The sequence below is a fragment of the Panicum hallii genome, chromosome 2 (genome assembly GCF_002211085.1).
Source record: "Panicum hallii strain FIL2 chromosome 2, PHallii_v3.1, whole genome shotgun sequence".
Lineage (NCBI taxonomy): Eukaryota > Viridiplantae > Streptophyta > Magnoliopsida > Poales > Poaceae > Panicum > Panicum hallii.
Window position 1 is genome coordinate 5,370,266 of NC_038043.1, and position 69,615 is coordinate 5,439,880.

The following is a 69,615-nucleotide window of genomic DNA, read 5'->3' on the forward strand; positions in this document are numbered from 1 at the left end:
TCAATTGATGTCGAAAATGGACGTGCAGTTATAGTTTATATCATTTTTACTCCATTCATCACTTCAGGCGACACGCATTCACGTAGATCTTCCTGCCATAAGGAATGGAGCTAGCGACTTCTGTTTAACCCCAACCCCTCGAAGTAAAGCAGCATTGCTGCAGATCATGTGCTCCCTGATGTCCTGAGATTGAGAGATATGAATTAATTGCTGGAAGTTGACCCTTTTATTTGCTTGGTCTGGAAGTAAAGATACCACCAGGCATGCCAATAAAATGATCTGTACAAGCTCAAGCATCAGTGGTGTCGTTTCAGGATCGTTAGGTTGCATATCAAGGCACTCAATTGTGCGAGAGAACACATACATGGACGAGTTTACCAACTACTCTACTTGGTGGTTGCATGCAAGCCTTGAAGTGATGAGGCCAAATGCAGCAAAAGACTTTCAGGGTTGAGCGACATCAGGAACCCATGATTTCCTACTCTGGCGCCCCTGCCTGGGTTCTGCACTCTGCAGGCCCTGGCCCTGCGGTCTGCACTGCGGCAGTGCAGCTTGCTTGAGACGCACGAGCTGTCCTAAGTATACCGTACCAGCCCATTCGCAGCTGGTGGCTTCAGATTGGCATGGAAGCTACTGTCGGAGGCTCCGTACGTGACCCTGGCCCTGGGTTCTGCACTCTGCAGGCCTCAGCGTTCACGCCATCGTGTGATACGATGGACAGATTTACCAAGGCCCAGGATTTGAGGTCAGGTTTCAGCGTGCTTGCTTACTAAGCGTGGATGATTCCGGCCTCTGGGCGAAATAGCAGATCCGGCTAAACCACACCTTTGGATTCGAGGTGCTACATCACATCGAATATTTCAATACTAATTAGAAAGATTAAACATAAGTTAATTGTAAAACTAATTATAAAACTAACTGCATAAGCATAGGGTTTATTCGCGAGACGAATCTATTAAACCTACTTAATCCATAATTAGCATATGTTTACTGTAGCATCACATGGGTTAATCATGGACTAATTAGGCTTAATAGATTCGTCTTGCAAAAAAGTCTAGGGATTATGGAATTTATTTTATCATTAATCTATATTTAATACTCGTAATTAGCATCCAAACATCCGATGTGATTGGGCTTATAATAAAACCTATACTGACCAAACCTAGCCTTACCAAGGCCCAGGCTTTGAGGTCAGGTTTCAGCGTGCTTGCTTACTGAGCGTGGATGATTCCGGCCTCTGGGCGAAACAGCAGATCCGGCTAAACCACACCTTTGGTTCGCACACGCCCATGAGTAGCTTGGATGCACTACTGGGTCAGAGCGGGTCCTTAATTTTTCAGTTGGGTATTTGAAGTATTGAAATGTTTAATCCTAAATAAAAAACCTGCATAAATAATATTCTAAATAATATATTTGCATGTCTTGGCACAAAGATTTAAAACCAGTTCAGTTCGTCCTCATTAAAGTTTTCAAAGTCCCACACGCTACATAAAAAGGTGCGCATCTTATGGGTCTTATTAACTATTTGAATTTGAGCATATGTTTGAATTTTGTTAGCTATGGCAGTGAAGAACTTTAGAATTGCATAAAGTCCTTGTATTTATCTAGTATTATTTCAGGAATAAATGATATTATTCTTTTAGCGGTATAGCATCGACAACAAGATGCATGTGGTGACTATATCAATCTCAAAGACTCTAGGGTGTGCATGAATAACAAGCGGCAGCATCTGTATTACGTTCCTTGAAGGAAAAGGAATTCATACTTTTCCATCACCCAACGCATTTCATGGTGGAAATTTGAGTGAGCTCGTCGGGATGGTACGGTGAACCATACATGCTTGCTCGGTGAACCATACACGCATTTCATCTGTAGTGCTCGCTGGCCCCTTGCCGCCAATGGTTTGATTGTTCTCTTTAAGGCCATTGGGTGGAATTTAGTTTTTCAGAACACTAGGAGCCAAGGTAATAAAGAAAACAGACTATAATTGTGTAACATCCTACGATCTTGTAATATATTAATAAGTGCAAAAAATCTAATTAGGCTAACTCTAAGTTGGACTTGCTCTATTTATATATATGTCTAAATTAGTGCAATTAAATATAGCTCATGCATATGCATGTATGAGTTCTAGTTAATTTGGATTTCATCAGGATTTATTTGAGTTAGTTTCGTATTTTAATTCAAAACATATGCATACATATATATGTACCTATTTAAAAGTAATTAATTATTTCTAAAATCAAACCCCGACTTGGGTTTAGAAAAGCCTGCCCTGTGACCAACATTGGCCCCTCGCATGGACAGCATTGCGCCGAAACCGAACACGAGACCTAATGGAAGCAGGAGCTTGGTGACCTACATGTCGCATCCTTGTTGGGTGGCACACAAGGAGTGGAAGCAACACCGGTAGCCTGCTTTCTTTTTCAAACTTTGGAGGGTGTGGGTGGTTTTCATGGAAGAAGAGCAATTTTCCATCACTTTTGGTCAGAGGCGTGCGGAGATGTCTAGTTTTGCACCAGGTTACCCAGGAGGACAATGGTTTTGCAGGTGAGAATCAGTCAAACATTTTGTACTGTTCTCAGAACTATTTACATTCTTTGTAGAACATTTTATTTTTTATTTGGAATATTTTCAACTTTTTTATTTGTTAATATCAATTTACTTTCCTGTAACATTTATTTTTTTTTCTTAAAATATTTTGTTTTGTTCTCATAGCTATATCTATTTTTATGGAACATTTATATATGAGTAGTTACTGATATGAGTTGATGAATTGAATAATTTCATTCGGAACCTACAAAACGGTAATCAACCAGCAAATGGAGTTATAAATTGGTATTCAGTAGTCGCTAACTGTATACATGATTTCAAAATACACCATTATTCAATTAGTATATATCTAGCAAAAGGATGCCCAATAGCATTACTCCTGAGCATGTGGAACTTATAAATAAGTTTGAGTTAATTATTAGTATTTCACTCTTTACTTGCCATGATTGAGCCATTACTAATCTGTTTATACAAACTAGGCATACCTATAAAACGACCTGTGCAAGCTCATGCACCAACAGCATAGTTAGTCTGCGAGGAGGTTGCTCGCTCACCAGGAAATGGTCAAGCAAAATGCAGCTAAATACATTCAGGCTTGAGCGGCATCAGGAACCAACAGTGCCACCCAACATGGTGTCCATATACTTCCACATATCCGTGTTCGCAAATAACACACTTTCCAGATTAGCATGTAGATACCTAAAAGCCGGGCTGTGCAGCATATGGATCAACCGATATTGAAGGAACCAGCCAGCTGACGGCAAGGCGGAGAGTCAGAGAAAAGACCGAAAGGCTCAGGTTCTAGCCACAGCGAAAGCTGCCCACACAGGATTTCGGCGAGCAGACCGCTCAGGCTAAGATACACACGTGGATGCGCGCACCCCTTTGATTAGCGGCAGACTCTCGGATCAGCGGGAGAACCTAATCAGCATTGTAGTCATCAACATCACTAATATCACTGGTCTGGACGAAAGTGGTCGTGTTATTTTGTGTGAGAATATGTATAGTGAACGAATATTTTCTCCAAGTTGATGCCGTGTATGAGACAAGTAATTTGATCCGGTAGAAACGAGCTTGTACTTTTCCAGCAGAATCTGAAATAATTAAGACTCAATTATCGCCTGCATCCCTTTTTCAAGGGTCAAAACATCCACACATTTCACACTAGAGAACACATCAGAAAGCCAGCTAGTCTGTGAAATGCATTTAATCCTCAGGTCAGCTATTTGAAAGCAAGTTTGGCTTCTTCATAAGCTCTAGCCACGCCAAACATGCTAAAATTGAGTAGCCAATCATGGAATGCTTTCCAATGCACAAAATAATTACCACCCCTCCCAACATGATAATACTAAAGGAGAAACTCTTCCAACTAACAAGACTCTTGCTTTGAGGCTAAACCATCTTAATTACCACGAAGCTAATCGGATGCAAGTCTTAATAGCATTGTGAGTTTTGGTAACATTATTAAAAACTAGGAAGATCGAGATGGTTTTACTAATAATGATGTGTTCATTTGCTTCAATTACAATAGTTGTGACGTTGCAGGGTTGAGTGCCCTCTTTATTTGTCACTGACGCGTTGAGTATAGCATAGTTTTCCAGACATTTAGGAGCTCTGGTAAAATACACTATACATGGTCCTGAAAGAATGTGCGTTTTAAACACAGGGGGCGCAATGTATGCCATTCCATTATTGATCCCTCCCAGTTTGATCTTGCTCCATTGCTTCATCTGCGCAGGACACTCATTAAATTACTGTGCTACGGCAAGCATATGCGGGCATGATCCAAATAATGGTTCTATGTCCTGCCTTACTTGACAATACATATCAACAGCACAAATAATTCAGTCCCTAATTAATCTGCGTCACCAAATCAATGCCACTAAAATTACCGGCATGACACCATGTTACCACAACCTCACCTAATAACCAAGAATATGCATTTCACATTCACAATTCCTTTTTTCGATGCATATGCACAGGTACTAGTCTTAACAAAAAGGTCGCATTATTCTGTGGGGCAAATGTAATGAACATGTATTTTGTCCAAGTTGATGCCATATATAACAAAAGTAATTTGAACTGAAAGAAGCGGTTTTGCATTTTCTAGAACTACTAGAGTTTAAAACTCATGTGCATGTGTAAACTTTATGAGTTTTTCAAGGGTCCCCTCGAGTAGAAAATTACTAACGTTTTGGATGCATAAAAGCAAACTTTGTTTGGTCATCAATATGTTTTAGCAGAATGGGCTAGCTTGCATCATAATAGAGGCTAGTGACCCAAGTTTTATTTTAGAGACTCGATATACTTAAAATGCCTCTTCTCTAACTAGAGTGGTACAAAACATAATCTAATCAATAATGTATTGGGATTAATTCTTCATTAGAGTTTCACACCCAACAAATACAAAACCTATAAATTCACCACAGTTATTGTACGACTTAATACATATATATGTGATAGGGATCTACAACCACCAAAGCAACACCTTAGAAAATACAAAATAGTAGATTATGGTGTGGAAGTAGCGACCAGTGGTCATGGATGTTAGCAGTGTCTGAGGATTGGGAGGTGTTGGAAAACAAGTTAGCGGTGTCCTTCCCTTCCAACTAACAAGACCCTTGATTTTGAGGCAATTGAATGCAAGTTTTAATAGCATTGTAAATTTTGGTAACATTCTTAACTAGGGAGATCAAGATGGTTTTACTAATAATGATGTACTCATTTGTTTCCATTACAATAGATGTGAGATTGAAGGGTGACTAGAGAGAGGAAGTCAATAGGAGCTAACTTTTTTGAAGGTCTAGATTCCAATTCCACGCAATTCGTCTCGCTTCTAGAGGTGTCCAAAGTTCACCACTACAGAACACTTCATCATCTATAGCTCTGCAACGTTTGCTGTTATTTTTTATTATCCATGATGATTCTGGAACATCCATCCAGTTGGGAGTTGTAGGCTTTAAAACAACTACCTTGGATCATATGGGGCTAATATTTTATATACTACTACAATATCCTTCAATTCCTTAAGGCCATTTCATGTATTTCACACATAGAAACCGAAACACTTTAGAAAGCTAGACTGCGAAACACCTTTAATCCCCAGGTTAGCTACTTGAAAGCACGTTTGGCTTCTTTAGAAGCTTTATAGCTGCGCCAAACAGGGGCCTAAGATTAAGTACTCGATCATGGAATGGTTTATATATATTATACAGAGTAATACTAAAGGTGAAATGGGAACCAGGTGCTAATGAGAGGCCTTGGGAAGGAAATTACTACAATATATTGCGGTGTTCTCTTGGAGATTCCTGTTTTTCTTCCAGTTTGGCAGCCTCGTATCCATTGATGAGTTGATTTCAGCCTACAGACTTGTTTTGTCCCTTTTGCACAGCCAACAAGTGAACTTCAAACTGATTATACACCATGCTGTAATTAAAGTTTTTTCTCATCATCACTATGATTTGGCCATGGCATGCGTAAGATAATGCTAGGTTCGATTTAACTGTGGACGAAAATAAAAATGACTTATCCGATGTGACATGCTATTCAATGGCACATGCTATTCTCACTGACACATTCTGAGGATCATGTTAGCATTCCACTAACATCGAACACTCCTATGAATCCTTCTTCTTTTTCTTTTGCGCGCGCGCGGGGGGGGGGGGGGGTGGGGGGGGGCAGCCACCTCTACAAGCCTACAACAAAAGATCTGTCACAATATAGAAACTACTCCTGTGTCAATCAAATTGAACACAAAATCAGTATATATTTCCCTTTGAAAAGAGCAATGTGGGATTCATATGAAGTATTTGATACACATTCAAACATCCAATTTATTTGAGGCAGACAATTAGAATGTATTTAGAGAACGTGGGTACTTAGAGAAGTCAAACAACATTGTATGTGGGAGGTGGTGACTCTGCAATCTACTAGCAGCGAATTTACAAGTGCCCTGTATATTGGATTCTGCTTTTCTCCAATTGAATATGAAAGTGTCAAAGTGGTGGTGACCGCTCCCAACTCATCGCATAAAAGAATTCACCAGACAAGTATGATTGCCTTTTCCATATATCCGCATGACTTCTTCCAGGGGAGGAGCTCTACAGAAAATCCTGAAGAAACATATTAGAAGAACCATTATTATTTTAAAAATCTAGTGGTATCTGCACTGTGGCCCTTGGAAACCTCAAAAACAGTATGGCACAAAACAGGCTGCTATTAGCATTATTATGGCATTATAGTTCTGAAACCTAATCTAACTCTCCCACATGCACTTGTCTTAACAGTTTCTTATATAAATGATGATAATTGCACATACACATTAAACCCTGTTTTCAAAAACGAAAAAGGAATAATACACATCAAGTTCATTAAAGATGCATGGACAAATGCGCAGTTACCGGCGTCAGCAAGGAAGGTACTAATTGGTTCAGCAGTAAGCAACGAACTTACGTGCATTTAGTTTCTCTTAATGTGAGATATACAGACATGACAATTATATGCCATGCTTGAAGCATCAGCAAGTAATGTAAAAATATAGATGCATACTGGCTAAGAAATTCTGTAAGTGAACGTGGATGGTGGTTTCGTAGCATTATCTCTGCAAGGAGGTGCAAAACTGGCCATACAGTAAAAGCACAAATACTGAACCAACTGAAAATAAGCTGAGCGCAATAAGGAAATTCTGATTCTTTAGTAAAACATGTTTCAGGATACATCTTCTATCATCATCCTCAAGCAAGGATCAGTAAAAGACTTCCATTGTTTCGTGTAAAAATTACATCGTCAAGTTGTCTAATTGTAGGCAATGGGATTTCTTTCGACGATATGGGAAGTTTTTATTAGATTATATCGTTACATCGAGCTGATACAAAGACCTAGGCAACGGGATGGTGCAAATGATAACAGTACGAGTGTAGGAGTTGTCCATGGAAACAATCAGAATGAATGACTATTGTTGCAAAAATCAATCTCAGGTTTTTTTAATTTATTTCGAGCATTCGTTCTGCAATTATGATTGGAAAATACCTATTTTTGATACTCATTTACTGCATCCAGCAGGAAACAACATGTGGTACTAATTTTTGCGTCAAAAGGTCTAATAAAGCACGATCCACACAGTTCAGAAACATCAATGAATTTCTGCAAAAATATGAAATAGCCAGGGAACATAACATGACGTGACACGCTATCACGTAAGGGGGCATCAGTCCAGGCTGAACTAACCTTCTTCCTTGCCGGCTTGCACCACCACCTCCGGCCGGCTTCTCGCCATGGGACTCTCACCAACGAGGCTGGAGATGATGCCAACGGATCGGAGCTCAAGGTGCTGCTAGTACGTACTCAATATTCTGATCATTCCACCGCACCGAAAGGGTGCTCATCTTCCCTGATGAGCTCTGAAAGAGAGTGATGGCCAACGCATTGATCATTGTATTCATCTCAGGTGATTTACATAGGGTCGTTTACATGCAGATGAGTCCGGTGCGTGAGCTAAAGAACCGGACTCCCTGACAGAAAGAGAGAGGGAATCGTGGCGAGCGATGCCCGCGGTGACCGCGCACACAGCGTGCATGGCGCGAGCGCGATGACCACGCACGTCTTGCTAACAAGCTCAAAGGCTGAAGCTTGCACTGCTAGGCTGGAAGACGTGCTCATACAAGATTGAGCTTCATTGCCGTTGCACAAACTTAGCCAATCAGCCCTGTGCTCTTTTCCATTTCTCAAAGTCAGTGACCAAAAACTAACTTGGACTGAACAAAGAATAGAAATTATTGGGGCCTGTTTCCGTTTCATCCAATCAAGATACTAAACCCTAATGCCTAACGGGCAAAACGGACCCCATTACCACATGGACTGAACTGGGCCCTATTCAGTCAGTGATCCAGACGGGCCCAGAAATGAAGCGGTCGGCTGCCTGTATATACAGGCTGTGCCCTAGTCGCCCCGACGACGGCGCCCAGACCTAGACTGTCACTCCCAAGTCTTCTCGCCGTCGCATGCGCTGCTCTCATGGGGAGATCGCGCGACCGGACGCCATCACCACCGCTCCACCGCCACTGCGGCCGTGCCAGGACCTCCCCGCCGGCCACGCCGCCTACTCCTGCCACGCCGGCGACTTCATCAGGATCCTCCTCTCCCGAAAGGGTAAGAACGAACGCTAACCCTCCACGCCCCCGGATCTCGTCCTGTTCCTCGAATCCACCCATGCTGTACGTTCCTCTTTGCCTGTCAGTTCCAGTTCCAGATCGTTTTGGTAGAATCTGTCTCGTCTTTGTCTGTGTAGCCGATCTGTACCATAAATCTGTTTGATTGGGGTTGGTGCGATGAGATCAGTCTCGTGCATCCACTGCTACATGGGATTGTGTGAGATTAGTTCTGTTTCTTGAATTCTTGGTAGACTTGATCTGGTTTTGGTTCTTCCACTTGCTGCTGCTAGGTCGCCACGACAGATCCGGTAGGATCAGAATCCTTTCAACTGTTCGTACTGATGGTAATAGGCAGGTGCCGTATTTTCCTCCAGCACATGAGTACTTGTCGATTATTTGTAGCAGCCAACAATTATGACAGGTATACCTAGACTTGTGTTCATGAGAACGCTCGCCATCTAAATAAATAAGTGGAGTTAATAGTATCTTTCCAAACATATATTATACGATCTATTAAATGCCCACCGCCTTTAGTTCTCTATACAAAGAGCACCCTTTTCTTCCGATTTGATAAGAAAAAATATTGCATACATCCTGCAGTCATGTGATTGAGATGGATGGCCAACAGCCACAAATAGAGTTCCTTTCCTGTCATATCCTAGGCAAGCCAATCAACCTGAACAACCAGAATTTCCTTTGCTTTGTTTCACCAACTAATCAGGGTTTAGGTGTCCATCATACGGATTGTCAACAGCTGATAAAATTTTCCACTTTTCTTGACCTCTCTTGATGAGCACAGGCTGCAATTAGAACATGTTCTTCAATCCCATTCAGTTTTTTTTTTGCACTACTTTGTTTTTGAAGTTTACTTTGTTGTTCTCTAACTCTGTCCATTTCTTCACTTGTAAATAGAACGAACATGTACAAGAAGCAGTGCAGCAGCACATATCTTCACTAAATGATATTCTGTTGAACCTTGTGAATCCTATGGGAAGAAATGCACTGATGCAAGTGGGTGAAGAGATTGCCCATTATTTACGTGTGGAAATACAGAACACTAAGGAGCTTCTGCTAACTACATCGCAGAACGCAGATAAGTTGAGGGACATCATCAAGAGGACTTCTGAAATGAATTATCAGTTGTTTCTTTCCCGGCTGCCACCTGTGCAGGGAAATAATGCGCATGGACATGGTCTAACCAATGAATTGGAGTCTACAGGTTCTGGTAATCAAGCAATGAACATCAGGGGAACAGCTCCAGAGAATACACGCCGTTCTATCATCTGTAGGCTTTGTTATTCTCGTGGTGCTTGTATGCTAATGCTTCCATGCCGACACATATGTGCATGCAAGTCCTGTGAAGTCATCCTTACACACTGCCCCATCTGCGTTTCTCCAAAAGCCAGCGCTGCTGCAGTTAAATTTGTCTAAGAAAAGAAGAAACAACAGTCTGAATGTGGTGTGTCAGAAGTGACTAATAAGAGCTTTGTGTTCTCTTCTTTGAAGTGATGTAAACCTTGTAAGAGTATGTCTCCTATGTTTCTTTGGATGTTCTAGTTGTACTGGTGCTGTTGTTTCCATGAGTATCCGAACATGTAGTAATAATTCGCCACAAGTGCATCTTGGGTTTCTCTGTTTGAGCTGCTCATATTATTTGGCACTACTGAACGGCTGTTTATTCTCATCACTGCACTCAGTTTTTTCAATGCACTCAGTTTTTTCACTGCACTCAATTATTTGGCAGTAGTTACTTATAGCTGATGGTGGCAACTTCTTTTTTGTTGTAGTCTCACCCAGCAACATTTTCTTGGTTGTCATTATATCTGGAGACTCTAGTCTCATCTGAATGTCAAGAACTTTTTTTTCTCAAGCACGCAAGAGAGTTGCATATCATTATATTAAGAAGGAAAAAGGGGTTTAGAAACCCATCATACAACACCACCCACACACACTTACACACTACTCCACCAGCAATCACTTTTACATATATATTTAGGAAAAAAACTGTTAGTGCAGAGAATCTCACATATGCACCTCTTATCTGAAAAAAGCACCTCTCTTTCTTGCTGACCTGTGACCTGCTTGCCACCTAATGAACAAAATGTATTTGATCCCCAGTGTTGATCCAACATCTGCGTTGAACCATGCAGCATTTTGTATTCCGTGTTAAACAACTCACTGTTCCAGGATCAGCACCTAGACAGGCTTATGAGGTACTGTTCTAACAATATATAGTTCTCGACATTCCAATACTGTAGTTTGAGTTTCATGTATGCTATTCTTTGAAGTTTGAAGTTGGTATCTACAGCTCTGGGAATTCCGTCACCGAGTTGTTCAGCTGGTTGAGGCCAACAATAACTTTTTCAACTTTTCAAGGAAGCTATACGCGAGAGGAATGCTGAAAGGTGGTACCTTGGTGGAGCACGTGAAAAAATTGATCCAACCTTGCTGCCAGCAGAACACGCTGCTGGCGAAACATGGGAAATCCCCTGCAAGTTGTTCTAGTTTTCCATCTTATAAAACTTTTGTTTAATATATTTATCAAAGGTGGATTTTTTCAATTGAATTCACTGCTTTGTAACCTTGGTCATAAATAAATCACTTTATAACATACTTTTCGAAGCAACGTTAATTTCAGGCTGGTTTTTCATGATGAAAGTAAGGAAATTCATTTTGTCCATTGCCTGACTTGATGGAATGATGGTAAGTAGTTGCCTATCTCCATATCGGGCTCTTACTCTTCAAGCTTCCTTTATATTCTAACAAACTATTCATCACTCATGAATTCCTGCAAACTGCATTGCAGGACAGAGATGAGTTGATGTACCTCGTGGCTGGGACATACTACATGAATGAATCCAGTGGCGGAGGGCCCGGTATTGCCCGGGCAATACCTCGGCTCGGCCCAGCCCAATAAAAAAAAAACCTAACCCTAGTCTGCTCGACTGCTCCCCACCGTGACTCTGCTCCCTGCCTCCCCACGAGTCCACGACGGCACGACCCCACCGTCCGCCGCCCGCCCGCCGCAGGCCGCCGCCCGCCCGCCGCCGCCCGCTCGCCCGCCGCCGCCCGCAGCCCCGCCCGCCGCCCGCCCGCCGCGGCGCCGCCCGCAGCCCCGGCGCCCCGCACGCCGCCCGCAGCCCCGCCCCCGCCCGCCCGCAGCCCCGCCCTACCGCCCGCCGCCCGCTCGCCCGCCGCCGCCCGCCTGACTGCCTTCTGCGCCTCTGCGGTCTGCGCTCGGAGGCTTCTGGTGCGGTGGTGCCTCTGCCTTCTGCGCCTCTGCGCTCTGAGGCAGTGAGGCTTCTGGAGTTCTGGTGAATGCTTTGTTGATTTGTTCGATTCCCTAAGGCCTAATCCAGTAATCCCTATGTGCTTTGTGAAATGTGAATTGTGAAGACGTATTTTGATTCCCTACATTTCAATTTATGCAGTGATTAGTGGATAGTACTCCAATCCCACGTCTTTGCTAACTGATCTAGCCTTTTGGTCAGTTTTATGAATTCATGCTGTCAGTATCTAACTTCGCATGTTATGTAATATGTATATTGAAATTCATTCACAGGTTATAGTTATTGCTAGATTAGCCATATGTTTGATGCATTAATAATATGCTGCACAATTGATCTAAAGGCGAGATACTTATAGTTCATTCTGTCTATTACTCAAACTTGTGTGTGTAGTAAAACTCATAGCTTCTTCCATCTACTTTTCATGTACTAATATCTGTGTATGTGCAGATTGGCGCCGCTCCGGCCGCTGTCCTTGCCGTCTTGCTGAGTGCCAGCGCCCCGCCGCCATCCTAAGTTCCTAACCATGGTTGGAAATAGCAAGGGGAAGAAAAAAATTAACCAAAACGGTATATTTTTACTCATTGTCCAGTTCCTCTAGCAATGTCTAGTAATTTATAGGTATATCTTGAGGTATACTTTATTCCTCTTTTTAAACATTCTTCACTTAAATATATCATTATTAACTCATTTTTATCTTTTTTTGCAGATTTTTAATTGCTATATTGTAATTGATATTTGGCTATTATTTAACATGATCGCGTCATCAAGATGACCTCTTGATAAGGTATTTCTTCGCTCTCATTTCAGTCTCATTTTACATTTGCTTGTTGTGAAAAACGTTTAAATTACGGCATGCATTTTTTTAGCTGTTGTCTCGGCAACACCTTGATTTTTTTGCGTCCTCCGCCACTGAATGAATCAGTTGCTTATTTCCCTGCTGCCGTCTGTGCAGGGAACAAATGCACATGCACATAGTTTAGCCAATGAATTAGAGTCCACAGGTTCTTGTAATCAAGCAATGGACATGGAGGGAACAGCTGCAGAGATCACACACCCTACTCTAATCTGTAGGCTTTGTTGTTCTCTTGATGCTTGTATGATAATCCTTCAATGCATAAGTTGATGCCAATTTCTGCACTAAACTTTACTTTTTATAGAGAACAGAGCACAAGAGTGCTTAACCGTGGCTCAGAGGATGAGTGCTGCACAAGATGTGGCAGAGGCTCTGAATATCTACAAATAAAAGTAAATGGCAACGGTCTACTTTACTTTGACATGGTAGGTGGTAGCACATGTAGACATGTAGTGAATTCTATCTATTACTATTTTTAGCCTATTGCATTTTTGTTCATTAGTGACGAGCAGGTGGAAGACAAAGCAACGTCTTATGTAATTGGAGGCTCAATGTTGCTCTAGGTAAGTCGTGTATGTGGTGTGCTACTATCTGGTTTCACCGAGACGAACTTATCAGACATGGTTTGTAACCTTCATTTGTCACAGTTTTGCAAATCCGAGAGATTCTCCTTCAGAGATGAAGACTTTTTTTCTGCCATGGATAGTTAACCATGATAAATAATCTCTAGTTGTCAAGGCTTGTGGTTAGAACAGTGAGGGATAAAATTTTCTAAAAAATTAGAAAGCATCATTAACTTAGAAAAAACGAATCCTGGACCAAGAGCCCACCACCCTTGTGTAATCCATCCATACCATCTCACTTATATTTCAGGAGAATCAGCATGACAGACTTTTAAAAAAATCACCAAGTAATCTCAGACTCCTTTAAGCATTTGGTACGGAAATTATCACTGATGAATACCAACTGGTAATCACCTACTGCATACAGGAAACAGCAGGTAGTACTGATCTTTGCATCAATTGAGGTCTAAAGCTCAATTCAAAGTTCAAAACATCAAAGTAATTCTGCAGAACATCTCATGCATCAATCCTCGTCTTAAGCTAATATAGGCACCACTAAAACATATAGCATCGAGCTCCTACAGCCTACATGCACATGATTGAACAGTTCCTACATATACCATCACGCTTTGTATGCATGACATACAAGCCAAAAAGGCTAATAAACTGCACAGTACACATTAATCATTGCTTTAAAGAATGTATGTACTATATAAACAGTTCACACCATTGATGCATATACTGCGCAATAAGAAGTTAGGGGCCTATGGCAGTCAAGAACTCAAGTGGCTTCAGCTGTTAAAACACTAAATCAACCAAATTTAGTTTCAAACTATGAAATTTGACAAGGATGATAATAACAATACTTGTAGCAATCAAAAGGTTATGTGAATACTACAAATACTAATTGTATCCGGTATCTGCAAAGCGAACCTAGATGGTTGCTTCATTGCACTATATATGTGCCATGGGGGGGGGGTGTAAAACAAGGCTACAAATGCTGGTTTTGCCACCAGACTCTGAGAAACAGAGAACGACTAGACAGAAACACACAGCCAACAGAAAACAAGGTAATTAGCAAACAACAATTCCTAGTTTACAGCATGTCATCGTTTCAATAACCGGCTTTTCTCATCTTCTTAATTAAACAAGCATCAAGATTCAAGACACCAGATGACCAGATTTCCAATTGTCCATAGAGCAGATAATGTAGTCAGGCCGTCCAGTTTTTTTTCCCCCTCAAACAGAACAGATGGTTACGAGCGGCGGATGGTTTCATAGAGCAGATATTGTAGCATGCCATACTTTCGAACCTACCTGCAAGCAATCCATGGTTTTTTTTGGAGCATTCTGACTCAAATAATAATCATAGAGAAATGCTCTACCAAGATTTTTGGTACCACTAACAACTAGCAACCATGTACTGCATCTGCATGCAGGAAACATCAAGAACCGAGAAAGAAGCGATCCGAGCATCAATTAAGGTCAACAGTTAGATGAAAACATTGGATTAATTCCGCGAGACAATGAAAAAGATCGTAGGCAACATCGATCCCATCACCGATCACTAGGGCTGCAGAATCTTCGATCATTGTGCTTCTAACATGGTCGTCTCCAGAGCAGAGGCAGGCGTCGGTCACAGAGACACCTAAGCTGCCTCCTTTCCATCGTCTTCGTCTTCTCCTTCCTTGGACTCGGCAACGGCAACGCTGATCGGCGTCTTGAGCACGGACTCCACGCCCATGTGCAAGAACGCATGCAGCGCGTCAAGCTGCAGCCTTTTCGGCGCAGGCATCTCCTCGTCCCGCAGCGTCGCCGCCAGCCCGACGCTCGTCCTCTTCGCTGCGGAGCGGAGGATGATAATGTTCGATTCAGACGAGGACCCTCCTCCATCCTCCGCGACTGCGAAGGGTGCGCCGCCGACCGCCGCCGCGACCACCCGCTCGTCGACGAGCGCGAGCACCTGGGCGGGGTCGTCCGCCGCCAGGCAGTCGTCCCCCCGCCGGAGGGTACCCGCCGGCAGGCCGGTGAGGACGGACAGGGCGTGGGCGAGCGCCCTGGGCCGCGGGTCCGACGGGTCGTCCCGCGCCACCTCCCCTTACAGCCGCATGGCCTCGCCGAAGCGGCCGTCGCGCGCGGCGAGGAGGGCGAGGAGGAGGCGGAGGTCAGCGCCGGCGGCCCCGGCCCCGCCGTCCAGGGCGCTCACGACGCCGCGCTCCGCGGCGCGCAGGCGCTTGCCGCAGAGCGGGGGCGCGCGGAGCACCACGGCGGACAGCAGCGCTCGCGACGCGTCCACGAGGGCCTTTCGCACGTTGGGGAAGAGCGGCCCTTCCTGGGCGCGGAGGCGGCGGCGCCTCTCTGGGCCGGTCACCATGGAGGAGAGGACGGCGTCGCGGCGGCCACGCCGAGGAGCACGAGAGCAGCGCGGCCGAGGAGTCGAGCCATTGGCAAGATGGTGTTCCTTGGAGTGGTGGTGGTGGTTTCGCTTGCTCTTGCAGGCGGCAGCTTTGCAGCTACGCTTTTGCTATGCTTTTCCCGTCCGCGGCCTTTTGCCAGAGAGATTTGTACTGTCGCATGGCATCTCGTCCGTTCGATGGAAGCTGGACGGCATCCAATGTCCCTGCTGGTACCCAGTACGGTTCTGAGTTCTGACAGGCCAATGAGGAGCGTCCACCTCCACCGTGAATGGAGTGCTACACTTGCAATAGATGACAAATGTGTACCATTTTGTACAAATTTATCCAGAAAGATTTTAAGCCTAATATGAAGCCTAATATGTTATTAATTTGCACATCTACTATTTCAATAAATCGTAGTGTTCTGAGAAGATGTGATACATGGATTCATGACTGGTTCCATTAAACATTTAAACTCAAAGTATCAAGTATCAACATCAATGGATATCAGACAATAGGCTTCTTGCAGAAATGCATTCGTGTTGTGATTCAGAAACATATTTTTTTGAAAACGATTCAGAAACATATGGCAATTGTCAACTTAAGGCACAATATGATCGCCAACCAAAATTACTGTTGGGGTTAAGCACCCAGCAGTCCAGTTTCAGATAATTAAGCATTTTTCACAACTGCAGGAAATTCAGCACTAACGAAGCGTTACACACAGATAACTCTTTGAAAGTGGCATTCTGTGTCTTGAACTTCTCAGAACGACAACGTAACTTTAGACTTGGAACTTCGATTCTTGGAAGCTGGAACATGAACTTCAGAGCAACTTGAGCAGGTTAACTGGATCAGCACTTCCAGGAGGCCTACGGCATTTTGTTACCTGCAGAAAGAGATTAGGCAGAGTTTTATTCATCATACAGATAACAAAATTCCATGAGAAAAGATATGCATCATGGCCATGCATATTTTGACCCACCTTAGCAAATGAACACAATGGTGGATATATTTTCTAAGTTTGATTCAAAGTTTCACAGACTTTTACGGCCGCATTTCCCAGTCTGCCCACCCCTGTTTTTAACTACTATACCTGGTACAACAGTATAAGTGAGTAAAAGTACAATTCCTTTCTTCTCTGTTACTATGGGCCTGTTTAGATCAGTTTGCAAAAACGCAAAAAAGGTGTAAACGCAAAGATGCCAAAGGAATCTTGCTAATTTGAAGTACTAAATGAAGTCTATTTACAAAACTTTTTGCATGGATGGGTTGTAAATCGCGAGACGAATCTAATGAGCCTACTTAATCCATGTTTGCAACAGTGATGCTACAGTAACCATCCGCTAATTATTGCTTAATCATGGATTAATTAGCATCATTAGATTCGTCTCGTGATTTACAACCCATCCATGTAAAAAGTTTTGTAAATAAACTTCATTTAGTACTTCAAATTAGTAAGATTCCTTTGCAAAAAATTTTTTTACGTTTTTGCAAACTGATCTAAACAGGCCCTATGCTCATTTTGACACATAATCCTGTTACTATACTCAATATTCTATTTTTGCATATTAGCAGTGTACAACACAAGATGGTTCAAATATCACTCGGTGGCTGCAAGGGCTACATTTTGAGCCGACAAGGATCATATGCTAATGAAATTCAATGAACAGAAACACTATCCCCACATGAGGTGACCTCACAACTCTCTTGGTGGGTTTTCATACTTATTTCTCCTAAAAGGTAAAGGCTTGAGCCACAAAACTTTGTATGCTTGTGTAACTCAATTTAAGCTGATAATGTGGCCAACATGCTACAAGCAGAGCATATATTTTCCAGAAAACTCCTGTTCCGTAATCCAATCATCTAGCCATCCATGGTGGGTAGGCTCATAAGTGCCAAACTGACTTTTATCAACAGTAGAACTGAACCATCCTTTTAGGTTCGCAAGATCATGAAGAGTAGGAGTTAAACTACTGAAACAAAAAGGTTGAACATTACATTACAGCACCTTTGCTGAATCTCAACATGTTAGAACAAGTTGACATTGTGCCAGAGTATTGTAAAATGCTGAAACCACAACAGCATTGTAAAGAAATTATGCAATCACTATTGGGACCAAGATGAATGCAACATGGCCAGGTCTTCCTGCTCACAGTAAGCATACAGAAGCGAAATTTTGTTTGTCAAAACAAAGTAGTGTAAGAGATGCTGGATATCATATTCCTCATGTCACGAGAACAAGATCCCAGTTCCACCCACGTAAAAAGAATTAATCACCAACTCAAATTGGTCTAACAGATTCTTCCATCATTATTTCTGTACAATCTAACTTGATTGATTTACCATGTCGTCATGTTGAAGAATTGTCTAATAGTTGAAAAGACGTAAAATTCACATTCTCAGGTCCACTAAACCCTAGATCATAGCATCACAAATAACACACCTTGAAAGGCCCAATTAAGAACACAACCATGGAATTTAAGTAGCCAGTAGGCCACCTACAAATGCAATGCTAACATCTCGAAAAGCACAGAACTGACAAAAACGAACTCAAATGCTCTTCATTTTGTATAGCATTTGAGAGCTTGGTGTGCTAAGGGAATACTAGGCTATGTACAGAGCATATCAATCATCTTATTAAACCCCGTTTTCAAAGCAAAAAGTTAAATCCCATCCTGAATCCTCATACCCCCTTTTCCTCTTCCCTGATGAGGAATATAAAAAATAGAAACCAGATTATTTGGATCCCTTGAAGATGACTGTGTTGTGTCTTCATCCTTAATTGATCAAAAGGTCATACACAAACCGAAAAAGATGCTTCTTTTTAATCTTTACCATGGTGAACGAGCAGATTTATACAAGAAAAATTGTTTCTTTCAACCTCTATAATTTGGCATGTTGTAGAAAGTAGCCACACTACTAAACTATAATCGAGACCAAACTATACCATCTGAACAGTTAACCCCCATGATATGTATGTGATAGCCAATCAGCCCACATGGTTCGGTGCACTTCGTCAAACGCTTGATGCTACTCAAACCAATGTTAGGACCAAAATTTGGGGACAACCATCTAGCCATGTTGTCGCCATGAGTACATTCTTTAATCCTTATGCGCACATATGAAAGAACTGTAAACACTACATCGATACATTGCGCAATAGGATCCCATAACTGTAAGGAAGTAAGGCCTCACCTCAGTATGGCGTGACCGAGATCAAGATCATTCCTTTGATCGAGCTCCAGCGACCATGGTTTTGTGGTAGTCCTTGTACTTGTCGACGTACACACAGCGCCACAGCAAGGAACTGAGGATCCCCCTCTTAAGGAAGGTCATGTCCCCGTCAATGAACTTGGCCAACAGCGCCAGGTCCATGTCCTCGAAGGCAGCCCACCCCACCACGCACCAGGCCCTCGAAGCCGGCGACGGCGCGCGGCGCGCCGCCCATCCGTAGGTACTTCTTGTACACCCGGCGGACGTCGGCGGGGATTTCGGAGACCCACTGGTTGCCTTCCTCCAGCAGGCCAGCCAGGTAGCAGATTCATGCGGCGGCGAGCCGCAGCCGCGGGTCGAAGGGGCGCTCCGCGGCGAGGCGCGCGAGCGCGTCGAGCGCGTCCTCGAAGAGGCCGTCCTCGGCGTCGTGGAACACCAGCGCGAACCGGGACGGCCACGCCCCTTCGGGCCCGCCCTCGGCCGGGGCCTCCGCGGGGCGGCCTCCGCGGCGGAGCAGGCGGATGCTCTCGGCGGAGACGGGCCGGACGCGGAGGGGGGCGGCGGCGAGCGCGTGCGCGGTGTCGAGGAGGAAGGCTTCCGGGATGAGCAGCGCGCCGAGGTCGGCGCCCAGGGACGGTTGGGCGCGGGCGAGGCCGAGGTGGCCCGGCGCGGCGCGGTAGGCCTGCGGAAGAGGGATCGGAGGCGCCCTGCGTCGCCGCCGCCGACAGCGCGACGGCGGCGGCGGCGGCGAGGCCGGCGCGGCGGAGGTAGCGCGACATGGGGATCGGGGGGTGGATCGCAGGGAGAGGGTTTTGGTTTCTTGGTGGGAATGCGGAGGTTCTTCTTGCTTCCGAGTGGAGAAGCCAAGTGCGGGAGCAGGTGAGGAGACGGCAGCTGTCGGCCAGGGCACTGATACGTGGGGTCCATATGTCTGCGGACACGGCTTCGGTTGGCAGTTGGCACGAACGATTTCCCTAAAATTGAGGTGGGGCAATTTTATATATCCAATAAAAATCTGTTTGAATTTGAAACTTGCGTGCTTTTACATACGCCTTGCAGTAATTCTTTTTATAGATCATATATTTCTATTCAAATTTCAAAAACCTATTTACATGTACTACCATACTAGCCGTTGGTTTTAGTGAGCTAAGATTTGTGGATGACTCGATAGCATGATATGGACACAAAAGAAAAATGCAATAGGTACATGAGTAATTGTTCGTAGAGAAAAGAAATAACATGGGTACCAAGTTAGAATGTTCAAACTATGTGATTAGAATCGTCCTTTTTAATACCCTTTAAAAAAAGAATTATTCTTCCAATAGTTTGGGATTCGTTTTGTTTTCATTTTTTAACATCTTTTACATTTAGTTGGAATCTCTCTCCTGTGTAGAGGCTAGTCTAGCAAACACGCATGCGTGAAAAGAGAGATTAGAAATGTTGGTGTGGGATTGATGGAGAAGGTGTGATTGTTCATGGTAGTGAGTAAGCAGTGATGGATTTCTACGGTGGTATTATTATATTGCGTGAAAATGGATGCCCCTCGCAATTTCATGAGGTCCAACAGATTGATTCTAACTAATAAACATATCTTACTAAGACCGTAAAGCTTATCAAATATTATAGATGGTTTACATAACTCGTATATCAAACCTAACACTTAAAATAGTTTATTTTTCTTTCTCTGAACTTATGTATAGCCAAGAGCTCTTACAAGAGAGTCTGGATTCCTCTATTTTACTTTCTTTTTCCGTCCTCCACCTAGGACCATTGTTCATATGAATGGGCTACCAACGAGTACATATGCACAACATTGTTCTCCTTTTCTATTATCCTAAATCAAGTTGTTTCAGTTCATTTATGCCAAATTTTCAGCCTGATTTTGTTTATGCAAAATGGGCTACACCAAACCGATTTGCTTGCATGATCTAGGTTAGAGAAGAACATCTGACTAGATTGATTATTATCCATAAATCTTTTTAGTACATCTTTTCCAGCATAATATCGTCTACACTTTTTTTTTAACAGAATATCGCCTACTACACGTTAGAAAAAAAGGTTTTCGGAGTAGGCCCGTGGGTCCCAGTCTCCCAGGCTGCGGAGCCCGCATGTCAGACCAGATGCCTACGGGCTACTGTCTACGGGGCACGCGCCGCCGCCGGCGACGGAGGCGCCGCACCCGTCGTCTCCCCGGGCCGCTCGGGACCCGGAATGGCGCGCGCCCCGTCCGCCGCTCGTTCGTCGGCCTGCCACCCGGGGCGCACGAGCGCCCGGTCCCACGCGACTCCACCGTCGCCCCCCTGCGCCGCTCGTTGCCCCGCGAACTCCGCGCCGCACGGGGATGGATGGCTACTCGGGGCGTTAATCGGGTCGCCTCCATCCTTTCCTCTTCCCTTCTCCTTCTCTTCTCGCGCGCGCAATCTCTCTCCCTCTCTCGCCTCCGGCCTCCGATCGGGTACTGTTTCTTCTTTCTCTTCTAGCTTTAATTAATCACTGTGTTTGCATGTTCAGGTATGTTAGTATCAACTAGTACTGCTAGATGCATTACCAGCAGCAATAATTCTGCATTGCATCCTAAAGCCTTTTTTGTTTGCCTTTGCTCTTACATAATCCCTGCTCCATTTAGTCCAAGATGCTAGGTACATTGATTTGGTCGCTTTGATTCGTATGAACGTGGAATTTGATTCTTGCCACGAATGGGTTAGCGATGCAAAGAGATTGGACTATTGAAAACTTGATTACACAATTGGCTTGCGAATCAAGTTTGAGTCTAGATTAAATGGGAGTTGGGATGGAATTATGAATTTGATAGGCTTACACAAACAGAACGCAGTGCAGGAGGGACTGAGGGAGGACCAATCAATATAATCAGGTGAAATTTAGCTCTGTCTTCTTTTGACTTTGATCCAATGCACATGTCCCCACCCAGTCAATAGGAATTAGGATCCTATGTTATTTAGACCTTCCTAAACTCCTGGGACTTGTGTACAAAACAAATAACTGAAACCGAATACCACTGCATAACCAACGGATTCAGGAATCAGGCCTCAGGGTCCCTGTGTTAAACATTGCAGAATGTCTCCTATCTTCATTTTCCGTCATGTTTATGAATGCATCTTCTGAAAATCGAGTGCACTCTGCAGGTTCCTTCTGTATTTGGATAACCTATAAAGATCTCAGCACCCTTCAATGTGATTTGGTTTGCAAAGGATGTGTTCTCCAGGATAATGACAGTTTAGCTCCTGGGTCACCATATTGTCCGGTGGATTTTTCTCATACCGTGATACAATGGGGAAACACTCTGCTGAATCTGGGGTTAGTATGCTCCTGCATGGAGACTTGGACATACAGATAATTGAAGCAAAATGTCTCCCCAATATGGATCTCATGACAGAAAGGATGCGAAAATGTTTTACTGCGTATGGAGCTTGCAGCACTGACTGTGGGAAGTCTGATGCACACCCAGACATGAGGAAGATCATTACTAGTGATCCGTATGTTTCAGTTTGCCTCTCAGGAGCAACGGTGGCACAAACTCGAGTCATTGCCAACTCGGAGAACCCTAAATGGGAGGAACATTTCTATGTTCAAGTTGCACATTCAGTTAGTAGAGTTGAGTTTCTTGTAAAGGACAATGATGTTTTCGGGGCAGAGCTTATCGGTGTTGCTTCAATACCAGTTGAGCAGATCGCACCAGGTGATATGGTCACTGGCTGGTTTCCAATTGCTGGTCAGTACAGTAATCCTATGAAGCCGTCTCCTGAACTTCATTTGTCTATCCAGTATAAGACAATCGACACGAACCCATTATACAAGGATGGAGTTGGTGCTGATGGTAGTCAGAGTGTTGGTGTCCCAAATGCTTATTTCCCTCTTAGGAAGGGTGGTATGGTCACACTATATCAAGATGCTCATGTTCCTGACGATTTCCGACCTCAAATTGAGATCGATGGTGGGAGGACATATGAACAAAACAAATGCTGGGAAGATATTTGTCATGCAATCATTGAGGCTCATCATCTCATCTACATAGTCGGCTGGTCCTTGTATCACCCTGTGAAGCTTGTAAGGGAATCATCAAAACCTGTTCCTAATGGAAACCCACTAACCATTGGGGAAATTTTGAAGCGCAAAGTTCAAGAAGGAGTCCGTGTTATAGTGTTACTTTGGGATGACAAAACATCACATGATAAATTCCTCTTAAAAACGGTAGGATTCTTTCCTCTGCTACAACCTCTTCATTTCAGAATATAAGAATCACTTCGCTGTAAACATGTAAATGGTTGTCAAGAGGTAGACAGATACCAAACCGGGACTTGATAATACTATTGTCTAATAGTACATGATAATGATGGAAGGATTAATATAATAACTGACAAGGTATAGATATTTTGGCGATATGTAATTCTCTTCCCTTATGATCAATGCCTCTGGTTCTCTCAAGAACCAAGCTGGTAAGTTTAATTATTAAACTATCTGAACCCACATAACATTGTGCATCTTTTTTCCTTCTTTTCTCTTTTGTTTTATTTTCTGGTGTGTTTTGTACTTGTTTATCCATTTTTCCTATCTCAATATAATGATATTCAGTCATCCTTCGTATTTGAGAAAACAAATTGCGAACAAGATAAATGCCTGCAGAATCCAAACTGCAAGTTTCAGTTGCTGCTCTGCTCTAGTTGTTTTGACTACAATAGCGTGTTGCTGCTTTCTCTGGAGAAGAATAGTCTGATAGAAATGATGTAGGTGGAATGCAGGATGGGCTCATGCATACACATGATGAGGAAGCTCGCAAATTTTTCAGGCATTCAGGTGTCCATTGTGTGTTATCTCCTCGCTATGCTAGCAACAAACTTAGCATTTTCAAGCAGCAGGTTTGGATATTGTTTCTCCCTTGTGGCCACATACATGTACATTGAATCTATATTGCTGGTTTCAGCATATCAAGCACTAGTTCTTATTTTCTCTTTAGTCCTTTGTTCTCTCATATACATTATAACACTAAACATCTTATACATTATCCTCCCAAACACAAACTTACGTTTTTCCACACATAAAGATGTGACTGAATTTGAACTTGTACAGGAGAATAGGAGATGCCCACTTGCATTTTATTTGATCCATATATATTTCTGCATTTGTTTCAGATAAAAAATAGCAAGTTAGAGATAAACTCTGGAATTTAACATATATGCTTTCGGAAAAATAAAACTGAAATTCATGCTGTGTATGTCATAGCATTCTCTTGGAGAAAACCTTGGTTTGGAAAAAAAAATGATGATATGTTGACTACGTATACGAGCAGGCTGCATGCATAGTGCTGTTGGGCAATCTTCTTAACTGAATTTGACTACTGAGGTATTCGTAATGAAGTTGTTGGTTTAGGAAGTTACAAGTCGTATGTAGTTCATCAGTCCTACTTATTTCGTGATAACACATGCACTCTTACTTTTGAGTTCTGTAAAACCACACTCAAGGGTATTTTAAAAGACAAGTTTTTTTCTCCAGGTTGTAGGAACTTTGTTTACACACCATCAGAAATGTGTAATTGTAGACACCCAAGCCACAGGAAACAATCGAAAAATAACTGCTTTTATTGGTGGTCTAGACTTGTGTGATGGCAGATATGATACACCTGAACACAGGCTTTTCAAGGATTTAGATACTATTTTCAAGGACGATTTCCACAACCCCACATTCCCTGTAAGTTCTCTACCATCTAGTTTTCCCTCTCCAACTATGTTGCTGACTCTTACAGAATTTTGTACAGTAATATTGACAAAGTCAGCATCATTTTAACCTGCTAAAAATTTGAACATCTTTTTCCAACAATCACAGGTTAATAAGATTGGACCCAGACAGCCATGGCACGATTTACATTGCAAAATTGAGGGTCCTGCTGCATATGATATACTTACAAACTTTGAACAGAGATGGAGAAAATCTGCAAAATGGAAAGTCAGTGTCAGAAGAGCTGTAAGTTGGCATCATGATACATTGGTAAAAATAGATCGGATGTCGTGGATTGTTTCACCCTCCGCGGATGAATTAAATGCACATGTTTGTGAAGAAAAGGATCCTGAAAACTGGCATGTGCAGGTATGATGAGTCATTCATATTGACATCAAAGATGTGCCACCTCTATGTGATTACTACTCTAGGTTTCAGATAGCTTGTTTACCTTCTCTTATTTGGCTAGGTTTTCCGGTCAATTGATTCAGGATCTGTAAAAGGATTCCCAAAACTTGTTCAAGAGGCTGAATCCCAGGTACAATCCCTTTCGGTGTGTTAGCAATGGAGTGTGATTTTTCTGAAATGGAGACTGGTTATAATTAACTTTAACATCAAAATGCAAGCTTTCTATCTGAAGCTTGGTTCTTTCAGTGAGATACTATTATACCCTTTTGTTGTGCAGAATCTTGTCTGTGCAAAGAATCTGCAGATAGACAAGAGCATACACAATGCATATATTAAAGCCATCAGATCTGCACAGCACTTTGTCTATATTGAAAACCAGTACTTTATTGGATCTTCATACTACTGGTCTGCACACAGAAGTGCAGGTAACAAGTTGACTATTAGCTGCATTAATACTTTTGTTCTGTTCTGGCTTTGTTCTTAACCCTCCCATTTGTATCCATCTACATCAGGATATGCTTTTGGACCGTATGTTATCCATTGCTTCACAGTTTCCACTGCTAGAAACACGGTTTAGTTCTAGATCTATTATAATAACCGATTGACGACCTTACTTTAGCATTTTTGAGTGTTGAATGAGGATCAGTTGAACTTTTTGCCACTTGTCTGAGGTAAAGAAAAAGCATAGATATTACTGGTTTGATTGGGAAATATGTTGGAAGAAACTATTAATATTTAGTGCATAGCGATTGGTGCATTTTTTTCTAAATCAAGATCTGTAAGACCAATCCAGCTTAAGATTTCAATACTCTTGTGGAAACAGGTGCTGAGAACCTAATACCAATTGAATTGGCCATAAAGATTGCAAGAAAGATTAAGGCAAAGGAGAGGTTTGCAGCATATATTGTTATACCAATGTGGCCTGAAGGCAATCCGACTACTGCTGCTATGCAGGAGATCCTCTATTGGCAGGTTTTTTCCTCGTCATGGTCGGATTTTCATTGAAAATGTATGATGCACTGTCTTTTTATCCTGATGCCTTTTTTGCTGCTTCCATTTGATCTCTTCAAGGGGCATACTATGTCCATGATGTACAAGATTGTTGCAGACGCTCTTCGAAAGGAGGGTTTACATGAAAGCCATCCACAGGAGTACCTGAACTTCTATTGCCTTGGCAAGCGCGAAGTCTCGAGTGATGTTGCGCAAATGAACGCTTCCAATGAGAACTCTGCAATAGTAACTACATTTCGTCCTGGAATATATATAAGTTGCTGAAATGTATGAATTAGATCTGTTTTGTATTGATAGACTGTCTTCCTTTTCTTCTAGCGTTTGGCCCAGAAGTTCAGGAGGTTCATGATCTACGTGCACTCAAAAGGGATGATTGTTGACGATGAATACGTGCTCATTGGATCGGCCAACATAAACCAGAGATCCATGGACGGCTCACGGGACACGGAGATCGCCATGGGCGCGTACCAGCCTCGCTACAGCTGGGCTGGAAGCGGCAGCCCTCCGCGAGGACAGGCACGGCCCTCCTCTCTGTAGAACTCTTTGCACGATTTCTAGAGCTGCAGCTTAAGTCATGACACAATCGCCGGCTGCTGCATCGCTGTTGATCTGCAGGTGTACGGGTACAGGATGTCTCTTTGGGCAGAGCACCTTGGCACGGTGGAGGAGTGCTTCCGCCAGCCGGAGTCCGAGGAGTGCGTGCAGCGGGTGAACCAGGTGGCGGATGACAACTGGGCGACCTACGTCTCGCCGCAGATGGAGGATATGAAGGGCCATCTCATGAGGTACCCCGTGAAGGTTGAGCAAGACGGGAGGGTGGGGCCGTTGCCCGGGCAGGAGAGCTTCCCGGATGTCGGCGGCAAGGTGCTGGGCACCCACTCATCGCTCCCCAACGCACTGACGACGTGAGGTGGACGGAGGTTGAAGAAGCTCGAAGGTGGCCCGGGGAGAGCTGAAGCTGCTCGTCAGCATTGTCTCAAGTGGTTGATGCTTAAGAAAAGTTCGACCATCGGATGTTTAGCATTAATTAAGGCTGTTTGTATGTATGTATGTGTGTGTGTTGTGTGTGTGTGTGTACGGTGAAAAAGAGATGGCGCATGATACAGTTTTGCATAATACAATGTCCTTTGGGAATTGCAATTAGGTTGGGGCTCAATGCCGTATGTTGTTCGATATGTTGGTTTTTCATGGTTGTAAGAATCTCATCATGTTAAACTAGGCAGCCGGACTGCTTGAAGGAGATAGATAAACAAGGTTTGTTCCTGTTGCAACTGGAAAGGAGGTAAAGAAAACAATGTACTGCCTCCGTTTTTTTTAATATTAGATGTATCTTTTAAAGAAAACATCGTATATTTGAAAACGGAGGGATATCTAAGATGGGAGTACTAAGTAAATGTTTGCTTAAATTAGCACTTGACTACAGCGTTTGAGGCTAGAATGAATTGTGCTTTTTCTGACAAAAACAGAGGTTCGGATTCTCGGATCTGATGATGTTGGTACGCATGATGCCCACGCGGCACTTGAATCCCTGGTGCTCTGTTTAAATATCTTCCTGCGAATATACCAGCACAACACGCAAGGTTTCGTGGTGTAGTTGGTTATCACGTCAGTCTAACACACTGAAGGTCTCCGGGCGAAGCCAATCTTTTTGCCTTTATAATTTTTCATAAACTTTTTCCTTAAAACTTCCAAACGAAGTACGCTCCGAGTGAAATACCAATCCACCATGAACTTGCGTCCATTCAGTAAGAGATTTTGCCCCTGCTATGCCGACAGATAATATGCACTTGTACAAACGATGGGTAATGTCAGTTTTGGGATTATTTTACCACATAAAAAAGGATCTCCTACTTCTCAACACGGGCCTTTCTCTGCGCTAGCGCTACACTTTCGCTCTGACAGCTCTGTGTTACGATGCAAAGTGCGCAAATTTCTCCCAACACAATTCCATTCCCGTGGTAATCGATACTGACTTGAAAAATCAGCTCCTGTGCACCTGCGCTGCATCAAATGCCAACAAAACTGTAATTGCATAATATACACGACTATAATCCCATAATGTAAACAATGAGCTGGACCCACTTCAATCAAATGTTCCGCATACTTCTCAACGCACACCAACATTAGGAGCTTTTCATGGGTGCCATTTGATGCTGCATCCAACACTGTAGATAATGAAAGCAAAAAAAATGTTAGGAACGAATCAGCGAAACACAAGGTGTGAAGCAAGCAAATCGAATTCTATAAAGTAGCCATATACAGGTACCTAGGTTTTTGTACAAAAGGCAATTCTTGGCCACTTAGCGCGCAGTCAATTGCACGGCTTAGATCCCTGCAAAACTGGGAAAGAACATGAACACAAGGGGAGACCGGAAATTTGCATGGATCCTAATATGACCTCGCAGAATTTACCTTCCTGTTACTGGCACATTGTTACTGGGTCTTGAATCATCGAACTGTCCATGGTAGAAAAGTTCAAAAGGCCTTCGTCCATCCTGCTGTCCAACAAATGGGATCCATTATTCTTTAGTTATTGCACAAATAAGACAGACAGCAGAGCTAGCAATTTTCAATTGGTGAACACTGGGATCAGTGGGGTCACCTTTTTGAACAAGAAAAACTCTGGTGTGCAGACTGCTCCAAAAGCTTTAGCTACTTCTTGAGACTGTATGGTGCAGGCGTAACAAACAAAAGGTGATTAGCTCAGTCTAAAGGAAGAACTTCAATGGTGAAGGTATTGCATCAAACAGAAGATCTTCATTGTTACTGATAATCCTTGAATCGAAGCACGGTGCAGTCAGACCTCATCATAAAGATATGGAAAAGGATATTTGAACAATTTTGCATCTTCAGCCATGTGTTCTGGACCATCCTGCAGAATCAAAAGGCTAATCTTTGGTTCAACCAGAAAATCTGAAAACTGCATGGAACATATGTTCTGATACAGGAGTGTCAGAACACAGAAGCAGAACTGAAGAGAGAAAATGAGGCACCTCCGTCCCTCCCAAACTTAATGCCTTAATGGATAACTACGTCAGCTCCTATAAACGAAATTTTTGGCATGAAAAAAGTACATTTTTAAAAAAAAATCAGAAAGGGAACTCAACATAGTAATTTATTGTGTAAAGCACTCCCTCTGTCACTAAATAGAAGTCATGGTACGGTGTAATATGTAAGAGCACATGGAAAGAGTGCCATCAGACATTACTTGAAGTAGAATAATTTGCAGTATGTAGTTTTGTTTTACCAGAGAACAATCATAGTCAAAATCTTGCATTAAAGGTCTCAAAAATTATAAAGCAAGCTACAATAAAATTTTTTGGGTTCATATGCTTTGTCAGAGAGAAACTACCGGCTACAGAAATAGCAGAAACTAAGACATTCATCGGTTGTAGCTCCTAACCTGGGGATGTGTCCTAATTGAGTTTGACGATATGGCCACTGCTCCAAGTCCTTTCTGCATTGTATCTAGAGGTCATCACAATTCCCAAATATAAGCAAAAGAGAACATTCTGCCAGCTCTTCCAGGTTCTTACCTCCATGTAGAAAGAGGTAAGCTTTGCGATATCCTTTTTCAGATGTTTTACAAATGGACAGTGATTGCATATGAACATAACCTGAAAGTGGGGGAATGTCAAGCAACAATAGGTTCATGATGCAAGCAAATGCCATAAGATGACAATAATTGTTTCAAAAGACAACAATACATGCCGATAACAATGCCAGTGAGCATATGTCTAGATTCTGAAGACTTGAATAGCAAACAAAATGTTCTATTTATTCATAATTTCATATACATGATGAACAAAGGTGTTTCTTCAGTCAAGCCACAAGCTGCAATTAGACACATTTAGCGCAAGCTATACAGAAAGAGTGACTGACCAGCAGTCCAGGGTTGCCCTCGAAATCATCCAACGTCCAGAGCTTCCCGGTCAGTGGCTCCGGGAGCTGCACGCCCACCACAAAGACAGAGCAGCCAAGCACACCAGCATCAGCCTCAAATCTCGGCCAAGACCTTATCAAGAACCCGCGCCGACCGACGTACCTCGAACTGCGGCGAGCGGAAGCCGACGGCGACGCCGGTGGACTCCGTCCTGGCCATGCGCACCCGGAGCCGCCCCCTGCCCGCGGCCGGCGGCGAGGCGAGGGAGCCGCGCGGGCGGCGGTCGCGGGGCGGGAGCGCGAGGAGCCGCGCGCGGGGGGATGTGGAGGCCGCGAGGGAGGAGGGGAGGAGGAGGGAGGCCCGCGCGGCGGCGACGGCCATGGACACTGCGCGCTCTCCTCTGCTCTGCTACGGCCCTGTAGGCTGTGTGGCTGCGGGCTCGCTGGAAATGCTCGTGGCGAAGCGGCAGCCTCGGTGGCGGTTGTTGCTGGCTCTGCACGGCTCTGTTCTTCCGGGGGCAAAGTGGGCCTTTTTTGTCAAAGGAAAAACTTTGGAAAATTTTGCTAAAATATAAGGATAGTGGAGAAAACCGCGACGCCCCAACTCTATCCATTCCCCTCGCTCCCGTCGGTGGGTTCTCGGTCGCACCGCCCGCGCCGCCGTCCGCCGTCCTTCCTCACCGCCCTCGCCCCAGAGCGGAGCCCCCACCACCGACGCTCCTCCGGCCGGCTGAGAGGCGCGCCCGCGCGCTCCGGTCACCAGGTAAGCTCAGCCTTCTTCGTTCGTCGCACCAGCCTCACTTCTCCGACATGACGGTTTCGATTCTGGATGCCCGCAGATTCGTAGGCTTCGGCGATGGCGTCGCCGGGGCCGTCCTCCCCTCCGCCCGGCCGGTCCGGGCGCCGCCGCCCGCCCGCCGCCTCCAACACCGCCGGCGTCCTGCCCACGGACGTGCTGTTCGACGTCCTGCTGCGGCTCCCCGCCAAGGAGCTCTGCCGCCTCCGCGCCGTCTGCCGCTCCTGGCGCTCCCTCACCTCCGACACGCTCTTCATCGGCGCGCACGCGGCGCGCCACTCGGACCCGCTCTTCCTGGCCAATTTCCGGGACGACGAGGCGCACATCCATGTCGTCGATCTGTCCGGCAACGTGGTGAAGGTGATACCCAACCCGGACGGCCACCAGCTACTCACCACACGCCTCGATCTGACCTGCGCGGTGACGGTGAGCAACAGCTGCCGCGTGCTTGATCCGGCTACAGGAAGGGTTCGCGTCCTGCCGGAGAGCCCGGCGCCGGAGCATGCAGATCGAGAGAATGTACGCAAGCCGTACACCTCTTTCGCATTAGGGTGGATTGGCGCTACCGGAGAGTACAAGGTGCTAAGGATGTTCAGCCGGCCCATCCTTACCGGCTTTCACCAGTGCCATCTATTTGAGGTGTTTACAATCAGCTGTACTTCTGGTTCCTGTTCCAGCCATGCGCAGTGGAGAGTTAGGCCGAGCCATGAGGAATTTTTCGAGCCGGGCAGTGCCATCGTCGTTGGTGAGGTGGTCTACTTCAAGGTGGATACTGTATGCGACGCTATGATTTGTGGCGGTGTCAACCCTGGCATTCCTCTTGACCTCATCTATTCGTTTGACCTTGAGAGGGAGGAATGGAGGGGAATTCTGCAAGGGCCAATATATGACATCTTTCAAACCGACGAGTATGATGATGATTTGGATGACTACCGTTCCCTTTGGTCTGAGATTACTTTAGCTGATCTGAGTGGCTCATTAGCTCTTGTGCACTACCGTAAGTACCAGCATGTCATGGACCTATGGCTTCTGAAAGACTTTGACAATGGTATCTGGGTGAAAGAGTATATGATTCAGATTGAACCTATTTTCCCAACTACTGAGTGGTGTGTAAAGGCATTGTTTATGTTAGATGATGGAAGGATAGTCATCCATTTCCCAAAGAGTGGACTGCTGTTCATCTATGATCCAAGAACCGACACTTCTGCACAAGTGGAGATGAGACATCTTGATGCGCTTGCGATGTACACAGGAAATCTGTTGAGTTTACAAGTTGGTGACATGGTGTAGTGTTGTAACATGCTGCTACTTGCTACTCTGTTTTGCATGCGGTTAATCGAATCCACATGTACATGGAACATTGTAAATGTAAGACATTTCATCCGCAGTACGTTCAATCATTTTACCATGAGCAGTTGAGCACTCACTTTTCTAGTTTGAAGAGCATTCTTAGAGTTAGATCCAAATGCACTGGACACCTCTGTTTGAACTATGTGTTACCTTCTTTGACTGATGTACATTGTTTATGTTTAGCAATTCCCAATCTGGATTCACACAAATTTTATTGCCTTTGGATGGTGGCCTGCAGGCCCCTATGCTTGCTATTCTTAGTTTAGTGTAATTACTTTCTTTAAACATGTCTGGAAATGTCTAGACGTATTGTAAATTTGGTAACAACATACTCTTGCTTTACATGAAAAATCAAGTTCTCTTGTACGAACTGTCTAGTTAACTCCAGACATCAAGAGTGCTGTTTGTCATCTTTGATCCATCTTATTTTTATATTTTTAAGATACATGCCTAGAAGCTATATAATGATTTACTGACTAAACTGCTTTGTTGATAGTTGATACTCTGTTGATGTATCTAGATCAGTTACCTTAAATCGATGCATGGAGCATGCATTCAGATAACAGGCAAATGGTAATTTTCTGTGAGCTTATCGTGGCTTATGTGTTGTACATCCAGCAGGCATGACTTGCTTAACTCCCGAGAGGCATGTGGACTATTTCTGTCTGAAATTTACATTTCATATTCTGAACTTTATTATTCAAAGATGGTGAAATTCTTCAATCTGAAGCTAAATATTGTAGGGTTACCATCAAAGCCGATTGCAGGGTAGCATAAAGTGCCATCATGGTGGCAGAGAAAGGCAAAATAATACTACGAGTGGAACTTTGACTGCTGATGGAGATAATCAATCGTAAGATTGTCCAAAAATCCATACTGTCCTTTCTGTGTTGCTCTGCAAACTTAGTTCTGTGGACAAACTGCTGTTCATTTATGGTCCAAGAACCGACACTTCTGCACAAGTGGAGATGAGACATGTTGATGCGCTTGCGATGTACACTGTAAATCTGTTGAGTTTACAAGTTGGTGACGTGTAGTGTTGTAACTTGCTGCTAGTTGCTACTCTGTTTTCCATGTGCTAAATGAATCCAAATATACATGGAACCTTGTAAATGTAAGACATTTCATCCGTAGTTCAATCATGTTACCGTTAGCAGTTGAGCACTCACTTGTCTAGTTTGAAGTGCATTATTAAAGTTAGATCGATCCAAATGCACTGGACACCTCTGTTTGATCTATGTTACCTTCTTTGACTGATGTCTGATGGTGCATTGTTTATGTTTAGTAATTCCTAATCAGGATTCACATATATTTTATTTATTGCCTTTGGCTGGTGGCCTGCAGGCCGCTATGCTCGCTATGTTTATTTTAGTGTAATTACTTTCTTTAAACATGTCTGAAAATGTCTAGACGTATTATAAATTGGGTAACAGCATACTCTTACTTTACAAAAATCAAGTTCTCGTGTCTAGTTAACTCCAGACATCAAGGTGTTGTTTGTCATCTCTGATCCATCTTATTTTTTATATTTTTAAGATATATGGCTAGAAGCTATATAATGATTTGCTGACTAAACTGCTTTTTTATATTCCTTCCGTCCGTTCCAAATTATAGATCGTTTCGGCAAGCTATGCACCTATCACCGTATCTAGATACATAGTAAATATTATGCACCTAGAAATGCTAAAACGACTTATACTTTGAAACGGATGGAGCAGTTGATACTGTTGATGTATCTTGATCGGTTACCTTAAATCGATGCAATCCATGCATTCGGATAATAGGCAAATGGTAATTTTTTGTGAGCTAATCATGGCTTATGTGTTGTACATCTGGAAGGCATGACTTGCATAAACTCCTGAGAGGCATGTGGACTATATCTGTCTGAAATTTACATTTTATATTCTGAGCTTTATTCTTCAAAGATGGTGAAATTCTTCGATCTGAAGCTAAATGTTGTAGGGTCACCATCAAAGCCGATTGCAGGATAGAATAAAGTGCCATCATGGTGGCAGAGAAAGACAAAATAATACTACGAGGGGAACTTTGACTGCTGATGGAGATAATCAATCGCAAAATTGTCCAACAATCCATACTGTCGTTTCTGTGTTACTCTACAAACTTAGTTCTGTGATCCATTCAGCAGTGACTGGACTGCTGCTCATCTATGATCCAAGTACCAACACTTCTGTACAAGTGGACATACATCTTGATGTGGTTGCGATGCAAACATGAAACCTGTTTAGCTTACAAGTTGCCATGTTGGTGGCATGGGGTAGTGCTAACTCAACTAGTACATTTCGCGCGCCTCTGCGCGCGTCCTGTTCTCTAAGATTTTATTTGGGAATATTAATATTTTCCTCAGTAAATATAATGCACACTTGTATAGTGCCTTACCTACCCATACTGGAGTTGAAATATTGGGTTTTACAATAATTCACTTTGCAAATCAGAATAACTGGATGAGTCCATAAGTTATAGAAAATAAGCAATATGGTTCAATAATGATGTAACTTATTATTCCGTTTTCAGACTTTCTTGGTTAATCAACCAAACAGGTTGCGAGCCTTCACATTACATGTGAGAGATGCATAGACCTAAGCAACTTTTTTGCCTGCTCATTGCGTCTCCACACATCACCACTTTGCACACTACTGATCTAGCTTCAGTAACTCATTCGACCTTGCACTGCTGAAATAGAGTATGCAAATACAGAAAACTGCGGGTACGGGATTAAGTTAACACAAGAAAAGCAGTTAAATCAAGAAAATATGTACTCAACCCTTTGTCCGGGCAATACAACAAGCAAGTGGTCAGTGGTGTCATCTGAACTGAAGCAGAAAGAAGTGGATGGACACCTGAGCTACATGTTAGGTTCGTTCTACCGGTGAACTCTGCAAAAATCAGACAACATGTGAACTTATTCATTCTAACTGGACCTCTCTAGAATTAGTACCACAAATAGTATCTCCCTGCATTAAAAATAAGGGCTAAAAAATAAATGCAGGTAAGAAAGTTAAAATCAGAGCTGATAGTTAAAATACAATTTGTGATTAGCTTAATAAAGCTTGACATAAATAACGATTTTGAACGAAAGGCATCATCACTCCACCACAAACTGAAGGAGCTTATCAGCAACCACCCTTTTCCTTTAGCCGCTGCCATAATTATGCATTTGCAACAAAAGAACAATGTGAAATACTTCTGTTCAAGAATGCATCCCTTTTTGTGGTGAGTTTTACATGGTTCTATTGAACCAATTGTCTTAAAGATACCTGAAGGTGCAAATACCAATCTGCATATGTCCATATTCCATATCCCAATCAGTCATAAGATTTGTTCTGAACATCAGAAAAATATTAACTGCGATTTAGCATTCTAACAAAATCTTCATTAACAAAATATTTCTAAGTTTCCAATGGCTAAAATAAAGAACTGTCGCCATCTGATGCTCTGGTGTTGAATCATATACAATAGGTGCACTATTTAACTAAAATGGTCTATGTGGATAGAAGAATAGCAATAGCTACGTTACGGATACAGCAGCACTCAAGAAAACTAATTGTAAAATGTCATGATTAAGGATAGTATCATCACCTCATTACCTTTACAACCACAAACCTTCCTTAGCTGCAGGTGTTGTTACAAATCTTGACCAGAAAATGTCTATTTATACGAAATTAAGTATGGTTACATCAGATAAAGACCATGTCACAAAAGCATATGGTGAGTTTAATCGCAAAGGATAAAGAATGATTGTTATGCAAATATGTGATTTTCTCTTAAGTTTTTTTTATGTCAGACAGGCAAAGTAGCATAATATCCAAGGTACTTTTTAACTTGTTTAAATTATTGCTTAAAAAATAAAATTCATATTCGAGCTAGAAACATTACCTTAGACAAGGTAAGTAGCCTGAATGTGTCTTCTTTTCATCAAATAGGTCTCTTTGTTAGATAAATTTCGCATGGTTAGTTGGTCAAGGTTGCAGAGGCAAACCATCAAACACATAGCGCGCATCCTCCATGGCCGAAGCACAGGTTGCACAAACAAGCCATCAAACACATGGTGTAAATCCTCCATGGATGAAGCACGTGTAAGCAGCAGGGGATGGAATTGCAGCGGTGCAGCTGCTGGCCTTGCTGTGTCGCATCATAGGCGCCCATAGACGCCCAGAAGCAAAGACATGGCGGCGAGCAGAGAAATCAGGAAGTGGATGTGCGCGGCCGTACCTGCTTGGCCGCATTGGCCAGCGAAGTGACGCACAAATGACACGCCCTGGACATGTTCCCCGAGCGGGAGGACTCATTGTTGTCAGATGAGTTCATCTTGGCGAGCGTCCTGGAGTCTGGAGAAAGAACGTGGAGCTAGAAAATTAATCTGGATGACGCCGCAGGCCGCACTATCCACTGCGTTGCTCATCTGCTCTGCCTCTGCTGGCTCCGATCCCTCGAGCGCGCAGCCGCGGTGATGCCGAGCTCACGGCGGACCACCGACCGCGGTGGTGCAGGAGGCGGTGCGAGGGCGGGCGACCGCGGGAGCGGTGCTCGGCGCGCCGCACGGGGTTCACTCTTCCGCCTTCTTCTCGGGGAGCACAAATCCTCCTCTGCTGCGTCGCAGCCCCCGCCGCTCGGCCCTCGGCGTCGGATTGGCAGCGGGACCTTGACCTGGGCATGGAGGATGACCTTGATCCCGTGCTACCGCAGCTGTACCTCGAGCGCGGGCCCGGGCCAGCGAACACGGCGGCGGGCACGGTGGGCCGCCCGTAACGCCGCATCAACATCCGCGTCGAGATCGAGATCCTGCCGGGCTTCGGCCGCGAGAAGGCGGACCTGCCAGACCAGAGGAGACGCACGAGAAGGTTCCAGCAAACGTCGGGCGGGTAGGAGAGCGGTGGCGGGGACGCGGCTGAGGGGTCTGGGACACGACAAGCAAGATGGTGGCAGCGAGCAGCACGACGCAGCGGCTGGTCTCGACCTTGGAGTGGCCGGGGCTAGCAAAGGTAGGAGCGGCGGCGGCGGCGATGAGTCGAGCTGGACGATGGGCTACCTGGCCTTCCGCCTCGGCCGGGGGGATTCATACATACTAATCATTTCATCCATTTTTCAACACTAGACCTATGCTTGGTGTGCATATATATATTATTGTATTTTCTTTCATATACATGTCTGGAAAAATGTCCAGAAGTTTTATAAATTGGGGGAAGGACGTTCTGAAATTTTCTGAAGTCGAAACATTGAGATGAGATGATGTCTCATCTCTGATCCTTCTTATTTTCTTTATTTTTAAGATACTAGAAGCTATACAATTGCCTGACCGAACTGTTTTTTCTGTTGTTATTAAGTTTTACCACTTTGTTGATGTATGAGATCACACATTTGATCACTTATTACTGTTACATGTGAATCCATCCTATTTTTGCATTCGAATAACAAGCAAATCATGAGCTAGAGCTTGTGATGCCATATGGGTAAGACGATTGGTATCCACACCGGCATTAGGATAAATATATTGGAGCCGTCTAATAGGCAGTCTCATGTATTGACATGTTAGACGACTTAACTGACGACATGTACAATGGATTGTCTTTTTTATTGTCTCGAAGTAGCACCATATCTCTTAATTTTTGGAATGAGAAAATAAAATATTATAAAGCATATGATAACAACAACTCGTATAATGGTTAGGAAGTGGTCTCATAGTCCTTAATTTTAGCTTATGAGCCGGTTGTTTTACAAAGCAACCGTCTCGTTCTCTCTCCTTCCCCTCTCTCCTCCACATCATCAAAAATCTTAGGTGGAACTGCATGAGACAGACTATGACACCGCTGAAGTGTAGCAGTGTACTTGCCCTTAGTTGAGCAATAGCACACAGAGACTTTCCTTGCCGGATAGTTGAGGTCGGGCTCGAATATTAAGGTCGCAGCTCATTCTTTGTTGTGTCGGCAGTCGGCAATGATAGTTCTTCGGTACCGGTGCTTGATGGGCCGGTAAGGATGGGCTTATATGGATGAAGCTTTCTTCACTAGTGTAAACTTAACCTCACGCATAACTCCTCCTGACTAGTGTCCAGTGCTACCTATCATCGCCATGGCCATAGTGCGCGACCACGTCCCTAACCTCTGATGTTAGCAAGGACCACCCTCCTCCTTCCTCCCCACACCCTTCCTTCCCCTCCCCCTCCTCTCTCTCCTCCCCACGCCCTACCATGCTTCCCTACCTCCTCCGCCATCCCTTCCAGTTCCAGCGGCGACGGCGCCACCGATCCACCGCCACCACCACCACTCCTGCCCCCGCCAGCGGCCATGCCCAACCAGACTCTTCCACCACCGGTCCAGCAGTGCCACCACCACCGGCCTCGCTGCTCTCAACCTGCCACCACCGCCAGGTTTGCCGCCGCCGGCCATCCCCTAAATCCATCGGCCATGGAATCCCCTAAACCTAGAAACCCCTAACCCGAATCCCTCCTCTGCCCCCATCGTCGGTCTCCACCACCGCCCACAGCCGGCGATGACCCCGTCGCCAGGCGCTCCGCCTACATTCCTCCAGAGCTAGAAGAGGTCGCCGGAATCCAAGGAAGTTAACTCGGTGATGTACTTCCTTCAACTTTTTGTTATTTCTCTATTTTTTTCCTCTTCTATCTTCCGACCAAACGTCTTCTTCCTCGTCCTTTCCAAATCGGGAGGGCTCTCAAGCTAAGCCTAAATCGCTCTTGATTTAGATTTTGTGTTTAACAATACATGATTCGACCAGTTATGTCATAATACTTAATTAGAGACAGTGGTCAAGATATTACAATATCTACACTCTTGCACTCTAGATTTAATGGACAAACATCGTGAAAGGTCTTCTCCTGAAGCTATGGACAAATATAATTGAACAGAGGGTGATTTTAGGGAGGTCATATGTTAAACAATTCTGTTTTTTTTCTTTTTCGATGGAAAACTCATTAGACTTTCACACTTATTATGCACGCTTAAAAGTATTTAGGGCCTATTTGGAGGAGCTAAAGTTGAATGCTAAACTTTAGCACATATTAGCACTCATATACATGCTAAAGTTTTTAAGTCTTGGCTAAAGTTTAGCCCACCCTATTAGCACTCCCGTTTGGATAAGCTAGTACTAAATTCTAGCACTTTCACTATTAACACTTGGATCCAAACGGGACCTTAGATTGGAGACATCTACACATTTGTCAAAGAAAATTTCTTACGTATTTTTTTTATTAAATTGAATGTCAAATATGTACATATAGGATTGTTACTATATGCCATGAACGATATTTGCAAACTGATTAACCTACTAACATAATAACATAGAGCATTACGTACTATAACTAGAAATATAAAAATAAAGACTTGGCCACCAAATAATGTCGGTCATTGTGGTTTATACTGATTCCATATTAGATAAGCATTAATTGTAAACAAGCTGCATTACAATACACTGGTTTTAATTTGCTTGTTCAGAATTCATTTTTCCATTATATAGCATATATAGTAGTACTATATTTTTTGATGAAATTAATGCTGCTTGTTCAATGTTCTTTCCACACTTTGTTCAGTGAAGGAACAACTGAGGGGAGCGCCGCTGCCTGATTTGCTAACATATTCCGTCGTGAATTATCATTTTTGGTGGCCGTGCGCTAGCTTTCAGTGTTTCTGCAAACAAACAACAGCAAAACTTGAGGCCGGAAACTGGGAAAAAAATATCTCCCAATCCTTTCTGGGAGTCTGTAATTTGCTGTATCTTGTATTTTGTAAAAAGTTACAACACTTGTATGTCCGAGTAACATTGAACTTTGGTTCACAGGTATACAGCATTTGGATTGCAACTTGCTAAAATTAGAACATGTTCAACCTGCAATACTGCAATACTGAACATGTTAGGGCCTGTTTGGAACCACTAAGGATAACAGTTATCCAGCTAAAATTATCCCTTAGGTTCCAAACAGCCTAGCTAAAAGCCCAGCTAACTGTTAGCTACACCCCTGGATAACAATAATCCTATTAGCCAGCTCCACCTAGCTAAAAGCAGCTAAAACTTGATAAAAGACGCTCCTACCCCTTATCCTTTACACACGCTGTTACTATCATAGGGGTAGTATGGTAAAAGAGTACTAGTACTTAGACTATTAGCTGGAGGTTCCAAACACCCCCCAGCTAACTGTTAGCCAGCTAATAGTTAGCTGGCTAATTCTAGCTAACAAAACTTTAGCTGGATAACCTCGTTATCCCAAGTGGTTCCAAACAGGGCCTTACAACACTTGTGAAATGATGGAGAGGATAAAACGGCCAGCAATTGCTTCAGCTGAGGATGAATGCAAACAGCCGCTGCATCAGGCTAAGCACTACAAATGGAGACTGAGGGAGAAAAGAGAATAAATATATCCATATTAGTGTATATTTGTTTTGAGAGCGATCCATACTACTACTGCATAATGTAATGTGGACTGTAATAATACAGTTCATATTAGTGTATGTTGCAGATCATCGTTGGTGCTTTTTAGAACAGTGTCACATATGATGGGAGGGGTGAATATGTGCATATTTGAGAGATAACTCACAATTTGACCTAGCATTTTCAGAGGAGGCGATCAAAGTATCACTCAATTGGTGCTTTTGTTGCTGGAACCAGTTAATTTAATAGCACCAAACCTGGAAGCAGTCAGAGTTTGTTCATGGTGATGTACTGTCCAAGTGATTCTTGGTGATTATGACCAATGTAAAGGTCGACGTCCAGAGCACCACTGTTGACAAGGCTCGACGACAATCCAGATTGTGAAAGGTTGCCTGAATCAACAAAACCATCATACACCAGTACTACAGTTACAGGTACTGTTGCTATATATGGTCAAGCTCCCAGTGCTGTTGCAGCAAGCAGCTAGGTCCACCTGCACCTTTCTTCTCCGACCTGACTTCATCTGGTGCATTCAATCGGCCGGTTCACAGGAGTTCTTGGCACATGGGGACTTCAAGGCCTTTAGACCATCTGTTCACAGTTCACCCTTCACCGTGTAGGCTGTGTAGCTAGTGAATAATCTGGAACCTGCTTACATAAATTGTTCTACGCATTGCAGTTCACATTAACCATCATCTGAGCACAATTTTTTTCTGACAATCTCCATGCGTATGAAGCAGTAACACTCTCGATGTCACTTCTCACTTACCGACCACAATGTTTGCATTTCTTCCTTGCGCCTTCAGCATTCCTGTGCCTGCAAGGATCTCTAGTCCTCAACTGCTCATACAGCCATCTGAGTTTAAAATAAACATATTTTGTACCGAGCAAACCAAAATAATGTCACTTTTGTCGAAGAAATAAAGATACCTAAAGCAAGATGATTTCAGCTTTGCACCTATATATGTCACGTCTCACTTACCAACAGCGTTTCCATTTCTTCTGTCCTTGTGGTTTCATCATTTTATGTGCCTACAAGGACCTCTAGTCCTCAACTCCTCATACAAGCATCTTAGTCTCAACAAGCATGTTTTACTGAGCAAACCAAGATAATGCCAAGTCACTCAAAGAGACATGCCGAAAGAGAGATTTATTGCAGCTTGGCACACACAGATCTAATTTCAATCACAAGAACATTCATGGAAATCATGCCAGGTCATGGTTTGACTAATCATGTTACCAGGGAAATCAAACAAACAAAATAAATTTCTGAAAATGGCATCAAGATGCATCCTGTCTACAACTTAATAAGTGCAGATAATTACAAGATGAAGAGATTATTAAACTTGCGTTGATAGGTACCCTTGCTAACATTTGCAGCAACAACCATACAGCATGCATCAGCTCCAAATGCTAGGAGTGATACCTAGAGTAGAATAAAATATTCAACACTACAACATGCATGCATGTCAACCTATTGTAAACTCAACAGGCTTCCTGTGTAGATACCAACAGAATCAAGAACCCTCGTCTCCAGTACATGCGCGAAAAGGTTGCTCCGTGGATCCCATATGACCAGAATCCCTGCCGGCGCTGCATAGATGACTAACCTCCCATCATCTAAAACCAATACCGGTTTCACATGGCTCAGCAAATTATCTGCAACCGAGACAATCAACTGATGAGCCTGAATGGTATACTCTTTCGCCCAGAGCCCATTCTCAAAGTCCTTCAGAAACCACAGCTCCATGTACAATGTCAGCTGCTGGCGTCGCTTGTATACTAGAACCAAAGAGCCTTTCAGCTCAGCTAGATCAAGGCGATAATTGTCGGAAAGCAAACCCTCCCCTGAAGCAATGTGGCCACCCACAGGCCCTGTCAGACCTCTCCTCCATTCCTCTCTCTCAAGGTCGAATGACGGACGACGAGCGCGAGCATCAGTATGGGGGGCATGAATGTACGATTTGCTAATCAGGAAGTAGACCACCGCATCGACTACGACACCGGTGAACGCCTGGATGTAGAAGCTAGGCTTAGGCTTCGCTCTCCAGCATGACTGACCAGTGCTGCTGCTGACGGTGAGCACCTCGAAGACCTGGTCGAGGCGGTTGAACATCCGGAAGACCTTGTACTCTCCTGTGGAGGCGACCAGACCGAGAGCGAAGAAGGTGTAAGGCTCACTCAGGTTCGCACGATTCCTGTGCTGCGGTGCCGGGCTCCGCAGCAGGATCTGGACGGTCCGGTGGCCGGATTGAGCACCCGGCATCTGTTCCAGTCGGTGGCGAGACAGGCCAGGTTCAGGCGTGCGCACAGCACGTGGACGCTAGCGTCCGCGACGCCGGAGATCCGCTTGAGGACGTTGCCGGCGAGGTCGAGGACGTAGACGTCCGTCTGGTTGTCGCGGAACTTGGCCACGAAGAGCGGGCCCGGGTGCGCGGCGGCGTGGGCGCGGACGAAGACCGGATCGGAGGTGAGGGAGCGCCACGAGCGGCTGACGGCGCGGAGGCGGCAGATCTCCCTCGCCGGGAGACGCAGCAGGGTGTCGAACAGCGCGTCCGGGGGGAGCCTGTCGGCGCTGGCGGCGGCGCGCGCTCGCATCGCCCGGGTTGTCGGCGCCATCGCCGGAGCCCGCTACACAGCTACTGGCCTACTGCATCTGACGGCACAAGCAAGCAAACGGTTCCATGGGATCCGAATCAGCGGGCTGACGGAGATGGATGCTGAACCGAAGCTACAGCGCGCTGGAGGTGGAGCAAGGCGAGCTTACCAGGTCCGGTCGGTGGTCGCGGAGCTCCGATCAGTCGATTGTGAAGCAGGCGGCGGAGAGGTCGATCCAAGGCGCCGGCGGCGCAGTGGTCGAGGGCGGAGTGGAACGGCCGATGTAGATTTAAGAGAGTGGCCGCCGGTGGGAGATGGGGAATTGCCGTTGGGCTTTCCCAAGTCTGTCACTAGGGTTTGTAGGAAAAAGACAGGCCCAGCAATGATTAGCATCTACCCCTTTACTTTCTCACAATTTGCACCGTTCTTTGGTCGTCTAAAAAATCTCCCAATGCTAGCTGATTACCAACGAGCGTTCTTTAGAAGAGAGGGTCCAAGAGGTGTCATCGACTAAAATACATAAGTGAGGTAACTACCTGGAGAGGGGTCTCCCGTAAGCACTAACCAGAGAGCCTGTTGCGTTACTTTTTCTCACAGTACACTTACTTTCTCATGTAGACTTAAGAAAGTAACAAAAATGGTTGTGCTGCTTTTCCCCGCAGTATTTCCTGCATTATAGTTACTTTCTCCTGTAGGCTTAAGAAAGTCATAAAATGATTGTACGTGTTACTTTTTTTCACACTACAGTTACTTTCTCCTGTAGGTTGCTGTGTTATTTTTTCTCACAGCACGGTTACTTTCTCTTGTAGGTTTAAGAAAGTAACAAAAATGATTGTGTTAATTTTTCTCACAGTATAGTTACTTTCTTTTGTAGGCTTAAGAAAGTAACAAAAGGGCTCTTAAGATATATACTCTTAAAAGGAGAGGCCTCTCCGTATAGCTTTTGGGAATACATAATGTTTCTGAAATGACTAGGGGTTGGCATGACCCTTTATTTTGCTTGCATTTCTTACATGAAATTTAGTTGAACATGAATACAATCAATTCGATTGTATTGTTGGACATGGGTGCAGGTAGGAGGGGCGGGGGATTTTGGTAGCACGGAGAAATTCTAAAACTGCCACGAGTTAGAAGTTGAAGGGAAAACGATCCAAGGGCTATGAAACATCAACCAAAATAAAAGATGTTTTCAAACAACTGACATTTACCATCATGCCCCTTTTTCTCCTTACATTTCTTACATGAATTTGAACATAAATACGGTTGATTCAATTCGTATTATGCACTGATATTATATTAAATATGCTAAGGGCAAAACTAACAATTTTCCATTTGCCACCATTTCTTATTTGGCAGAGCTTGATATAGAACCGTATTCATCAATGCCACCTTAATTACTGCTCACTAGAATTAGTAGTACATCCAAAGGTTATTAGTTCCAAGTTCTAGAGGATTATTGTGAAATTCACCATACTATTATTTATTTACATATGTAACTTACAGGGTTGCACCTGCCAACATTAGTTACTTAAATTTTATCATAAATATTAGTTCATCATGCTACCATTCGTATCTTTCCCTTTCCTCTTTTTTTCTTTTATAGATAGGAAAGCAGCAACGTTATTCACTGTTCACGAGCAATATAATACCAGGGAGAAGTAAAAAATGGGTTAATAAGGTGCAGTCTAGCGGCACCTGTGGCAGCATTGCTAGATATAGGTGCAGGCGGGTGGGGCGGGAGATTTTGGCAGGATAAAGAAATTCGAAAGCCGGTGTGAGGTCGAAAGATGGGTGGAGAAAATTAAAATGGTGACCGCGGACCATCTGATCATGATCTAAGGGCTACCAAGCATCAACTAAAACACATGATGTTTCTAAAACGATGGCGTTGGCATGGCCCCTTATTTTGGTTACATTTCTTACATGAATTTAGTTTGAACATGAACACGATCAATTCAATTTTATGATCGGATGCGGAGATTTTATATTATGTACTAAGCTTCTATCTGCAACCATTTCCTATTTTGATAGAGCTGTAAAACCGCATTCTTCTAGTGCCACCTGTATTCACTGCTGTAAAACAATATTATTTTCACCATACTAGTATTTGCTCATGTAACTCTAACTTACTCTATCACAAAACTATTTACATATTGCTTAATTATAGTGAAATAATAGCATGTTGAAAACAGTATCTGTACTAGTATGGTGAAACATGCAGTCGCAAAATTCACTATCTGCAGCTTAGTGGTTCATATAATACACACACACTAAAATATTAGTCTCCAACCAGAAATATAAGTTAACTAGTATTTCGTATGTATCTTTCCCTTTCCTTGCTTTTATAGATAGGACAGCAGCAACGTTATTCACTGTTCATGACCAATACCAGTACTGATGAATATAATTGAAGTTCTCTGCTGCAGCCATTTGAGTATGAGAATGTCATCCTGAAGCGCTAGCTTATGTCTTTGGCGATTGTATGCTTATCATGAATACTATTACAACAGCTTCCTGCATATATGGTTTGACCGGGGCGAGATCAGTTTTTCACAACGCTGATCTTGTAAAAGACATGACCCTTTGGTAACCATGCATGCTTTTGATCCGAATGAAGTGTGTGCAGCATGTTTGTTAGAGTCATTTTACTATAAAATGTTTAATAACTGTGTTACTAACATTTTTCAAGGAAAACATAAATGTTGGCTAGAAACTAAGCAGAAACACGAACAAACCAGCCCTTAATTAGATGGATGAAGGGTATATATATATACCTTCGTACAAGCAACCGCATACAGAAAGTATCACAACTTGCAGAAATTCTTTTACTTTGATGTGCACGTGGGACTTGCAATGCAAAAGGCACATATACTATGTACACAACATACTCCAACCGAACGCTAATCATAACTTTTTTAAAGAAAGAAAAACTGCATGCAGACATGTTTAATTTTGCAAGTATACATGTTACAATAATTTGGTAAAACTCAATGCTTCAGATGCGAGAGATCTATGTATGTCACTTTAATGAGTGGGCTGTGTAGCCAACAAAAAAATGTACGTAGGTTGTGTAATGAAGAAAACCTATTGAAGTAATAAATATTTCCAAATTGTTATACAATTACTGAACATTTCTAAATTTTAAAAAGCAAGGAACGATAAGTTTTTCATAGAATGGTAGACTATCTTCGGGCACTTTCTCTCTATATATACGAGACTTAACAGACCTGACGAACTCGGCGCGCGCGCCCGCTGACGTTAGCAGAAACAACATGTTTCGTCCGATTTTAATCAGGTGGTTACTGTCGATTCCCTATCCTTTCCCTTGGCGGCTGGGTGACGTGGATCCTCGTCGAGCGCGTGACGCGTTGCCGGCTGCGCTGTTGACGCGTGCCTTGGTTTGCGCTGCGGTGGCATCTGCGTGCCGCGGGTCGGTTGCTTCCCGTGTGCAAGTGACCTCTGGATAAAAAATTTCTACCGCTGTATTCGTCGGTCTTTTTTTTCCCTCTTTGCTTCTTGGGGTATGTTCTCACTAGCTTCGCTGTTTTTGCTTTCCTGTCGCTTCCTGGGCTGAGTTTGGCGATCCTTACTTCGCTTGATCTCCTTTTCCGTCCGCCGTCACTTACCTCCGGATACCTGCCTTGCTTTGGCTTTCTCCTTCATCTTGTCGCCTGTGATTGGTTCAGTTTTCCTTGGTGCGCTTCTTTTGTTATGTAGCCTGGGTGCTGCGGCGATTGGTCTTTGTTTGCGTCTTTCGAAAAGAGTTTCCTTCATCCTCTTGTTGTCTGTACTATTCATTACAAGGCTTTCGGTCTTGTTGTTACCGTACGTACCGGAGAGGGCGATCATGTCAGCATGCAAGAGCCTGTTGGCGGCGAAGATTTTGTTGAGCTTCCCGTCGACGTTATGGCAGAACCATCTAAATTAAACCGGTTTAAGGGTACTGACCATTATTTTTATAATTAATTCGGTCCATATGCTCTTAAAACAGTATTAATCTTGACAATGTATCGGGTAATTCCCAATTCAACCACTGTAATCATGGATCGAAACATACACTGGAAGTCTCACACGAAGACGAGCACAGATGATACAAGCATACATAGATTCTCAAATCAAATTACAACAGTCTTATAATTAAATTGAAACATACTTAAACAGAGTTTGATATGCAGCGGAAAATAAAACAGGAGTTTGAAACATCGATAGCTAATCAACCGACGATACAAGGCGAGCTTCACATCTTGCCAATCTGCCCAAACTTTAAGGAGAAGGTGGGACCCACTCATCGGTCCAACCAGGAGGAAAGGATGACCAGTCCAAGATGCACAGATCTCCTCAACGTCAGCAGGAACACAACCTGAAATTTTGGTTCACAACAACAACAACCCTGAGTATACTAATACTGGCAAAACTTACCCGAATATGGACTATACTTAGTCAACTCCTAAACTTGCAAGGTTTTTAGCTGCTAGGTTTCTTTTGCCAAAAAGTGACTAAAATAGATCCTTACTTTCAATATTTTAGCCATGATTAGAGTTACAACAATTATTCTCTAGATGTAACTATACAATGTGGAAAAATAATTGATTAAGCAACAATTATCAGATATATTCATCCTTCATTCTCATTATTACTCTAAGATGCAACAAAGTAATCAAGTGGTATTCATACCAGAGAAGTGTGGCGATCCTGACCGAATTTACAACCTTGCAAGGGATACTTAATCACGCGACATGTGTATGCCACACCGGATCACACATTGCAACTTTTCCCATCGTCACCCCAACATCTGAACCAGGCTTGCCAAAACCCGGGTGAGGAGCCTCACATGGCGAACCCAGGAGATCCCGATGAACCCGAGGGCGACTACAACACCCGCCATCATTCCACTCCTAGAGTAGAAGGTCACGATTCAAAGTATCGTTGCAAGTCAGGTAATTTAGTTTAGTGGTTCCCGTTTTCCCAGCATGTGACTAGTACCGTTCAATACTTGATCAACACTATTAACAACGAATGGACCTTAACCAACACAGACGGGCCCTCTCAAAAGATTACAACAACATGACCAACAATATAATCCCCATCTGGTCTCCAATTTTCATCAAGTGAACATTACCAAACACTTTTGCCATAGATAACAAGGTCCTATATCTCGCGGGTGTCAGGAAATCACTCGACCTCTGCCGAGTTTCTAATTAGCAAAGCATTTCTAACGACCTATGCATACTAGTAAGGACTCATAGGTGCCTAGGGAGAAACATGCATACTATGTTTCCAAACAACACCAAGAAACGTAAATGCACAGTACATAAATAAATAACACCATTGTATAGTTTTCAAGTTAGGATATGCTCCGGAGCTTGCCTTGCAGGTCAGCGGGGTTAGTGACTTCTTCCGGAGCTTGTTCAACTGCTTCCTCCTGCTGCTCTCCTGCTTGCTGCTCCTGGACCGGCTCAGCAACTAACTTGTAGACTACGTCGTTTGCTACGTCTACATGAGCGAAAATGATGCACTGCAAGCGTTAGAACAGCGGTGCAATGATATGATGCATGGGTGCTCATGATGCAATGCAATGCAATTAAAAGGAGGCTATGATTGGGCAATCATTCACGAGCAAATAAAGCAAACAAGCTCATATAAAGCAAGCAAGCAAATAAAGCATGAAGCAAAACCTTTAATTAAACCTTACTAAACTTATTTAGGATAGCTAAGCATATACATAAGCAAGAAGGAGTAACTAGGGATTCATTTTAACTAACAAGCAAATAGAACCAAGTTAAATAAAAAGCAAACCACATTCTGATCCTAATGCAAGAACATGAAAGGTAAACTGAACCAAGTAACTTGCTGAAAATATACATGCAGAAAGGAATTTTATTTAGTAACAACACAAAAAGGAAAACTATAGCTAGGTGAAAAGATCAAGATGCCTAGGGGGGGGGGTGAATTGGCTAAATTTTCTTGCAGAAGTTAAAATCTACAACTAAATCTAGTCACCCCATGTGCCTAAACCTTACAAAGTGTGACTGTTCTAGTCGTTCCAAAGATTTGCAACCTAGTTCCAACCCTATACTAGCATGGCAATTCTAGGAATTAAAATTGCGGAAAGTAAAGAGAGGGTTAGAATGCTAATTTTTTTCTCGAGGTATCGAAGAGTCGGCACTCTCCCCTAGTCCTCGTTGGAGCACCCGTGCAAGGGTATCGCTCCCCCTTGATCGGCGCAAGGATCAAGTGCTCTCAAGTGGATATCCATTCTCCAACTCCAGATCGGCGGATTCAAACCGAGCATAACCTTCTCGGGGCTTCTCACAAGACTCCTTCTCGAGAGCTCACCAAGAACACCACCACCAAACCTTATAGGTGATGCTGATCACCGAGAGTAACAAGCAAGGACTTCACTTGACCTGCACAAGATCAAGAGAAAGGGTGGATGCACACTTGCTACTCCCTAAGCACTATGATGTCCTTAATCTTCAATTAAGAACCTTGCAAATCACTCTAGTGCTTCACTTGCCCTTGATTACCAAAAGTGAGTATGAATGTTTCCTGGTGCCAAGAGAACCTCTTTGGAGCAGTAGAACATGTACATATAGAGCCACACCAAAGAACTAGCCGTCAGCCTTAGTGTTGCAGACACAGCCCTGACTGACTGATTCGGTCAGGTAAACTTTGCCTCACCGAATCAATCGGTGATCACTTTCTAGACAGGCATAACGGCCACTGACAGATGACCGACTGATTCGGTCATGTCATTTCTTCACACTCACCGAACCTTATTGTCTACACAGAGAGGTCTACAATAAGCATTGCCACCATTGACTGATTCGGTCCATGTAATCAATCACCACCAAATGAATCGGTCCTTCATGCATTTTTAGCTTCCCCAGCACAGCACCACCAATTGATTCGGTCACCACTGTTATATTGACCATCGAATCAATTGGTCTACACCGCACAGAACCAAAACAGTTTCGCCAGGGAGCACAGACTGATTCGGTGACCTCATTTTTGCACTACCGAATCAATCGGTCAGTTGAACCTAGCTGTCCCAACTCATCCAATTCAATTTCTTTAAGTTTCTAGCTCGTGTCTAAGCTTGTCATGGTTTCATCTGAGCTACCTAGTACTAGATATTCACAAATGTGCACCACACCTAACTCTAGGCTTATCCACATCAAGTTACTACGCCTTGCCCCCCTTTATTATATGCCAAAGGAAAAACAAAATCCTAAACTATTCTAAGTGTCTCTCACCGCCAAACGACACTTAGAACTAGCTTATCCTTAATCTTTGTACATATCCTTTGCGCTAATACAATGAAACCACAACGATAAGGGTCAAGACATCCATGAAAGCCCATCATTACACTAGCTTAAGATCGCCGCTGCAAAACACACGTTAGTCGCAATGATCATGTTGTCATTAATCGCCAAAATTAAATTAGGGGTCTAGATGCTCTTTCATACTAAACAAATGCAAAAACTTAACTTGCAGCCATAATATAGTAACAAAAATTAATCTAGCATGATAAGCTACTGATAAAGGGTGCAACAAAAATTTACCAACAACTATTGACAACAGGAACTATTTATTTTAGCCCTAGCAAGACAAACTGAACAAATAAAAGATTTACACATCTAGACAAAGCTTCTGGACCTGCAATTTTTATAGTCAACTACAAATGCAAGAACCGTGATTTTTTGTTTAACCCCTAACTCTTCCTTTGGCTTGTGCCATTTTTGTATTTCTTATTCTTATTTTTTGTGGGTTTCATCTCTAGTCTACCCCAACTTGCTTGGGACAGAAGGCTAAGTTATTGTTGTCGTTGTTGTACAAATACAAGAACAAAGGTACTGTATAAGTTTCATAATTTTTAGACTTCCAGAACTGCAGAAATTAAGTAAACAAGCTTAAGCACAAATTAAATTCTAGCAGGGGTAAACAAGTAATTTCACAAGCACATGTATTTTTCCCCAGAAGACCAAGGTATAACAGAGCTAACAAAACTGGTTTGGCATTTTTCCCATGTTTCCTTGATTTATTGGACATTTTACAAGTTTCAGGCAAATTAAACAAAATTCAGAAAACCCTAAACCCTAAACAGAGGCTGCCCACAGGTCGGGGGGGGGGGGGGGTGCGGGGGGCGCGGGGCTCGGCCAGCCCAGGCCACGGCTGGTGGCGCGGCGCGCCGTTCTCGCCAGCAGCGGGGCGGGTTGGGCTCGCGGCCAGCGAGCCCGGGAGGTGCCGGCGCGGCGCAGGGCTGCATCTCCGCGGCCCGCGACGAGCACGCCTCGACGGCTGCCCGGACGGTGCGGTGGCGCCCCGTTCCCGGCGGCGCGGCGAGGGAAACAGGCGGGGAAGTGGCCGGACGGAACGAGGGGCTCACCACGAGTCCATTTTGGGGGTCGAAGGGCGACGAGGGGCGGCCGGAGGTGCTTGTCGGCATTGGGGCGGAACTTCAGGCGGCAAAAATGGTGGCTGGGTGGTGGAGGGGTCGATTCCGGTCGATTCAGCCGGGGAGGAGCTCGGTCGGGGGTTGGGGAAGGTGGAGGAATGGTTGGGAAAGATGCTGGAGGGAGGAATCGAGGCGCGGCGGCCAGAGTGAGCCGGAGCACCGGCGGCAATGGCCGGCTCGGCTTGGCCCGAGCAGGAGGAGGAACAAAGGCGAAAGGGGAAGGAGGCCGCTTGGTCGGGTCAAAACGGGTTGAAGCCGGGGCGAGGCCGACTCGGCGCGTGGAGGCCAGGCGTGGCCATGGCCGGCCGACGGCAGCCGCGTGGCAGCCGAAACCTGCACAGGGGGGGGGGGGGGGGGGAGAGGGGGAAGAGAGGAGAGAGGGGGTCAAACGAAGTTTGTCTGCCACAACTCCAAAATTTATATAGGAATTTAAAAATCATCTAAAATAAAAGTTGTAGAGGGAGAAAAGATCTACAATTTCGATGTTGGATAAAAGTTAATTTGAATTTTATATTTAAAAGAAAATAGGGGTTAAATCTTAGATTTGGAATTTAAACTTTCAGAACAAGCGTTTGACCAGATTTTAACAGTAGTGTTGAACTACTAAACAGGATTTTCACTAAAAAAACATACCACACTGAAATAAAAACATTGGATACAAGTTTAACACTGGCCAAAAGTTATGTATTTAGGCAAAATAAATTATTAACATGCCTCAAACATAGATAAAATTTCAGACTAAACACTTATAAACATTGGTTTCTAAAACATTGGTTAAATATGTAATTAGCAAAAATTGCACACATATAATTTGAATGCATGTCATGACATGAAATTTGAAGTGTAATTATGCATGCATGATTACTGCTAATGATAATGTTTATGACCATGCTTAGTGCCTAATGCAACGAGTTAACACCGGAGGTGGAGGTGTTACATATTGTTCGTCGAGCTCAGCCCGTCCAGCCACGCGCCCCAGGCCCCAGCTCCACCGTGTACGAGCTTGGATTTGCTTGGTTCTGGTTCCGGCAAGGGATGAAACAGTCACCATGGCGATGGGTACCAGGGCTATGGCGTCTCTAGTGGCCATGGCAAGGATGTCGGCGCAGGACACCTTATTTCGACACTGCGGTATGGCGTCTCCAGCCAGCTCCGAGGGCCGTGGGCGTCAGACCTGACGCTGGACCGGGGGTACGCGGTGCATGTGCAGGCCCCGCGCGCCGCCGCCCTTGCACACGCGCCGCCGCCGGCCTTGCCGTGCGCCCCTGCACGGGCGGGCACCGCCGCCACCGGGCCTGCTCTCCATGACTCCTTGCTCTGTATCGTCGCCGGAGAAGGAGATAAGGCAATTTATTTTGAAAAAATATTAAATCTATTCTCTTAAGATGTTGGAATAGTTCGTAGAAAATATTGAATGTAGTATTTTTTTTCAACATGTTGATGTATGTGTTTTTAAAAATATTGAATCTACTATTTTTAAATGTTGATCGATTTTTCATAAAATGTTAAATTTAATTTTTTTAAATTGTTGAATTCAGATCTCTAATTTAGGCCCCCGCGCACTGTTCTATTGTTAGTGGGCTTTACACACTTATCCATCTTCCGGAAGCTATATAGAGACCCCCGCAACTGTTTAGAGTTAGAGGAAACTCGAGTCACCGTGCCTTAGTGGACCAATTCAATTTCCGAGCTAATTTGTAACTTGAGTTTCTTCAGATATATTTAGAGGAAACAAAGGAATATAGAAGAAAATGCAAAATTATTTAAATATGTACTTATTAGGAATTCTAAATGCATACAAATTATAGCTGGCAACAGTATTATGACAATGACATGCAGAATATTTTCCTTTTGCTTTTCTAGTAGAACCGAGGGAGAGAATCCCCACCTAATTTTATTGATGGAGCTTCTTGCAAGCTCAATAAAACATAAGGTTCACCAGTTTTACAACCAAAGCTCTCATAACACACGCAAGAAGAGAGATGATACAGCACACCATATAGCTACCAGGCCAAGGGGTACTCCTCCAAAAGCGGAGTCATGTCACAAATCACCGAACAATGCCACCTCCGAATATCTATACACCTGCGATCTCCATTCCATAGGCGTCCGTAAAGTTCAAAGTCGAACCTGACGGATGACGGCCGTGACTTGCATTGCCTATGGAGCATATCCGGGATCCAATCGACGGGCCACCGATGCCATTTGAGAGGAGGAATCCTCAAAGAGGGAGGACCGACAAGAGGAGAACAAAGAGATCCAAGAGACGAGATCATGGTCTCACAACCCGGCATTTGATGAGACATTGCAATCAACAAACATGGACAATGACAGGGCACAGAGACTCGCAACAGACATTCCCCGGCAATAAGCTCGTGCAACCATCAGGGGAGGATGGTAGCGAAGGACCACCGTAAAGCATTAGCGCTGATGCAGGAGGTTCCTCTACGACGACGTCTACAGGTAAGACGCGACGACATGCCGCCGCCACCGGTCTAGGTTGACCAGAGCTTGAGTTTTTCATCCGGAAGAACCCCACGACTACAGGAGAGAGAGCTATCACGACGCCTCCAAGAAGCTGAGCGACGTCCTCGGACGCCGCCGTCGTCAACACTGACAGAATGTCGGGCACAGTTTTTGCCTGGAGCTTCCAGAGACCCAGCAGCACGGGGCCAAGCTCCATTGATAGGCACGATCCCTGCAACCTTAGCACCAAAGAAGCATCACCTGCAGCGCCTGACGATGCAACACCATCGAGATCCTCCGATCATCACGCTCTCACTGGTTGAGCAGCGACCGGGCAAGCACGTCCCGAACCCACCAGCAGCGCCAGCGGTGGCGGCCTGACAGCCCAACACGTGGGACGCGCCATGGGACCGCCGCGGCCGCCAAAACCACGCGGCGTCGGAGTCTAGCTCGGAGGACCCTCGCCGCTGCGAAACAGCAGCCGTTAGCCATTGCCCCCGAGCAACCTGCCGGCAGCAGGACTGCCGCCGTCGCTGCAGACCTCCCTAGCGGCGACCAGATCTGGGCGCTCGTTGCGGCAGCCACCAGACGGAGCCGGTAGCACCACCGCGCTGCCTTTGGCATGCAAGGACCCACACGCTGGCAGCAGCGCAACGCACGGATCTACTCTCGAGATGCACGGATCTACTCTCGAGACGCGTGGATCTGTGACCACCAGTCGCCATTGGCCACCATGGCACAGATCGAAGCACAAGCTTTCCATGAAGAGGGGTAGGAGAAGGAAACGAGAGGAAGGGGAGCTGCAGAACGGCTGCCGACTTCGGCGTGGTTTCTAGGCGGGCGGAGAGGTCGCCCCTTCCGTCGCCCTGAGAGATGACGCGGAGGGGACACGGCTTCTTTGTGATGTTAAAAAAAAAGAAATTATCAGTACGCATCCAGAACGGAGTTTGATTGAAAGTTGTGAACAAAGCCCAACTGCTCAAGTAGTTGTCGTGCACATCAGCGAGGTTTCACAGCCCAGGCAGATGATGATCTGTATTGCACGGCATGTCCATTTTCTTGCGCTGCTGCTGCTGTGGGAAAAAGACATTGACACTATATTCAATTACCTATTTTTCTTATTTAAACTATACTTACCGAATAAGCACCTTCTAAAAACTCTCATTCCCATGCCTATTCAGTAGTCGCGAAAAAGTCTTTATAGAACTACAGTGTCCACATAGAGATAGAGACACTAATCATATTTTCGTCAAGCAGAACTGCTACTGAATACCAACTCTACTTCTGTGCAGCTGCAGAAAACTACTCTGCTCGCCCTGCATCAAGCAGTAAAGGTCTCTTCAAAAGATATGGTAGCATACATCTACATTGTTCCAAATTCTTCAACCACAACTGTTTACATGCATTTTTTTCATGTGGTAGGCTACAATATAGAGTGAACAAGTATCCATTGAAGAAATGACTGAAACAATCTACAAGAAAGATCAAAAACTCAAAAATGCACTTATAGCCACTCCGCTTAATCCATCAACACCAACTCTCTCAGTACAAGATATATATCTTGCTGTTGAAAGAAAAATGCGGGCCTTCTCTGATACCAACTCAGATCTCCCATTTTCCACCAGATTACATCCTATATTTTCCAAACACATGTTTCCAACTTTCCAACTGAACATCCTGCAGTGGACAAATCAATATCGTGCTCAAATCACATAATGGAATACCCACGTGCAATGGAAATTACAGGCATATCTCCACAAATCTTTCACATTTTGCTTAGTCGCGCGCATGGGCGCGCGCCAATCACAAAATCACAAGTAGTATTAAAATGGAGAAGTGGTTAAGAAGGGATAGTGAAAAGTTAGGTATCCCTCGAAATATATATGACAATACAGGTGATCACCTATCTGTGCTATCTGTGCTAATGTACCACAATGTAATATGTTAAATCATTTATGTACAAAGTTAAATACTGGTACTCGACACAAGAGGACTGATCCAATGCACCCCCAGGATAACCAGTGTGTTGAGTCTGTGCCACTGATTCTTGGTCACCAAAGTACCAATCTTCATGCTGTTCTTGGTCACTGAACTACTGATGCTGGTACTCGATCACAAGGTCTGCCAGTCCAACTCAACCAAATATGGATGATACCCATATCTGATGGGCAAAGACATATCTAGTGCAGAGGTGTTGCACTGTCTCACCATGTTCATAGTAAAGTCATGTACATAATTTTCAATATCAAACATGTATAGCACAGGTAATAATATCATGGAGCCTAATTAAATTGAGCCTCAGTAATACAAGTAATATAGACAAGCATTTCAAGATTTGCTCAAAGTAACGAAGTGCACAGCTACAACACATGCACACAACTCTTGGTGCTGCAGAAACATGTGCCGCTGCACCCAAATAATTTACTCAAATATTTATGCACAAGCATGCTTTAATTCTAAAGTAGTAGAGGGATAAGGAAATGGCAACATCAAACACCGATGTACAATAATCCCATCCACCATTAGCAACATTCATACAACATTCAGTGCCGAAAGCTAGGAGAACAGTAACTATGAATTGAAGTCATGACAATACTACACCCTCTCACTCTCTTCTGAATTCAAGAGATTTCCTGTGTACACACCAACTGAATCAAGACGTCTCATATCCAGTTGGATAAAAATACTGGTTCCTGGATCACATATGAACAACCTGTCCTGTAGGTGCTAGATAAAGAACCAATCTCCCATCATCTAACACCAACAATGGTTTAAGATGGTACTCATCTGCTGACCTCAAGTTTAACGATTCAATCCTAATGTGGTACTGTTTCACCCAGAGCCCACTCCTAAAGTCCGACAGAAACCATAGGTCCATGGTAAACGGCTGGTGATGGTGGTCTGCAAGAACTAGAGAGCCTTTCAGTTCTGCCAAAGCAAGTTGGTGTCTCGTGTAAAGTGACACCTTCGCATATCCAGCATTGCTACTTATCGGGCCTCGGAGATCTCTCATCCACTCCTCTCTTCCAAGGTCAAATGACACGATGTAGTCCGGTCGAATCCCACAACAGGCACCTTCATAAACTCTGCTCGTCAAGAAATAGACGACTCCATTGACGGCAACACCGCTGCACTCGTCAATGAAGAGACCAGGGCCCTGCCGTCCTCTCCACCGCGCATGATCAGTACCGCCATTGATGGTGAACACCTCAAAGATCTGCTGGCCGCCATTATGGAAACCAAGCCGGTTGAACATCCGGAACACCTTGTGCTCTCCTGTGGCGGCGACCCTGCCGAGCGCGAAGAAGGTGTAAGGATTGCTCAAGTTGACACAATTGGCATGCTCCTCTGCCGGCCTCTCCGGCAGGACGTGAACAGCTCCGGTAGCCGGGTCGAGAACGCTGCACCTGTTCCAGTCAGTGGCCAGGCAGCCGAGGTCCAGGCGCGTGCAGAGCAGCCGGTGATAAGGGCCGCCGCCAGCGCCGGCGGCGACCCGCTTCACGACGTCGCCGGACAGATCGACGGCGTAGACGCTCGTCTTGTCGTCCTGGAACATGGCCAGGAAGAGAGGGCCCCCATGGCGCGCCGCGTGCGCCGCGACGAAGAGCGGGTCGGAGGCGAGGGCGCGCCACGAGCGCGAGACGGCGCGGAGGCGGCAGAGGTCTCTCGCCGGGAGGCGCAGGAGGACGTCGAACAGCACGTCCGGGGGGATCCTGTCGGAGCTCGCGGCGGCGCGCGCCCGCATGGCCCGGGTCGTCGGCGGGGAGCGCGGCCGCGGCGGAGCCATCACCGAAGCCTACGGGGACACGGACATGATCTGACCTAACAAGCATATGCGTCCGTGAGTAAGGAATCGGAAATCAACAGGCTGGAGCGGTGGCGAGGAGCTTGCTTACTCTGATCGGCCGATTGGAGCGGCGGGTGGAGAGATCGAAGGCGGCGCAGGGCGGCGGACGGCGCCGCCGACGACGGAGGGGATCGGCCGATGGGTCGAGAGAGTGAGTGAGTGGTGCTGGGCTTTTCTGACTCAGCAAGGTAACCCATGAACTGGATGGGCCAGCAACTTTCGTAATAAGATGGGCCTGCACTGGAGTGCATTTACTTTTTATCAATGTTGGAAATAGCCTGCTGTAATTTTGCTGTAGCCCGCTATTAGTTTTTTTAGAAGATCTACCGCTACGCTATACAAAATTTATCTGCTACGTCCACTAAAGGAATTTTACAAGATTTAGCAGTGCTAAATATCCACTGCGGTGGCTTTTGCGAGATTTAGCAACGCTAAATGTTAAGTTGCTAGTAGATTATAGTGGTGTCATTCACTTAAAAATACAGTTAAAAGAACTAATACAACTAAATAAATGTAGTGTGGACTCTAGACAACGTAGCATGAGCATCGTTAGGTAGTTAAGAGATATGAGTTTATTTTTTGGTGTTAGATCAATAATACTTATAATTTTATATGTGATTCTTGATGATTTTATCATTCCGCTAAATAATTTAGCTTTCGCTATAGCCCGCTATAGCTTTAAGAGAAGCCTGCCGCTAAACTTCGTAGCCCGCTATTTACAACATTACTTTTTATATTAACATTTCCTACATAAATACGAAGGATTCAATTTGCGAGACCGAGGATAATGCCGCTTGTATCAAAGAAGGCATGCCAACATCAAGACAGCCTCAGCTTCAGACCTACAGATTTGAATTGCAAAAGCATTCGGGTACCAACAGCAGTTGATAAATCATGATGCAAGGTCTTCAACTACCAGGGAACTAAACAGAATAAAGGAAACCTTGATCATATCCACTGGTGTCAGTTCAGATGTTGTCCTGTCTGAAAATGGGTATCACAGGCGCAAATGGCATGGAGATGCATTCAGATTAGAAGCCAATGGCATGGAGGCGCAAATGGGTATCCAATTGAAGCCAGCAGTACTAGCTTCATCAGCAGTCAAGGTTTTGCAGAGTTACATGCTTGCTACCGTCCTGTCTCTACAATGCAACTATGTTCTATTGAACAAGTGATGCAACCCTTGGACGACCCAGACACCAGAATGATCAGGCTCAGATCCACTAACCATCAGTTAAATCTACTAGTAACTAGTAAATTTATAAAAGATCGGCATAATTCTATAGGGGTCAGCTGACCCAATATGCGAAGAATGATTAAAAGCAAAGAAGCTATCCTGAAGTCCATGGCAATCATATTATAGCATCCTGTTGTGCATGTTAAAATCAAGAAGAATAAAAATGGCAGAAAAACCTGTGGGTGTCTGGCGCTAACAAGATAGTTCCTCAGCTAGCAGGCAACTGAACAAAGACAAGAGAACTTGATTAAATCTGCAAAATGCCAAAAATCAAAAAACATTTACTTCGTCCAAAACATCTACTTCTAGTTGTTACAGTCTTTTATCTAAAATAACAAAAAACTAGTTCCAGAATGTTACAAATCAAAAGTTAATAAAAAACAAGCTACTATGCAAACATTACATGTGAATGCGTTATTCTGAATAACTCAAAAAAAAATGGAGTACTCAACTTTTGTTAAAAAAAAAACTTCTTGCTTCAAACAATGGTGCACTGGATCCAACGTTGCAAAAAGATAGAACATGGAAATGTGTAAACATGTGCTCAGAAAAAATACCTGGGCAATACAGTGAAGGCATTCTTACAGTTAAGGTCCTAAGTCGATGTGATCATATGTTTTCTTAAAATAGCTAGCTCATTTTCTTTACACCAGATAAACATCACAGATACTAATCGAATTGGATCTTCTAAGGTGGGGTCGAATGCTATTGCACATAGGTTTTTTCAAGCACAAGATAGACAGAAAAAACACATGGCAACACTTCAGACAGGCAGTTAAGAATTCAGCCAAAACTCATCAAGTTAAAGGCTACAGCACACATGAGAAGCCACTATTCAGAAACATGCAGTAATAGTGCCCAGAGAGTGTCAAATGCAGGATCAAATATTTGCACACAAGCATTCCTTCCATTATACTAACAAAGACAATATGCAAATGGAAACAGTAAGCACCTCCATGAATTTACAACAACATTGCAGGACTGGATGCAATACGATATACTAGACAAGACAGGACAACATTAACCACTATATACAAAGCTCACTTTAAAAAGTGAAGCGGGGGTAATAATTTATTCCTACAAGTGTATTGTTCACAAGCTAAAGTGGGTAGCAACTAGCGAGAAATTACAATACTACACAATGTCACCACCTTGTAAACTCAACAGATTTCCCGTGTACAAACCAACTGCATCAAGACGTCTCATCTCAACCTCTGAAAAACTGTTGGTTCTTGGATCATAAATAAGAAGCAGTCCTGTTGATGCTAGAAAGATGACCAACCTCCCATCATCTGATACCAGCAACGGTTTTACAAAGTACTCATCGGCAGGGATAGCCGATTCAGTCTGTATGCTGTACTCTTTCACCCAGAGACCTCTCTCAAAGTCTGTCAGAAGCCAGAGATCCAAGGACTGGTGGCGACGGTGGTACGCTAGAACTAGAGAGCCTTTGAGCTCAGATAAAGTAAGTTTATGCCAAATCGAACGGTACTCCTCTGTAGCATTGGCGCCATCCATTGAAAGGCCGCTGCTTATTGGCCCCTGGATATCTCTCCTCCATTCCTCTGTCCCAAGGTCGAACGAAGCAATACAGTCCGGATGAATGCCAGTGTTCACACCGAAAAACAGCATAAGATCGTAGGCACAGTCCGTCAAGAAGTACACCACCCCACCAACAACAGCAGCATTGTTCGCCTCGACAAAGAGATAGTGGCTCTGCCTCGCCCTCCACTGTGCATTGCTGACACCGCCGTTGATGGTGAAGACCTCGAAAAGCTGCTGCTGATCAAAGGCATCGAATTCTGTGCGGTTGAACACCCGGAGCACCTTGCACTCCCCTGTCGACGCGACTCGCCCGGACGCGAAGAAGGTGTACGGGTCGCGCGAGTTCTCATGGTTCACATGCTCCGGCGCCGGGCTCTCAGGCAGCGCATAAGCCGCTCCCGTCGCCGGATCGAGCACGTGGCAGCTGTTACCTTTCGAGGCCACGCAGGCCAGGTGCAGGCGCGTGCAGAGCAGCTCGTGGCCGTCCGGGCCGGCGATCCGCTTGACCACGCTGCCGGACAGATCGACGATGTGGACGCGCGCCTCGTCGTCCCGGAACTTGGCCAGGAGGAGCGGGCCCGGATGCCGCGCCGCGTGCGCGCCGGCGAAGAGCGGGTCGGAGGTGAGGGAGCGCCAGGAGCGGCAGACGGCGCGGAGGCGGCAGAGCTCCTTCGCCGGGAGCCGCAGCAGGACGTCGAACAGCAGGTCCGGGGGCAGCACGCCGGCGGCGTTGGGGGCGGCGGGCGCCAGTCGACGCGTGGATCGGATGGCCGGAGCGGAGGACGGCCCCGGCGACGCCATCGGTGGAGATTACCGATCTGCTGGCATAAAAAATCGGAATAGGATGCGTGGATCGCCGGAGAAGGGAGGCTGGTGCGACGAATGGATAGACCGTAGCTTACCTGGTGACCGGAGCGCGCAGGCGTGCCTCTCAGCCGGCCGGAGGGGCGGCGTGCCGTCGCGTGGTGGGGGCCTCCGCTCTGGGCCGAGAGGGGGAGGGCGGCGGACGCCGGCGCGACCGAGGACCGACGGGGGCGAGAGGAATGGGTACAGAGTTTGGGCGTTGGGCCCCAAGTCGAAAAGCCATGGGCCTTGGTTTTCTCGGTACGTCCTGATGGGCCGGCCCAGTCAGTGCGTTCCTAGTGTTGCGTAAGCTTCGTCCAGAGTTAATTTTCTGTGAGAATTATTCTAGGAGACAGAACGATTATATGGCGGGAAGTAATTTTTTCACAGATTAAAATTTATAGAGGAAGTGATTCTGGATAGTGAATCCGGCTGAGAATCACTTGGCCTACTAGGATTCTGGATAGAAATTTACCGACCAAATTTGTAGAGGAAGTTCGCTAGGATTCTGTGACGAGCTTTGCCTACTTATTTTGCTCGCTGAAGTGCTTATTTCTTAATTCTTACTAGGATCAATTGCCTCATGACGGTTTGTAAGCTGGCTGATGTCATCTAAGTTTTCAAGTATGAGATTTGGTTACATTGCAACCCCTGGTTCAAACCTGTTAGTAAGTCTCTTGACTCTTCCTCAGTCATAATACTTGATGCATATTCCAACCGGGCATGATTGCGTGAAAAACTGAATAATCTAACATTAATTTTTTTTCCTAAAGTTATTAATTGTTTTCATGCCAGCCTATTTATTGCGATATTTATTCCATCATCCCATGTAGGTTGCTTCAGGAGAAAAAAAATATATATACGGAGTACTTTGAATGGTCCAATTGTGTCTAGCCAAAAATTTTGCTACTTGAGGGAGTGAAATAATGAGAATATGTCCATTTGTGTGGTCAACTTATCATGCGGAGAATTTCATTCGAGGCCCTAAAACTGACATGGCGAGCAGAAAGGGCAGAGCCTATAGGTGATTCTGGGTAACCTTGATTTTTCAATGTTGCAGCGGATGGTTTAAGATGTTGCACTAAGTGTTTCCACAATGTTTTAAGGATGTTGAAGTTGGCAGTTTCAGATGTTGCAACAGGTCATCAGCGATGTTGAAATAAACAAACTGAGATGCTGCGACATGGTTTTTTTTTGCTGCATTAGCTTTATTTCAATGCTGCATAAGGTGTTTTTTGTTTATGTTGTAACATGTATTTTGGCATGTTGCAATAGCAATTTTCTTTTATGTTTCACATGATGTTGTGATTGTAGAGGAGCCAAGCTCAGTTTTATATGATTTGGGATCTATTTTTTTTCCTTGTGATGCCTGAAGGAGTTGAGTTCATTTACCTTGTGCGCCAAGACGAGGACGACACGAAGAAAGCTAGAGTTTTAAAACACTTGACCGGTAGACAGGCCTTTCAAAAAGCCGCGGGAAACAGCCTCCAGTGGCGAGCAAAGTCTCCACCAGGCCAATGGAGCAGGAGCTGCTGCGGATCCTGCGGGGCCTCAAGTCCCCGCGCCACCTGCTGCAGGCCCACGCCCAGCTCCTCGCCCGCGGCCTCGCCAAGAGCCCGCGCCTCCTCCCGGCCCTCGTCTCCGCCGCGCTCTCCGCCTCCTCGTCCCCCGCGCGCCACGCCGCCGCCGCCGCGATCCTCCGCGCCGCCGGGGCCGCCGCCTCCACCGTCGCGCACAACACCCTCATCGAGCGCCTCGCCGGGCGCCGCGGCGGCGGCGGCTCCGCGGAGGGCGCGCTCGCGGCCTACGCCACCATGCGCGCCGCTGGGGTGGCCCCCAACGGGTTCACCTTCACGTTCCTGCTCCGCGCGTGCGAGTCCCTGAGGCGGCTACCGCCGTGCCGGTGCGTCCACGGCCAGATCGTGCGGTGCGGGTTCGGGCCCGACGTGGTCGTGCAGAACGCGCTCCTGAACGTGTACTACAAGTGCGGCGACCTGGGGGACGTCGGGGCTGCTCGGGGGGTGTTCGACGGAATGCCCGATAGGGACGTGGTTTCCTGGAACTCCATCGTTGGGGTGTACATGTCAAGCGGAGATGCCGCGGGGGCGATGGAGCTATTTGAGGCGATGCCGGAGAGGAATGTCGTGTCATGGAACACGGTTGTTGCCGGATTCACGAGGGCTGGAGACATGGTGTCAGCTCGCTCCGTCTTTGACAGGATGCCGATCCGGAACACCATTTCTTGGAACCTGATGATCTCGGGGTATGCAACAAGCGGTGATGTGGAGGCTGCACGATCGCTTTTTGACGAGATGGACCGGAAGGATGTGGTTTCGTGGACGGCGATGGTGTCTGCTTACGCAAAGATCGGGGATATAGATTCAGCCAAAGTGTTGTTTGATCTGATGCCTGTGAAGAACTTGGTTTCGTGGAATGCGATGATAACAGCGTACAATCACAACTCGAGGTATGATGAGGCACTGCGCACATTTCAGCGGATGATGATTGAGGGAGGATTCATGCCTGATGAAGCTACATTAGTAAGTGTTGTCTCGGCCTGTGCCCAGCTGGGCAGTGCTGAATATTGCAACTGGGTCAGTTCTTACATTAGTAAGAGCAACACTCATATAACTGTTGCTCTAGGAAATGCTCTCATAGATATGTTTGCAAAATGTGGAGATGTAGGAAGAGCGCGTTCAATTTTTGACAGAATGAATACAAGATGCATCATTACATGGACAACAATGATTTCTGGTTTTGCTTACAATGGACAGATTAGAGAAGCCCTGTTGATCTATAATGAAATGTGCAGAGAAGGAGTCGAACTGGATGACACAGTCTTTATTGCTGCACTTGCTGCTTGTGCTCATGGAGGTTTATTGCAAGAAGGTTGGAGCATTTTTAAGCAAATGGTTGAGCACTATGGGATTGTGCCAAGAATGGAGCACTATGGATGCATGGTGGATCTACTTGGTCGAGCTGGTATGTTACAAGAGGCAGTTCAATTTATTGAAAGCATGCCTCTAAAGCCTGGGGCTATCATTTGGGTAACTTTGCTTAGTTCTTGCATTGCACATGGTGATGCAGAGTTGACAGAGTATGTCAGCACAAAGGTAGTTGAAATAGAACCATTTAATTCCAGTTATCAAGTGTTGGTCTCCAATTGTAGCGCTCTAGAGGGAAGGTGGGGCAGTGTGTTGGATGCACGCAAAACAATGCGTGACTGGGGAATTGAGAAAACACCTGGTAGTAGCTTGATCCAGGTAGGAAGTGAAGTCCATGAGTTTTTGGCTAAAGACACAAGGCACCAAAAAAGAGAACAGATATATGAAACTCTGGATGGTTTGATAGCCATCATCCGACATTCAGAGCACACACCTTGGATAAGTTATTGCAGCGCACTCTAGTAATAGAAAGCTTTTCTTTGAGTATTTGCCATCTTACAGGTAAAGAGTAAACTTCAGACTGGATTCTTTGGTAGGCCTAGTTTTGAATAGGCAATCAGGGCTTGTGAGCTTTGTTGCCAAAGTTGTGATTAGATCAACAATTGAAGGATTAATGGCATCCATGGCCAGTAGAGGACTATTCTTGGATAGGTTGAGTATTCATGATGTTGCCAGGTTGGTTGTGTGCTGTACTGCTGTGCACTTGACATGTGAAGGAAAAGCTGATTCAGCTGTGGCCAATGATCTGCAATATTGTGGAACTGAGGACCTCTAATGAGTTACAATTGTATTAAGTTGGCCAGATATGTCGATCTTGAATGAAAATAGTAGGCACTTTTGCAGCAACTACCAGGCTGGGAATTAACACTGAACTGCTTTTATATAAGATTTCTGAGACTGCCATTGACATGATTCGATCTTATGCCAGTGTTCAAGAGGAGCCTACTTAGCATCTTAGATGTTTCAGTAAGCACAGTAAGTCATTCACATAAAATAGTCTTCTTTATTTTAAATTCATACATGAAGAAACCCAGTTTCAGGCTTTGCTAAGTAGCAACATAAAAATATTGAGGATTATTTTCTATTGATGACCAACCAGGCTTATTGCATCTTTTACCATCAAATTGGTGATGTCTTCCTTTCAACATTTTAGTAGGTTTATATGCGGTCAATATTTAAGTGTCTACTCTTCCAAAATTTGTTTACTTGAACTTCCAGGAAACTTAAAAAAAAGTCGTCTGAAGAGCTATGAACAACTTCTGATTCTGTTCAGTGGCTAGCTATGAGTACTTGCAAACTAGGATTAAGGATCAAAGAGTCAAGATAAGTCTTTAGCCATTTTGCATCCGCAAACACTTTTTGAATTTTGAGTTTGGATTTGTTGCCTTTCTGGTGTGATGTGCCAACTCCATGCCATGTTATTTTTGTTTGTTTCAAGATACACTAACTTTTAATTTCATATTGCTTCCAGCAGCCAACCAGTCAATCAATGACAGACCATACAAACAAGCATGTTATTCTGGGATATGAAAATTATGAACTTACTAGTCTGACCTCATCCTGGCCAATACCCCTCCTAACATCTAGCATGCTATGGTACATATTTCTGCACCAACAAACTTGTTTACATGCTACTTTCATGTTATTGGATCAAAGCAAAAATGAAAAAAAATGCTTAAACAGCTTCCTATGGAAAGTTAACTGATGATTGAACTTTATTTCTGAAGGTGCTAACACAAGTTACCATATCATCAAATGGAATTATGTGTTTCTGTTGTTTCTGCACTTGCATTAACATGTACGGTACAACCATATATCATGTTCCCATCTTCACATGGTTCGTCATCACAGAGTTTACAAGGAATTTTCATTTTATTGTCAGTTTCGCTCGGGTTTCATATTGGTTTCAGGTTGGTGCTGTTAGCTGCACACCTTAGTGATCACCCTGTTTAGTATGCCCTCAGTTCTTTAGTCTTTGCCATCCTAGAACCTTTGTGTTAAACTTTCTAAAGTTTGACCATTGATATGTCTGAAACTATCAAAATTGATTCTATGAGAATTATATAGCTAGACTTGTCTTAAAAAATTATAGTTAAGAAAATAGTCAAAGTGATGTGTCGAAAACCATTAAAGGTCGATGGAGATCAAATAAGAAAACAAGATATTTTACGAACTTGAACTTCTCTCTCTAGTTGAGAGGACAAAAATCTGGCAGTCCTCCGTCCAAAAACAAAAGTTTACATTGAATTCTCCAAGGAAAATAGTTTACCCAATGATGGCAACCACTTTCTGTAGTAAAAAATTACTTGTTTTCTATTTTACGAGTAAAAGTTTGGTCTAATGTTTGAATCTTCAAGTTGTAGGTATGCTCCCCTGCCTTTAGACCTTTTTATGACCAAACTTTTAAACATTAACATGTACACATCGTTTTCTATGTTGTTCTGAATCCAGAAGATTTGAGTGACTTTGCTATCGCAGCTTTATTGTCTTTAGAGGAAGCCATCAATATGGTATCATCCTGTTTCCTGTCTTTCTGACTCCAGCCTTTTGATTTTGCTCCTTTATCACTTTAATCATCAATGGTGGCAGTCTGACATTACTAAATTACTTTGTTTTGCTTCAGGACTACAACAGATTATTGTAAGATTCACAACAATATTAACAAATCCGGTCTAGAAAAAAGCAGTTACTTTGTGAGCCCTGAATGTGCTTATGCATTTCAAAGCATGTATTTTTTTCCTGCAAAAAGAAGGCATGCACTTTCTGATACCTTTAAATAACTAATCAGGATTTTCAATTTGATACAATCAATTATACAAGCATTGGATCTCAACTTATCACATCATATTCTACAATATAACTGGTTATACTTTGCTCTGTTCCAAAATAATACGATATCAACTTAATATATACTCTTCTTTGCTCTAAGCATTCATTGGGTCCTCGCTTTCTGCAGCCTGCGGAACTGCATCATTAGTCTCTCAGGATGCAAAATTCATGCAATTTGATTTCCCTGTGATATGCTGTCACCCACAAAATTGTAGCGATTTTGACAGAATTTTGTACCTGATGCTGCAGCTATTGAGCATATCTTGTTTTGGTGAGGTTGATCCAGTTTGCTTATGAGGAACGTTGATCTTTCAAGTCTGTACAATTCTCCGGAACAAACTTATAAATACTCCATGTGCCCAGTAGTTCAGTTGACATGCTAGAGTTCTGAAGACAGTTGCTGTCTTCTGGTCCCATTTATAAATGATGGTACTCATACATGCTGGAACCCAGAAGCATCACTTCCATGTTCAACTACCCAAGACTACCACAATGCTGGGTGCTCCTCAACTACCTTCAGTGGTACTTCTTGTGTTTCTCATGTGCAGCTTGGACCATGATGTGGCAGCCTTTAGAGCAAATGGTGGCGACCACAAGAGGTAAGCTTAGATTCTCCATCAGAGAAGAAATGGTTAAATCTGAAAACTCCAAATGATCTTCAATTCTGCAGGCAATTTCACAAGGCCTCCTCCCCAAAACGGAGGAAAATAGGTTGAAATTTGCTAGATTTTGTCTAGGCAAAGCTTCGCCTCTCCTGGGCATGATTGATGGAACCTTGACCAGAGGCTCCAATGGGAGTGTCAGTTGTGCCATGTGGATCCCCTGTTTCCTGCCCGGTTCTTGGACCCCAGAAGCGTATATATTGCCTCTTCAATCATCCTAATGAATTACAGCCACTTTTCGGTTCGTTGCAGTTATCCCTTTGCTTCCCGAAGCTGGAGCACTGCACTGAAGCCGTGAAGGTGGGTTGTTGTCTGGAGAGGGATGGCTCTATCTGAATCTCCATGTATGGCTGGGACGTTCAATAATCATGCCAGTGAGGCATGGAGGTGCCCAGGGACCAGAAAATGACTAGATTCAACAATGAAACAGAATGTATTTACATGTTCATGGTAACTCGGTTCTATATAGTACAGAACTCAAATCATCTTATTAGTTCCAGAAAGCCATGTCAGTCTCTGTCAGATGTTAGCAAACGCAGGCAGCAGCTGCAGCAGTGTGAACGCGATGTAACGTAAGCTAGCGTTGGCAAGTGGGTAATTTTGTGAGGAATAGGATATTCACATGTTTTTGGGATTAATTCATGTGGTTGTACTTGCATCAATATTGTATTTGCGACCACATCCAGGCTAGACTAGAGGGAGTCCCCTACATCGGTCACATGCTCTGCCAGTTGTTCGTTTGCTGTCTTGTTTGTTGGAGCCTCAGTTTACTTTTGCCCCCTTATCTTTTTTTGGAGCGAAGGAACTTGTGTGCACATGTTACTTTTTTGTAAATACCACATGTAAAAATAAGAGTTTGATATACTATGCTATTTTTTTCTTATTCCAGGGCACTTTTATCTCCTCTTACAATAATTTTTTTTTGAAGAAACTCCTCTTACAATAAGGTTCCTACAAAAATACCACATGTAAAAAAATAAATACTGTCGTGTCCCCAGCCAGCATCACCCCTCTCGTGATCTCCTCGTCCACCTCCCGCGTTGCTCTCAGGTCTCGACGTCCACGCGCGCCGGTCACACGTGTCACGGCGCCGCAGAAGATCCCACCCCCCGCGACCGTCACGGGGCATCCGAGGCGCACGCGCGCGCCGTTGTTCCACCTCCAGGTGGGCCTGGAGGCCGTCGGTCCGCGGGGCCCGCCTCGCGCCCTCTCCTCCTCCACACGCACCGCAGCGCCAGGCTGGCAGGCCGGCCACTGCCAGTGCCAGTGCCGCAGACAGAGACACAAGGAAGCAGGAGAGCTCACTGGATTGCGAGCTCCTCACTCCTCGAATCCGTCGCCTCCCTACCCCCCATGGCGGCTGCCACCACCTCCACCCCATCCGAACCCTAGCTCGGCGGACCACCACCACCAGCCCGGCTTCAGATCTCTCGCGTCCACGTCACGTCGCAGCACATACATGGCGGCGGACGCGGGGCGGGGCCCCCGCGGGCAACGGAAGCGCGGCGGCGGGGGCGGGGGCGCCGCGCGGGTGCGCCCGCGCGCCTGGTGCTGCTCCTTCGCCGGCGCGCCAGACAGCCCCGACCTCCGC

The 69,615-nt window shown here is 44.6% G+C and overlaps 7 protein-coding genes across 21 annotated transcripts in view; 4 read left to right on the forward strand and 3 right to left on the reverse strand.

Moving 5' to 3' along the window:
• Window positions 1-21,185: 21,185 nt before the first annotated feature.
• Window positions 21,186-27,344, forward strand: LOC112879573 (phospholipase D delta-like). Of its 3 annotated transcripts, none has more exons than XM_025943850.1 (11): window positions 21,186-21,892; window positions 22,164-23,229; window positions 23,778-23,894; window positions 24,529-24,723; window positions 24,859-25,119; window positions 25,220-25,288; window positions 25,436-25,583; window positions 25,982-26,130; window positions 26,230-26,394; window positions 26,488-26,685; window positions 26,785-27,344. In XM_025943850.1, the coding sequence occupies exons 2-11, from the start codon at window positions 22,309-22,311 to the stop codon at window positions 27,076-27,078; spliced, it is 2,517 nt and encodes an 838-aa protein (XP_025799635.1). In that variant the 5' UTR covers window positions 21,186-21,892; window positions 22,164-22,308; the 3' UTR covers window positions 27,079-27,344. The 3 variants fall into 3 exon arrangements, with proteins under 3 accessions (XP_025799635.1, XP_025799636.1, XP_025799637.1); XM_025943851.1 differs by having other exon boundaries at window positions 21,186-21,475; XM_025943852.1 differs by lacking the exon at window positions 21,186-21,892 and having other exon boundaries at window positions 23,098-23,229; window positions 23,767-23,894.
• Window positions 27,345-27,829: 485 nt separating this feature from the next.
• On the reverse strand, window positions 27,830-30,574 carry LOC112881419. 5 transcript variants are annotated; one of them, XM_025946082.1, is made up of 10 exons: window positions 30,215-30,573; window positions 30,052-30,117; window positions 29,706-29,786; window positions 29,573-29,626; window positions 28,973-29,041; window positions 28,772-28,834; window positions 28,582-28,667; window positions 28,436-28,501; window positions 28,252-28,334; window positions 27,830-28,170 (listed from the first exon to the last, which is right to left on the reverse strand). In XM_025946082.1, exons 1-9 carry the CDS (start codon window positions 30,431-30,433, stop codon window positions 28,304-28,306), a joined length of 735 nt encoding a protein of 244 aa, XP_025801867.1. In that variant the 5' UTR covers window positions 30,434-30,573; the 3' UTR covers window positions 27,830-28,170; window positions 28,252-28,303. The 5 variants fall into 5 exon arrangements, with proteins under 5 accessions (XP_025801867.1, XP_025801869.1, XP_025801868.1 ...); XM_025946084.1 differs by having other exon boundaries at window positions 28,582-28,664; window positions 30,215-30,572; XM_025946083.1 differs by having other exon boundaries at window positions 27,879-28,165; window positions 30,215-30,574.
• An 81-nt stretch (window positions 30,575-30,655) lies between these two features.
• LOC112881418 (F-box protein At3g07870-like) lies at window positions 30,656-33,358 on the forward strand. Of its 2 annotated transcripts, XR_003226473.1 has the most exons (3): window positions 30,656-30,814; window positions 30,891-32,215; window positions 32,941-33,358. XR_003226473.1 is itself a non-coding variant. In XM_025946080.1 (2 exons), the coding sequence occupies exon 2, from the start codon at window positions 30,908-30,910 to the stop codon at window positions 32,135-32,137; it is 1,230 nt and encodes a 409-aa protein (XP_025801865.1). In that variant the 5' UTR covers window positions 30,656-30,814; window positions 30,891-30,907; the 3' UTR covers window positions 32,138-32,360. The 2 variants fall into 2 exon arrangements, 1 of the variants encoding a protein (XP_025801865.1); XM_025946080.1 differs by lacking the exon at window positions 32,941-33,358 and having other exon boundaries at window positions 30,891-32,360.
• Window positions 33,359-56,486: 23,128 nt separating this feature from the next.
• On the reverse strand, window positions 56,487-58,151 carry LOC112881536 (F-box protein At1g52495-like). 3 transcript variants are annotated; one of them, XM_025946276.1, is made up of 3 exons: window positions 58,013-58,150; window positions 57,524-57,938; window positions 56,487-57,406 (listed from the first exon to the last, which is right to left on the reverse strand). In XM_025946276.1, exons 2-3 carry the CDS (start codon window positions 57,901-57,903, stop codon window positions 56,815-56,817), a joined length of 972 nt encoding a protein of 323 aa, XP_025802061.1. In that variant the 5' UTR covers window positions 57,904-57,938; window positions 58,013-58,150; the 3' UTR covers window positions 56,487-56,814. The 3 variants fall into 3 exon arrangements, with proteins under 3 accessions (XP_025802061.1, XP_025802060.1, XP_025802059.1); XM_025946275.1 differs by having other exon boundaries at window positions 56,487-57,933; window positions 58,013-58,151; XM_025946274.1 differs by having other exon boundaries at window positions 56,487-57,938.
• Window positions 58,152-60,138: 1,987 nt separating this feature from the next.
• On the reverse strand, window positions 60,139-61,776 carry LOC112881549 (putative F-box protein At5g52610). 2 transcript variants are annotated; one of them, XM_025946292.1, is made up of 2 exons: window positions 61,648-61,776; window positions 60,139-61,563 (listed from the first exon to the last, which is right to left on the reverse strand). In XM_025946292.1, the coding sequence occupies exon 2, from the start codon at window positions 61,544-61,546 to the stop codon at window positions 60,335-60,337; it is 1,212 nt and encodes a 403-aa protein (XP_025802077.1). In that variant the 5' UTR covers window positions 61,547-61,563; window positions 61,648-61,776; the 3' UTR covers window positions 60,139-60,334. The 2 variants fall into 2 exon arrangements, with proteins under 2 accessions (XP_025802077.1, XP_025802078.1); XM_025946293.1 differs by having other exon boundaries at window positions 60,139-61,566; window positions 61,648-61,768.
• A 1,299-nt stretch (window positions 61,777-63,075) lies between these two features.
• LOC112879771 (pentatricopeptide repeat-containing protein At3g29230-like) lies at window positions 63,076-68,509 on the forward strand. Of its 5 annotated transcripts, none has more exons than XM_025944158.1 (4): window positions 63,076-65,508; window positions 66,005-66,129; window positions 67,490-67,961; window positions 68,033-68,509. In XM_025944158.1, exon 1 carries the CDS (start codon window positions 63,106-63,108, stop codon window positions 64,993-64,995), a length of 1,890 nt encoding a protein of 629 aa, XP_025799943.1. In that variant the 5' UTR covers window positions 63,076-63,105; the 3' UTR covers window positions 64,996-65,508; window positions 66,005-66,129; window positions 67,490-67,961; window positions 68,033-68,509. The 5 variants fall into 5 exon arrangements, with proteins under 5 accessions (XP_025799943.1, XP_025799944.1, XP_025799945.1 ...); XM_025944159.1 differs by having other exon boundaries at window positions 66,008-66,129; window positions 67,157-67,961; XM_025944160.1 differs by having other exon boundaries at window positions 66,008-66,129; window positions 67,612-67,961.
• Window positions 68,510-69,250: 741 nt separating this feature from the next.
• The window catches only part of LOC112879772 (BTB/POZ domain-containing protein At2g13690-like), a 4,102-nt gene continuing 3,737 nt past the window's right edge, over window positions 69,251-69,615 (forward strand). The window contains exon 1 of the mRNA XM_025944163.1: window positions 69,251-69,615. This exon is cut by the window's right edge and continues 648 nt beyond it. Coding sequence (XP_025799948.1) covers window positions 69,484-69,615 — 132 coding nt within the window. The 5' untranslated portion in view covers window positions 69,251-69,483.

Bases quoted from the DNA above. Each gene is read 5' to 3' on its own strand.
- LOC112881419 (XM_025946082.1), bottom strand. From the start codon at position 30,433: ATGGCCGTCGCCGCCGCGCGGGCCTCCCTCCTCCTCCCCTCCTCCCTC. The intron at 29,042-29,572 runs GTTAGGAGCTAC...TTGATTCTGCAG, and splicing joins CAATTAGGACACATCCCCAG to GATGGTCCAGAACACATGGC. The intron at 28,502-28,581 runs GTAAATTCTGCG...CCAGTTTTGCAG, and splicing joins AATGTGCCAGTAACAGGAAG to GGATCTAAGCCGTGCAATTG.
- LOC112881418 (XM_025946080.1), top strand. From the start codon at position 30,908: ATGGCGTCGCCGGGGCCGTCCTCCCCTCCGCCCGGCCGGTCCGGGCGC.
- LOC112881549 (XM_025946292.1), bottom strand. From the start codon at position 61,546: ATGGCGTCGCCGGGGCCGTCCTCCGCTCCGGCCATCCGATCCACGCGT.
- LOC112879573 (XM_025943850.1), top strand. From the start codon at position 22,309: ATGGGGAAACACTCTGCTGAATCTGGGGTTAGTATGCTCCTGCATGGA. The intron at 24,724-24,858 runs GTAAGTTCTCTA...CAACAATCACAG, and splicing joins TCCACAACCCCACATTCCCT to GTTAATAAGATTGGACCCAG. The intron at 25,584-25,981 runs GTAACAAGTTGA...TTGTGGAAACAG, and splicing joins GTCTGCACACAGAAGTGCAG to GTGCTGAGAACCTAATACCA.
- LOC112881536 (XM_025946275.1), bottom strand. From the start codon at position 57,903: ATGGCTCCGCCGCGGCCGCGCTCCCCGCCGACGACCCGGGCCATGCGG.
- LOC112879771 (XM_025944158.1), top strand. From the start codon at position 63,106: ATGGAGCAGGAGCTGCTGCGGATCCTGCGGGGCCTCAAGTCCCCGCGC.